This window comes from Schistocerca americana, unplaced genomic scaffold (assembly GCF_021461395.2).
Source record: "Schistocerca americana isolate TAMUIC-IGC-003095 unplaced genomic scaffold, iqSchAmer2.1 HiC_scaffold_18, whole genome shotgun sequence".
Lineage (NCBI taxonomy): Eukaryota > Metazoa > Arthropoda > Insecta > Orthoptera > Acrididae > Schistocerca > Schistocerca americana.
Window position 1 is genome coordinate 10,765,879 of NW_025725884.1, and position 72,089 is coordinate 10,837,967.

A 72,089-nucleotide genomic window follows, 5' to 3' on the forward strand; every position below is an offset into this window, starting at 1 on the left:
AATGCAGTATTTCAAAACAATGGAAAATGTCTGAATAAAACTGCTGTTTTTCCAAAAAAAAAAAAGATCTATTTAAAAACAAACCATGGGAAATTCCAAGTAGGAACACCAACAATGCAGGAAAGATAGGTTGCTACTTCCCGTCAAGAAGACATGTTAACTTGCAGACAGGCATTCTGACCGCAGATGCTGGAGTTGGCGGTCGTGTTTGCATGAGGTGTGCTTGCTTGTGTGTGTGAGTGGTGTGTGTTTCGTTTTTGCTGATGAAGGCTGTGGCCGAGAGCTAGCTTTTAATTGTGCCTGTCTGAAAATAAACGCGTCTTTATTAAAAAACAAAAATTTTGCACTGCTGCTATGGCTAACTGATACTTCAGTACTTTTCCCAGCTATTAGTGACAAATAAAAACACCTGTTATTACCTAGGCCAAAAAATACGGAAAAATACCGGTTATGAAGAACTAAAATACCGGTATCGGTTTTAACCGGTCAGTTTTTTCCATCCTAATCCTTATCATAGACCTTGGTTCCCTCGACTCCGATGCTGCGATAGTTTTCTACGATGTACACTAGTAGCATGTGGTAATGAAACAATGGGTATATACCTAAACACTTAAATACTTGATTCATGCCTAGGATTGTCATATCTATCTGGGGCCTCGTCGGGGCGCTCTGAGATGGGGGTGTAGAAATGAAGTAAAAATTTCATTTAATATAATCACTTTTTATTTAGAAACGAAATACGTGGAATTTGTTGCGACCGAAGTAGTTGGTACACAATAATGTCCGGAAGATTTCACCTTTTCCTGCAAGTCTTTTTTTCCCTTTTAAGTATTTATAAAAATCCGTGCAAGTTAGTTTGCAGTTAAATGGCAGTGTAGGATTGATTCCACAGTCTTTGGCAGCAGTCAGTTTCTTTCATCAATCCACTGGGCCGACATCAGCGAAAGTACTCTTTCCACAGTGGCGTTGAATGTGGGAATAAAAAACAAATACTCGCATGATTTTAGCCGTTGGCATTTGCGTTCATGGTTTTCGATTTGCTTAAGAAAATATGTACACTTTTCTTCCAGTCACGCTTAGTTTCTAAAAAGCCCTTCATGTACACATATTCCTGAAAATAATTGTCGCCTGAAGTATTCACATTTTTAGTCAGGTATATAATAATGTTTTCAATCTTCACCCGATCTGGGGTTTCAGGCCCAATCAAAAACTTGATATTTATTAAAACAGAAAGCCAATCTCTCACACTAATCAAATGCTATGGTATAGAGAACCATTGTGTCTACGTCAAACTTCGAAATAAAATTAATTATTTCTTGATTATGGTTCCCATTCTTTAATTTGTTCTAATTAATCTTGATTTTGCATGCCAATAACATTTCCAGTCTTCCTTTCATTCAGACCTCTTTGTGTGTCGATTAATGATTGTATTTCTTATTTCAGTTATCGAGGCTTTATCATTCTCCACGATTTTTATATTTTTTTCAAAGAGCCGAGTTTGACTGCAGAAACATGAAGTTAATTTCACTGATCGGACTACTCAAAAAATTTGAAATTATTATAGGTGACCTGTCTTCACCGTCAAAATCTGTATTAATGGAATCCACGGCTTAAGAATCTCTCAGTTGTGGGCATTAACGACAGCCATCTTGCTTTTGAGTGAGACAGAGGAACCTGATAATTGACACCATCGTGTAAGCAGAACTCTTTCTACTTCTCTGTCCTAATCGTGTATATTGAAAAGTTATGAAATATTTTCATGACGATATTTCCGTCAGTTAAGTCTGCAGCAACACTTGATATACACTGAAGCGCGAAAGAAACTGGCATAGGCATGCGTGTTCAGATACAGAGATATGTAAACAGCCAGAATACTGCGCTGCCTATATAAGACATGTGTCTGGCGCAATTGTTAGATCGGTTACTGCTGCTACAATGGCAGGTTATCAAGATTTAAGTGAGTTTGAACGTGGTGTTATAGTCGGTGCACGAGCGATGGGACACAGCATCTCCGAGGTAGGGATGAAGTGGAGATTTTCCCGTATGACCATTTCACGAATGTGTCGTGAATATCAGGAATCCGGTAAAACATCAAACTTCCGACACCGCTGCCGCCGGAAAAAGATTGTGCAAGAACGGGACCAACGACGACTGGAGAGAGTCGTTCAACGTGACGAAAGTGCAAACCTTCCGCAGCTGAAGATTTCAATGCTGGGCCATCAACAAGTGTCATCGTGCGAACAATTCAACGAAACATCATCTATATGTGCTTTCGGAGCCAAAGCTCCACTCGTATACCCTTGATGACTGCACGACACAAAGCTTTACGCCTCGCTTGGGCCTGTCAGTACCGACATTGGACTGTTGATGACGGGAAACATGTTGCCTGGTCGAATTAGTCTCGTCTTGAATTGTATCGAGCGGATGGATGTATACGGATGTGGATACAACCTCATGAATCCATGGACCCTGCATGTTAGCAGAGGACTGTTCAAGCTGGTGGAGGCTCAGTAATGGTGTGGGACGTGTGCAGTTGGAATGATATGGGACCCCTGATACGTCTAGATACTACTCTGACAGGTAACACATACCTAAGCATCCTGTATGATCACGTCCATTTATGTTCATTGTGAATTCCGACGGACTTGGACAATTCCAGCAGGACAATGTGACACCCCACACGTCCAGAATTCCTACAGAATGGCTCCAGAAACACTCTTATGAGTTTAAACACTTCCGCTGATCACTAAACTCCCCAGACCTGAATATTATTGAGCATATCGGGATGCCTTACAACGTGCTGTACAGAAAAGATCTCCAACCCATCCTACTCTTACAGATTTATGGGCAGCCCTGCAGGGTTCACGATGTCGGTTCCCTCCAGCACTACTTCAGACATTATTCGGGTCCATGCCACGCTATGTCCCTACACTTCTGCGTGCTCGCGGGGATCCTACACTAGATTAGGTAGGTGTATCCGATTTTTGGCTCTTCTGAGTAGTAATGTCGAGAACATGAGCAGAGCATCCAATTCCTTGTTTTTTTCCTAGTTCCTTAATTTTCAGGAACGAATTCCGGTGACCATGTTAATGAAGCGCTCCGAAGTTGGTATTGATACTGCTTCCACAAAAAGGGATTAATTTGTCTAATGGAATTGGCATTTGTCTTTAAAGGTCAGGATAAAACTTTGCACTTGTCTCCGATGTTTCGTATTCAGCGAATCAAACTTCAGTAACTTCTGTTGGATTCCACCAGTTTCAGTAAAATATTGAACAAGTAAAGGAAAAAGAAGAAACATCTTTTCAACGTTGTGGCTCAATGCGTCACTGCCTGCGTCGTAGAATGAAACTTATTTCAGTTGTTTTATGCATTCAGTGCGGCGAGGGGATTCTAACAATCGCTGTAGCTTTGGTCCTGTCTGTAGACTGCTGCCGGCCGGGTTGGCCAAGCGGTTCTAGGCGCTACAGTCTGGAACTACGCGACCGCTACGTTCGGAGGTTAGAATCCTGCCTCGGGCATGGGTGTGTGTGATGTCCTTAGGTTGGTTAGGTTTAAGTAGTTCTAAGTTCTAGGGGACTGATGAACTCAGAAGTTAAGTCCCATAGAGCTCAGAGCCATTTGAACCTTTTTTTTTGTTGTTGTTTTGTTTATGCGGCGACTTTGGAGTCAAGATACATTGCGGAAATCAGTTTTGCGGTACAGTCGAGAGAGCTGAAGGATTGATGCTTGACAACGTTATAAGCCGTTTTTTAGTTCTGCAGCAGCAACGAGAAATTCTTCCTGGGTATCTTCTTTAATCATGAATGTAGACATATACCTTGATGTCGAATCTATTTGTATGATTCTTGGTAGAATTGTGATGCCTCACATCTACCTTACCTCCACGAGTTACTGAAACGAAACAGCTACATAACACTCACAACGCTTCCTGATCCGTACGTCCTTTGTTTTTTGGCAATGTTCCGCAGAGTTTCACGTGCCCCAAGATTGCAAAATAAATCTACGGCACGAAAAACAGAATAATTTCCCATTAACAAAGTGACAACCAAACGCTGCGGTGATTTGCTACAGCCAGAGTAAAATGGCTCTGAGCACTATGGGACTTAAGATCTGTGGTCATCAGTCCCCTAGAACTTAGAACTACTTAAACCTAACTAACCTAAGGACATCACACACATCAATGCCCGAGGCAGGATTCAAACCTGCGACCGTAGCGGTCGCGCAGTTCCACACTGAAGCGCCTAGAACCGCACGGGCACCAGCCAGATTACTTCCTCTTGGATTCAGCAACGCTACGATCAGTGACAGTCATTTCTAGAAATTCATGAGAATTCTGAAAATAATAAAAAGTCTACATTCCATTCTAGGAGGGGGTAAGAACTCCCCTTGCTGAGCCTATGAAGACAGTGATTAAAGGTACATGATTTGTGAGGAACTTACGTTTCAACTCATAGGAGAAAGCCAGTTTGGTTAGTGCACCACATAGTGGTTCTCTACTCGCAGTTGAAACGACGTGTGTAGCGGATTAATAAGAACAGCCTGTACTGTGTAACTAAGAATTTGTAACTAGATATCGCAGAGATCCGTTTTAAATAGCAGGAGTAAGCGATGCACAGAAAGCAATATGTTTTCTCAGTAGAGCGCATGACGTCACGGGGGAAGCAGCTGTGCCAAACAGTACACAGTTCGAATTGTGTTGTGTTTGAAAGAGTATGTTGATTGTGTTCTTCCTTCTGAGGTACTCAAGTCAATAGCGGAAACATTCGGAATTCGGGAGTGTTACGGTTTTTGCTCTAGTTGATATTTCATTCGGAACTGAAATAGTTAGCAATAATGGACAGCGGGATCAACATTGTGTTCGCCAGCTCTGTAGTTTATTGTTCGTCCTGTGAAATTCTTATTGGAGAATCTACAAGAGAGTGAGAAAATTAATTTTTACAAAGCCAGGCTGTGCTGTTACGGGCTGTTTTTCGTACAACCGGAACACAAAGGGAACTGACGTAATGTATCACAGTTCCCGCGTAATGAAACATTACAAAAACTGTGGTTGTCGAAATGTTGTAGGAAAGACAGTGTAAATGTTGCGCATACACGAATATGCTCTCACCATTTCGCAGAAACAGATTACTTAAGGCATTTACAGTCTGAATTACTTAATTTGCACCGAAAAAGAATGCTCAAGCCAGATGCAGTTCCTTCGTGCAATTTGCCGTGCAGTAGTGCGACTGTCAATGTGTCACCCGCAACAGAAGACAGAACCAAACGGTATAAGAAACGAGAACTACATAAGAGATCTCTGGAAACTCGGGAAAAGCTGTCTCCAAATAAGAAACATCATAATAACACATGTACAGATGACAGTTTTTTTTCAGACACAGATAAAGTTACTTTGATGAATACTATAGCGGCATTAGAAAGAAGGAATGCTGTTCTTACAGACAAGTGTGTGCAACTTCGATCGAGAAATAAATACCTTCGGAATCAGCTGTCTAGAACGCGACGACTTACGCGCGAGGAAGAAATTAATAAGGAGGTTCTTGTGTCTAAGGAAATTACTCGTGTTCTGGGAAAAATATTTTCACTCAATCAAATAAAAAGTTTATTAAGTGACTCAAAAAGGGTTAGATGGAGTAATGAAGACATTTGTAAATCAATTACTCTCCGTGCTATATCTCGGAAGTGTTATAATTTTCCGAGGGAAAAAATCGGGTATCCTCTACCAGCTGTGTCGACGTTGAGGGCCTGGATAAACCGCTGTTTTAGTTGCAGTCGTGGCATTTTGAAAGATGTTTTGATTATGATAAAAATGCCGGCTAAAACATTCACTGACAGGCAACGTGTTTGCGTTTCGTCCTTCGACCAAATGAACATCGACAGTAGGATTTAGTATGATCAACAAGAGGACAGAGTGTCAGGACCCCACAGTAATGTTTTAGTTGTTATGGTGCGTGGACTATTTGCAAGTTCGAAACAACCTGTTTATTTTGATTTTGATGTTCGCATGACAGCTGCCCTCTTGAATGAAATTATTGTCGCCTTAGACAGTAACTCGTATAAGGTTGTAGCTTGTGTAGCAGACATGGGAACAAAAAACTTATAATTTCAAACGGACGTGAAACTTATTCTCACTATGGCTCTTCATAAAGTAGGAAAAAAAGTTTATCATGTATTAAAGTTTTAGGATCCGGTTTTTTGTTGTTGCAGTCTTCTGTCCGAAGACAGGTTTGGTACAGCTCTCCATGCTACTCTCCTCTATGCGAGCTTCTTCATCTCCGAATAACTACTGCAACCTACATCTTTCTGAATCTGCTTAGTTTATTCATCTGTTGGTCTCCCTCTACGATTTCTACCCTCCACTGTTCGCTTCCAGTACTAAATTGGTGATCCCTTGATGTCCCAGAAAGTGTCTTATCAATGGATCCCTTCTTTTAGTCAAATTATGCCACAAATTTCTTTTCTCCCCAATTCTGTTCGGTACCTTCTCTTTAGCTACGTGATCTACCCATCTAATCTTCAGCATCCTTCCGTAGCACCACATTTCAAAAGCTTTTATTCTCTTCCTGTTTAAACTGTTTATGATCCGTGTTTCACATCCATACTTTGTTACACTCCAGACAAATAACTTCAGGAAACACTTCCTAACACTTAAGTCTATATTCGATGTTAGCAAATTTCTCTGCTTCACTAATGCTTTTTTGCCATTGCCAGTATACATTTTATATCTTCTCTACTTCGACCATAATCAGTTATTTTGCTGTCTAGATAACAAAACTGATCCACTACTTTCAGTCTCGTTTTCCTAATCTAATTCCATCAGTATCACCTCATTTAATTCCTCTAAGTGTCCGCCCGTTGCCCTCTGTAATAAAAAAAACTGAGTTAATTAAACAACAACGAACTCAAACGGGTGTCTTTCGACGTCCGCCCAGAACGGATACAACGAACGAAAACGAACTAAATTAGATTAAAAACAAAACAAAAATAAATAAAAAAAGTGCTCAGAGCGACGGAATGTCATACCTAACGGCCCGGGTTCGATTCCCGGCTGGGCCGGAGATTTTTCTCCGCTCATGGAGTGGGTGTTGTGTTGCCCTTACCATCATCATTTCATCCCCATCGACACGTAAGTCGCTGAGTTGGCGTCACCTCGAAAGACTTCCACCAGGCGAACGGTCTACCCGACGGGAGGCCCTACTCACACGGCATTTCCATTTTCCTTTCATCTAAATTCCATTATCCTTCTTTTTGGTTTTCGTTAATGTTCATCTTATATCTTCCTTTCAAGATACTATCCATTCGATTCAACTGATCTTCCAACCCTTTTCTGTCTCTGACAGAATTACAATGTCATCGGAAAACCTTGAAGTTTTTATTTCGTCTCCCTGGACTTTAACACCTTCTCCATATTTTTCTTTGGTTTCATTCACTGCTTGCTCAATGTACAGATTGAGTAACATATGGGACAGGCTACAATCTTCGTGACAAAAAATAAAAACGTTTACAGCTGTCTTCGTGATTTTAATTTATTTTGTCGCTACCAGTTTCAACGCTTCATTGCGTCATCTTCAGGCTGTCTTTGATGCGGTACAAAATAAGTTAAAATCATAAGGACAGCTGTAGGTGTGTGGTTTTTTTTTTTGTCACGATAGTAAACGGCCGTCGTCCCAGAGACCTCCTGCTAAAAGGATGAACATACAAAAGGCTACAATCTTGTCTCACTCCCTTCTCAACCACTCTTCCCTTTCATGCCCCTCAACTATTAAAACTGCAGTCTGGTTTCTATACAAGTTGTAAATAGCCCTCCACTGACTGTATTTTATCCCTGCTACTTTCAGAATTTCGAAGAGAATATTCCAGTCGTCATTGTCAAAAGCTTTCCCTAAGTATATAGTTGCTATAAACGTAGGTTTGTCTTTCCTTGAATTATATTCTAAAATACGTCATAGGGTCAGTATTGCCTCATGTGTACCTACATTTCTTTGAAATCGATACTGATCTTTCCCGAGGTGGTCTTCTACCAGGATTTTCATTTTTCTGTAAAAATTCCTGTTAGTATTTTGTAGCCATGATCAGTTATGACATTTTAATTCATTATTTATTTACTACTGACTCAATTCGCAACATATTTTGCAGGCAGTATCCACATATATACCACTACACGGACCTGCAACAGCATATCGTTGTACGACGCATAGTTCAAGTGATATGACGTATGACGTCATATACATTGAGATGGGTGAAAAACTAGCTTAACATATTAACTGATTTGTAAAGCAATCAGACGTTTCAAGCTCTTATACATAAGGGAGTTCGATCCTGTGGCGAATCTGGAGTTGGATTTTGAGGGAGAGGGGGGTTACTGATAACTTTAAAACAACCACGAATTGGGTCAAACGGAGCACTAAAAGCATCGTTTGCACTTTTACGCCGCGCGTAAGTATGAACACAACTAAGTAACTGCCTTTTACCACTCATGCAGACTCTTCCACTTCACCACTCGTTCTGCAAGGGAAGCAGGTTGGGTGAAATAGGCGGTGAAGTGTTTTATGCACATATTTCATTGTGAAAGCATTTTTAAAGCTAAATCTATGAAAATTGGTATGTGGCGTCTTGTTTGGAAATGAAAGAAAAAACGTGTTTCACTGTTTTTGGAAAACCAACCCCTAAGGGGGTCAAATAAGGCCAGGCTGAGATTTTCACTCTGCAGCGGAGTGTGTGCTGCTATGAAACATCCTGGGAGATTAAAACTGTGTGCTGGACCGATACTCGAATCCGTTACCTTTCGCGGGCAAGTGCTCCACAAGTTCTGCAAAGTTCGCAGGAGAGCTTCTGTGAAGTTCGGAATGAAGGAGACGAGGTATTGGCGGAATTAAGGTTGTCGGGACGGATCGTGTGTCGTGCTTGGATAGCTCAGTTGGTAGAGCACTTGCCCGCGAAAGCAAAGATGCCGAGATCGAATCTCGGTCCGGCACAGAGTTTTAATCTGCCAGGAAGGTTCATGGCCAGACTGTTTCACTGACTCATCATCGCCCAGCCGAAACCGCTATGGATAGAAACTTGAAATTTGGAGAGGGTGTGAATCTTATACTGTAGATATCGTTTAAGCAGGGATCATTCGAAATTGAAGACAAAAAAGAGGGTGAAATAGGGGACGGAAGGCTTTCTCAAAATATGTCGCAATTAAGGCAGTTCTGAAGCTAGAACTACTAAAATTAGTATTTGGTTTCTCGGTTAGAAGTAAAAAAATACACGTTTCAGCAATTTTGGAAATTCAACCACTAAGTGGGGAAAACAGTGAACGTTTTCTGGAAATAATTCATTATCACTATTTAAAAACAGTCGTAGGTTGCACAATATTCATTATTACAGAACAACTAATCTATTTTAAAGCTAAATCTATGAAAATGGATGTTAATTAAAAAAAGTTTCACTTTTTTGGAAATTCAGTGCCTTAAGGGAGTGAAAGAGGGGATAAAAGGTTTTATAAAATTATTTCATTATAGAAACGTTTTCAAAGCTAAATCTTTGGAAATTAGTATTTGAATTCTCTGTTAGAAATTAAAAAAAAATATGTATTTGTTTACTCTTTACAGAAATTCAATCCTTTAGGGCGTAAAATTGTTAGGAAAATATTTCGTTACATTAAAAAAATTGTAAAGCTTAGCCTACGAAATGGTTACGAGTATTTCACTTCTAGGTTAGCTATAAAGAAGTATGTGTTTCAATGGAAATATGATCACAAGAATGCAAACGGCAAGATTAACAGAATCCTTGAATTACAGCTCCTGGAATTGCTTTTTGGTCAGAATTACATTCGGAAAAGATCATGCATATATGGCCTCCATTAGCGTGAAACGTTTAGAAGGTGTTGCAATTTGTGAACAATATAAAAATTTGATTAAAGAAAAACAAAAAAAAATCTGTGCAGAGGATACAGACTACGCGTGAAAAGTATCGGGTGCTAAGCTAGTATGTGATACAGATGGAACTACGGTTCGTTCAAACACGTGGGGTCGCAGAGATTAAAATCTGCTAAACCCGAACGTTGAGGGGATTTCCTCAATTTTACAACAGAATAAATACCGTTCGCACACTTGCGTTGATCGAAACGTTGAACTAACTTTACCGAATTGTCTGTGCAGTCGAGGATATGGCTCTTGGGGTAATATTGTATAAGATTCTTGTAAATTCCTGTAGTGGACTATATTAGAGGTCATATCAGCTCAAGTGGGAAGTAATGAGGAGGTACATTAGCAGTCACAACCATGAACGGACTGACAAATAAATCGAAATCAGTTTTCGACGTGCAAAGTCTTGACTTTTGTCTGAGAACTGGTGACGAAATTTTTCAATTACTGAAACGAAGGTAATCATGTCTGGTCGAGAAATGACTGCCTTGAGCTGTGAGAAATGTTCTATGTCATGAACTAGAAGCTGATTTTTCCACAGGATTAACTTTTATTTTATAACATCAATATAGTCGGCCATATATGTAAATCATCCTCCCCTTGGATTAAGAGACTTGATGAAATCAAATAACTGGTGACGTCGACCATAAAAGATTTTGTCACACCCCTATTTTTCTTTTAACTCTTCTTTGCCTAATGAAGTCGTCTTTGTGCCTGGTGGTGTAACGACGTTCCAATGAACGTTTTTCACAGCTCATGATAGTGCGATGGTGTATAAGCAATTTGCATGGCGTTCAAAGAGCAATTTCCATTTAGCACTGAATGATGTGACTTGTCCACCTTTCTTTCAAGTGCGTAAACGCAGTGGTGTTCCTAATTCAGAACGTAAATCTAATTTAGCAGAGTCGGCGACAAGGCGACTGGCTCTCTCTAGCGGCGTCCGGCTGCTGACTCGCTTTTCATTTCCTGTTCTCCACCGCTCGCCCCTCAGCGCCATTTGTCCAGACCGGCTCTAAATATAACCAACTCACTTTTCTTAAAATATATAGAATTCAATCAGTAACTTTCTTCAGTTTGGTGCAAAAATGGCTTATTAAAATAATGTTAACGTTTCCTTTGTCTTACAAGAAATTATGAAAAAGATGTAAGAAATGTTTTCAAATGTAGTTTTAGACATGAGCTGTTAGCATATATACTAGGTGTCGAAGACTTTCTCACACCAAACGCTGACTGGAAATATCTTGTATGATGAGGGGCCCCATAATCTGCAGGTTGACAGAAACTGTTCCGTCAGTGGAGGCGCGCCTATTTGGTAAAACATCCACACCTTCACCTCCGTGCGACTCATCGCCTGCCCCGGGTGGGTCCTGCACCTGTCCTAGAGAGAGGAGGCGTGTTTCAGCCCGAATCAATGGAGCGCTCTGCTAGTTCAGAGGCAGGTCTCCGTGCCGGCGCTGACGCACGGCGTGGTAGGAGGTCCACAAAACCTCAGGTGTTGGTGGGGATGTTTTGCACTTTTCCAGAGAATGGGTGGTAGGAGGAGGAGGAGGAGGAGGCGGGCGTGCGTCGGTTACTCCTACCCGCACGACATCCCGACAAGGAAATTCATCACTCGGTCCGTCTAAACGCCAAACGCATCCAGTTTGTCGCTCGGCCAGTTGGTACGTGTGTAGAGCGCTTTGAAAAGTTGCGAGCTGCGGCCGTATTCGCTGGCCAGCTCTTGTGACGTCACATCCCCGAACCACGGGTTCGTGGCGCCTCAGTTAGCGGGTTGTATCCAGCGATTGCGGTTCGAAACTTCTAATCTGCACAATTCCGGGTTCCTCACTTCCAATTTATCCAGCCGGGTTGCTGTTTAGACTTCCAGAGAAAGGTAAACCTCCCTACGACGTAACAGTTACGTGTTGTATACGTTTCTTACGATATCTCTTACAGAAATCGAATTATTCTTGTTTCCGTGGCGGTTCAGTAAGTCGCGACTTGTAAGACGACCTCTGGAATTGATAGGCCGACTAGAAAGATTGCTTTCGTTAACGAAGTGGGTCAACGGAAGCGTCCGATTCCACCCGTCGGCTTTTGTGGTGTGTGACGTCACGAAGGCGCGGAATTTAGTTTGTGAGAATGGCGTGCTTGTAGGTGTCGTTTTGATGTGATCTATGGTGCTCTCTGGTGGTGTGTTTATGTGTTGTGTGACAGGTGATGTATTTGGTTTAGTTTGCTTGTGTGGCGTGTTTATAGGTAGCGTGTTGTTGCGGTCGGTGGTTCTCTCTGGTGGTGTGTTTATGGGTAGCGTGTTATGTGGCGTATGGGGTTCATTTGCGCGGTATCATTGCACGTGTGTGGTGTCGATAGTGCCTGTGCTTTCAGCGGAATATTTTTCAGTGGGTTAACGGTTTTGGTTTTGTTATGTCGACGTTATTGTAGTTTCTTTCTGTTCGTCGTGAGTGAATCTTGGTAAATTGTCATGTCTTTGATAGATGTGGATATGACTGACAACGTCAATAGTTTTCGGTTGTTGGCGATGATGGGGGACACTGCATTGTCTCTAACAAAGTTCCTTAAACTATTCGGATTTGTGGAAGAAGTCGTGAAGAAATGAGGCTTACTAATGTTCCAGGATCTCGGACCAGGGACGGCTATATGTGGTGATGTCTTAAGAATACCTTGTCAAGGGAAGTGTTCGATTCCATTATGATTCTTTTTTTATGGTAGTAATAAGTGTGGTGGTGGCGAAAGTTCTGAGATTTATAGTGTGGTATCGGTAGTTTCTGTTGCCCTATATAACTCGAGGGAAATGTTCCAGTGGATATTGTTTTTAGTTGATTTCGGGAAGGTTGTTGTCGTTTTATTTTATCGTTTTTGTCGTCTGGTTTAGTGGCGTGTGTTTATTTTTAGTTTGTCTCCACCCAAAAACCCCCAATTTCCCCCGCTTGTCCCGTTAGTTTCACTATATTTTTGGAGTAATATTGTGTCTGACTGTTTTTCGATCTATTTTTATGTTTGTTGTCATGTTTTCGTAACGACGTCATAGTCGCGATATGGGAGTTGTGAATGGTCGTTTCCGCCATATTGGTGACGTTATTGGTCAAACTAGACGGGTGGAGTCGCACGTTTCCGATAACCCATGTTTGCTTTGTGGCCTCTATGGAAGACGGTGAATGACCGACAGTATATGGTACACTTGCGAGAATTTGCGACGTACACACACTGAATACAAGGGGGTGTTAAAACATAGGACCTTGTGTATTTAGTTATTTCGACAACATACATTATTTTCAGGGTATATGTAGAACTGCTTTGGCTCGTAATAGTCATGCTGCCTCGAAATAGCGGCATGCTCTTGCTAACTGAATAACATATTTGCATCATATCGTACACTGCAGATTGGTACTGTATGACACTAATCTGCCTTCTACGTAATGCAACCAATTCTATTCAATACCGCCTCATTAGTTATGTGATATACCCATCTAATCTTCAGCATTATTCTGTAGCACCACATTACGAAGGCTTCTATTCTCTTCTTGTCCAAACTATTTATCATCCATGTTTCACTTTCATACATGGCTACACTCCATACAAATACTTTCAGAAACGACTCCCTGACACTTAAATCTATACTCGATGTTAACAAATTTCTCTTCTTCAGAAACACTCTCCTTGCCATTGCCAGTCTACATTTTATATCTTCTCTACTTCGACCATCATCAGTTATTTTGCTCCTCAAATTGCAAAACTACTTAAGTACTTTAAGTGACTCATTACCTAATCTAATTCCCTCAGCATCACCCGATTTCATTCCACTACATTCCATTATCCTCGTTTTGCTTTTGTTGATGTTCATCTTATATCCTCCTTTCAAGACACTGTCCATTCCGTTCAGCTGCTCTTACAGGTCCTTCACTGTCTCTGGCAGAATTACAATGTCATCGGTGAACCTCAAAGTTTTTATGTCTTCTCCCTGGATTTTAATACCTACTCCGAATTTTTCTTTTGTTTCCTTTACCCCTTGCTCAATATACAGATTGAATAACATCGGGGAGAGGCTGCAATCCTGTCTCACTCCCTTCCCAACCACTGCTTCCCTTTCATGCCCCTCAACTCTTATAACTGCCATCTGCTTTCTGTACAAATTGTAAATAGCCTTTTGCTCCCTGTATTTTACCCCTACCACCGTCAAAATTTGAAAGAGTATTCCAGTCAACATTGTCAAAAACTTTCTCCAAGTCTACAAGTGCTAGAAACATAGGTTTGCCTTTTCTTAATGTAGCTTCTAAGATAAGTTGTAGGGTCAGTTTTGCCTCACGTGTTCCAATATTTCTACAGAGTCCAAACTGATCTTCCCTGAGGTCAACTTCTACCAGTTTTTTCATTCTTCTGTGAAGAAATTGTGTTAGTATTTTGCAACCATGACTTATTAAACTGATTGTTTGGTAATTTTCACATCTGTCAACACCTGCTTTCTTTGGGATTGGAATTATTATAATCTTCTTGAAGTCTGATGGTATTTCGCCTGTCCCATACATTTTGCTCACCAGATGGTAGAGTTTTTTCAGGACTGGCTCTCCTAAGGCTGTCAGTAGTTTTAATGGAATGTTGTCTACTCCCGGGTCTTTGTTTCGACTTAAGTCTTTCAATGGTCTGTCAAACTCTTCACACAGTATCATATCTTGCATTTCATCTTCATATACATCCTCTTCCATTTCTGTAACATTGAACTCAAGTACATCACCCTTGTATAGACCCTCTATATACTCCTTCCACCTATCTGCTTTCCCTTCTTTGCTCAGAAATGGGTTTCCATCTGAGCTCTTGATATTCATACAAGTGGTTCTCTTTTCTCCAAAGGTCTCTTTAATTTTCCTGTAGGCAGTATCTCTCTTACCTCTATTGAGATAAGACTCTACATCCTTAAATTTGCCTTCTAGCCATCCCTGCTTAACCATTCTGCACTTCCTGTTGATCTCATTTTTGAGACGTTTGTATTCCTTTTTGCCTGCTTCATTTACTGTATTTTTATATTTTCTCCTTTCATCGATGAAATTCAATATTTCTTCTGTTACTCAAGGATTTCTACTAGCCCTTGTCTTTTACCTACTTGATTCTCTGCTGGCTTCACTACTTCATGCCTCAAAGCTACCCATTCTTCTTCTACTGTATTTATTTCCCCCATTCCTGTCCATTGTTCCCTTATGCTCTCCCTGAAAATCTGTACAACCTCTGGTTTAGTCAGTTTATCCAGGTCCCATCTCCTTATATTCCCACCTTTTTGCAGTTTCTTCAATTTTAATCTACCATTCATAACCAACAGATTGTGGTCAGAGTCCACATCTGCCCTGGAAATGTCTTACAATTTAAAACCTGGTTCCTAAATACTTGTCTTACCATTATATAATCTATCTGAAACCTATCAGTATCTTCAGGTTTCTTCCATGTAGGCAACCTTCTTTTATGATTCTTGAACCAAGTGTTAGCTATGATTCAGTTATGCTGTCTTAGGCATAATAAACCGCTTTCAATTACAAACACACATGGAAAATTTTATTGCCTGTTTTAGACCCTGTCAAGGGGAGATCTAAATGAGGGGATGGGATGGAAGTGGCCTATAAGAAATGAAAGAAAGAATTGCAGATAGTGAGAAATTACTAATTTTAGTAAAGGAAAGTAGTATTTCTAATTTGTCTGCTGTTGTGCAGTCAGGGAGAGTATCATACAGTTGTGGTGTGTCCTAGTAACTATGTAGATCCTACCCTGAGGCAATCACATCAAGCACCTACTGCACAAACCTTTGGCCAATGGCCATCGATCTACATCTACATTGATACTCCGCAAGCCACCCAACGGTGTGTGGCGGAGGGCACTTTACGTGCCACTGTCATTACCTGCCTTTCCTGTTCCAGTCGCGTATGGTTCGCGGGAAGAACGACTGTCTGAAAGCCTCCGTGCGCGCTCTAATCTCTCTAATCTTATATTCGTGATCTCCTCGGGAGGTATAAGTAGGGGGAAGCAATATATTCGATACCTCATCCAGAAACGCACCCTCTCGAAACCTGGCGAGCAAGCTACACCGCGATGCAGAGCGCCTCTCTTGCAGAGTCTGCCACTTGAGTTTATTAAACATCTCCGTAACGCTAGCACGGTTACCAAATAACCCTGTGACGAAACGCGCCGCTCTTCTTTGGATCTTCTCTATCTCCTCCGTCAGACCGATGTGGTACAGATCCCACACTGATGAGCAATACTCAAGTATAGGTCGAACGAGTGTTTTGTAAGCCACCTCCTTTGTTGATGGACTACATTTTCTAAGCACTCTCCCAATGAATCTCAACCTGGTACCCGCCTTACCAACAATTAATTTTATATGATCATTCCACTTCAAATCGTTCCGCACGCATACTCCCAGATATTTTACAGAAGTAACTGCTACCAGTGTTTGTTCCGCTATCATATAATCATACAATAAAGGATTACAATAAAGGATACATTATGTGTAAAGGGTGCTGTGATAGAGGCAGAGATACATTTGTGTATAGCTGCTGTGAACCACCTGTCTTCTTGGAACATTGGCAGCTTGTTTATCTCTTACCAATTGTGTTCCCAGAGAGTAACATTGCCTCTGAAATGCAGCTTTAAGCCAAAGTAAATTACAGTATTGTGTTCAGACTGAGCCATTTTTAACCAAACAACTGTAGGATACTGTTGCCGCCTGTGACATGGTAGTGACTGAGTTTGATCTATTTGTACATTTTTGGATTAGTGTTGGGCCAGATTCAGAGCAGCTGCCTCACTTCAGGGTTTTTTGGGACAAAGAAGTGCAGTAAAAGAATGTTGGATTTGAGACAGGTGACTGCTAGTCTAAGGTTAAAGTGGAAAGACGAGTTGTTAGGTGTCTGTGGATGGCCCTGATGGCATTTCCAAGAGAGTTAAAGAGCTCAAAGTCTAGGGTAATCCAGAGGGTCCTGCATTTATATACTTTGGGATATGAGGCTTACATATAGTGCTGGCTGACTTAGATGGGTTGTACTAACGTGTAAGAGCTTTACATGGTTTATTTAAAACCATTCTGTCCCGCCTTGTTGATTTCAACAATATTACAATCACATCTGTTTTCCCACAGATGTTTTGCACTATTTGGTGAATGGAAAATAAAATGGTGAGAGTCTGGGCTCAGAAAATATTAAGGGCTGTTTAATAATGTGTGAAGGAAGTAGGAACACAAGTAGGTAAAATCAGAGCCTAAGGTAACTATCAAAATTCCTAAGAGTCTTAGCTGCCTCTTGCTGACAGCTCATTTAAAATGTTTTTAAGACTGGATGCACAGACTGAGTCATTTCTGACTAAATTTGAGTCATGTACTCCCTTATCTCAATTTACCTATACTGCCTTCCAGTCTATGGCCAGAATTTATTAGAAAATTTGTCAAACAAGGAGACTGGCTGCAAAATAGATCTGAATGACGAGATTAATTAGTTGCAACTTCCATGAAAGTGGAAATCAGGCACAGAACCAAACAGGCTTGTTCTACTTGGTTGGAAGGAGCTTGCCATTAGAGACCCTGGCAGTCATTGGCAATTCTTTCACAATGGGCCACTTACCTTCATCTCAGTCTCATTCAACGAAACGCAAAAGGTATGAGGCTGAAGAATCAGGCACTCAGAGTTGCAATTTGGTATCTCATGATATCATGTACTACATATGGTCATTCTTTTGCTACAGTTAATCCACTCCTTATTCAGAAAGGTGTTGATGTAATTGCTGACCGAGTGAAATCTTGATTTTGTCTACATAATGATATTTTGTTTTTTGAAACCAATAATTATTTTAAAGCCCAACAACTACATAAACCTTTTCCCCACCATAGCTATACTGTTCATGTTGAGGACCATCAAACACAAAATTCTTCTTGTGTTGTTAGTTACACTTGTATGCTTGATTGTCTGACCGAGGGAGAAATCCATAATACCTCTCTGATCAGGTCATCACTGTAGTGCATCAAGTAATGTAAATGGTTAATGCCACCTTACTCCTATACACTTTTGATCAAGTTGTGCTTCCATCAAAGATCAAAGCAGGTTATGAAGTTATTACAGTCTGACCATACATTTTAAATGTGATGCTTTGCTACTAGTGTCAACATTAAAAACACACTCTAATGTCCTGTAAAAACACTGTAAAATGTGTTACTCACTGTATCAATTGTAATGGAGACCATGACACCTCATCACGAGAATTTCCTGCGCCTCTTGATGAGCAGACTGTCCAGGAAATCCACATGAAGGAAAAAGTACCTTACCATGTTGCTCTCAGGTTGTTGGCTGGTCAAAAGCCCTGTGATTTACCATATGGCACTTACGGTGCCATTCTTGCCATGTCTCGTACCACAAATGACATGGTCATTCAGACTTGTGACCTTACACCATCGAAATATAATCCACCATCCCGGAATCTGTTTAGTAGCTGGCAAGTTTTAAACTAGCCTGGTTGAAAGTACCTATGCAGAAGCTGCCAAACTACTGCTGTCATACTGGCATGATCTTCTAGTCAGCAGATACACATGCCATTTGTCTGCCATGCTCGGCCGCTCTTCCTATGCTTTCTTCAATGACTCCTTTGACTGGCAGTTTGGGGAGTGTCTCTCTTCTGTTACCTCCTGTAATTAACTTTCAGCTATTGCTCTGGCAGCTTAACTTCATGCTACCCCCCACTTTCCTCATTGGTGTGAACCATTCACCACCTTCACTTCGTGTGGCAGCCCATGTTCACCTTGGACCTCATTGGCTTCCTAAAGAACCTAATCCAAATACTGTCTATTGATGTAAGTTTCTCGAACATCACTGGGAACTTTGTGAGAGTACATTTGTGTACACAATGGCACTCAGACTGACTGTGGTTTAGGTGTGCCTTCATCATTGTCACTGAAGATTTTTGGTATTGACTTCCAGAGCACTGCTTAGTGTTTACACCAGAGCTCTTTGCACTGTATTGGGACACACTGTACATCTGGCGACACAGGCTTTTCAATTGTCATCTGTTCAGATTCTCTCTGTGCCCTTCCAAGTCTGTGTGTGTTGTACACAGTTCAGCCTTTAGCGCAACTGGTCCAAGAAAGATTCCAGTTCCTCAGTCTCAAGGGAGCCACTCTGACAATTAGTAGATCCTCAGTCACGTCATCTGACTGGAAACGAGGCTCCTGATGCTGCTGCTGAGGCTGCAGTACGCCTACCTTGGCCCACTAGTTCTTCCAAACTGACGATCTCCATGTTGCCGTCTGTCAGCAGGAGGTGTCACTTTGGCACCACCTCTCATCTTCCCTTTATGGCAACAAGGTCCAGGGAAAACAACCTCTCCCAGCCCCCCCAGGGGGTCCACAACTCTTTTGTGGACACGTGCGTAGCGAGCACGGGACCCCGAGCTAATGTGGCCCTCCTTCCTTTCCGGGCTGCATACCTTACCTTCCCTTCCCTTTCCGCATCCTTCCCCCATCTTCGCCCCCCCTCTCACCTCTGGCTCTTTCCTTCCCTTTCTCCCCCTCTGGGAGTATGGTTTGTGCCTACGTCCGGAGACGGACGCTCGAAACTGTTCCAAATTCCTTGCTTTCTACACTTGCAAGTCCTCGTCCTTCCTCTGTCCTTCTCTTTTCCTTCCCTCCTCTCTTTGCCCTTTTCTCCGCTGCGGCGTTTGAGACCCCCCTCTTCTTTCCTTTCCCTTTCTCTTTTTTCCTCCCTGTGCGTGTCTGAAGGCCGACCCACGCACTTCCATGCGTAGCCGGTGACGGGGTAACGCGTAATTCCCCGCCCCGGGTAGACAGGTAGGACACGTACGTACTCCCTGGTAACGGCCAGGCCCAGGGAGGGGTGATTACCCGAGCTGATACCTTCCGAAAGTGCTGATTGGTCCCTCCGTCCGTTTGTCGGGAGGTGTGACCTGAGGTGTGAACAATCACCTAAGGCGGGTGTGCCCTCAGTGAGGGCCCCCACAAGGGAGGAGCGCGCCATCGGAGACGCCGGTAATCATGGGGGATTCTTCCGCAATGGTTTCCTCACCTTCCACTATGTCTGCTCACAAACGTAAGTTCACCGAGTCTCAGCCACAGACGGTTCTTCCATCGTTGCCACAATTCCTTGTTGTTTCTCGGTCTGACAAAGGTCACGACTTCTCCACGGTCAACCCTTTCATTATTCAGAAAGGTGTCGACGCAATTGCAGGTCCTGTAAAGTCTTGTTCCAGATTACGGAATGGCACCCTGTTGTTAGAAACACACAGTGCCCTCCAGGCACAAAAATTGCTGCGTACTTCTCTGCTCCACACCTTCCCTGTCCGGGTGGAACCGCACCGTTCCTTAAATTCCTCGCGTGGAGTCGTTTATACACGCTCCCTCGATGGATTGTCTGATGAAGAAATTCAGCACTACCTGTCTGACCAGGGCGTAACGGCTGTTCATAGGGTTATGAAAAGGGTTGACACGAACATCATTCCAACCCGCACTGTCTTCTTGACGTTTGACAAAGTTCAACTGCCATCGAAAATCAAAGCAGGCTATGAGATAATTTCCGTTCGCCCTTACGTCCCAAACCCTACGCGTTGCTATCGATGTCAGCGGTTCAATCACACCAGCCAGTCCTGTTCCAATCCGGCCAAATGTGTTACGTGTGGCAAGGATGTCCATGAGGGTGCTTGTCCACCTCCTTCCCCTCGCTGCATCAACTGTATGGGTGACCACGCTGCTTCCTCTCGATATTGTCCCGTTTTTAAGGACGAAAAGCTCATCCAGGAAATCAGAGTAAAGGAAAAGGTGTCGACCTTTGCTGCTCGAAAATTATTCGCCAGTCGACAGCCCACCGTGCCTCAGAAAGGAACATACAGCACTGTCCTTGCTTCTCCTCGGCCAACAAAGGAGGTGGCCACGCAGACTTGCGACCTCACCTTTAGTACCACAGTCGTCAGATCGGCCAGCGCAAAGATCGCCCGTTCAACCTCACCACTTTCGCCTGCCCACTCTATGGCTCACCCTTCGTCGGATTCTGCTAAATCTCGAGCCCAAAAGTCAGACGCCAAGTCTTCGAAAAAAGAGCATGCTCGTGAAGAGTTTTTACGTACCGCAACTTCACAACCATCGGTTCCTCCTTCATCGAAACGTCATACTTCCAAGAAGGCTACAAAGAAACACAGTTCCTCTCCTTCTCCGCCAAGGCGTGTCCCATCTACAGCACCACCTGGCGGAAATCGCCCTCGGCCGTCTTCTGTGTCGCCGAGGCGCACTGCTGGTGGCCGGTCAACCGGCCGATCGCTGGTGGCAGGAGCTGCTCCTGACCAACCTACGGATCAGGATCTTCTGCCTTCGACTGAATGCCATTCCATGCTGTCGGTCGCAAGCTCTGAGCAGTCGTTGAGTTGACAGCGACCTTGGTCACATTCCTCCATTTTCTGTTCACCCTATGTCCATTATCCACTGGAATATCCGCGGCATTCGAGCCAATCGGGATGAATTGTCGATCCTCTTACGATCCTACTCGCCGGTCATCTTCTGTCTTCAGGAAACAAAGCTGCGTCCCCATGACCACTTTGTTCTCCCTCATTTTCAGTCCGTTCAATATGACCTCCCCTCTGTTGAAGGCACTCCAGCCCATGGAGGACTCATGATTCTTCTCCATGATACTCTCCATTATCACCCAATCCCCTTAAACAGTTCCTTCCAAGCTGTCGCCGTCCGTCTTTCCCTTTCTGGATACACGTTCTCTCTTTGTACGGTATACATTCCATCGTCCACACCAATGGCACGAGCTGATCTCCTTCATCTTCTTGGTCAGCTTCCACCCCCCAATTTGCTGGTTGGGGACTTCAATGCCCATCACCCGCTTTGGGGATCTCCACATCCTTGTCCACGTGGCTCACTATTGCTAGACGTCTTCCACCAAGCGGATCTAGTTTGCCTCAACACTGGGGTCCCCACATTTTTGTCTGCCTCCACGACAAATTTTTCTCATTTGGACCTTGCGGTCGGTACTGTTCCGCTAGCTCGGCGCTTCGAATGGTTCGCCCTTGATGATACACACTCGAGTGACCACTTTCCATGTGTCCTTAGACTGCAGCCTCAACTGCCATATATGCGCTCGCGACGCTGGAAGTTTGCCCAAGCCGATTGGACACTTTTTTCGTCTCTAGCGACATTCGATGACCGTCGCTTTCCCAGCGTCGACGATGAGGTCACACATATTACCGACGTTATTCTTACAGCTGCGGAACGTTCAATACCACGCACCTCCGAATTGCCCCGGCGCTCCCCAGTTCCTTGGTGGAACGAGGCATGCCGTGACGCAATACGTGAGCGGCGACGTGCTCTTCGCATTTTCTGTCAGCATCCAACTTTGGCCAACTGTATCCGATATAAGCAGCTCCGTGCGCGATGCCGTCGTGTCATCCGCGATAGCAAGAAGGCAAGCTGGAAATTCTTTATTAGCTCATTTAACACCTTCACTCCCTCCTCGGCAGTTTGGAGTCGGCTTCGACGGTTCTCAGGCGCGCCTAGTTTCTCCCCGGTCTCTGGGCTCACTGTTGCGCATGATACCTTAGTGGACCCCGTCGCAATTTCTAACTCATTGGGTCAGCACTTTGCTGAGATTTCGAGCTCTTCAAATTACCTGCCAGCGTTTCTCCCGAAGAAACGTGCAGCGGAAGTGCGACATCTTGCTTTCTCCTCTCAAAATCACGAAAGCTACAATACTGTTTTCTCCATGCAGGAACTCCAACATGCCCTCTCTTCTTCTAGATCCTCCGCCCAAGGACCGGATGGTATCCATGTCCAAATGTTGCTGCATTTATCAACCCATAGTCTGCGTTACCTCCTTCGCCTTTATAATCGAATTTGGACCGACAGTACCTTTCCCAGGCGATGGCGGGAAGGTATTGTCGTTCCCTTTCCGAAACCTGGAAAGGACAAACATCTCCCCTCTAGCTATCGCCCCATTTCTCTCACAAGTAGTGTCTGTAAAGATTTGGAGCGTATGGTGAATTACCGTTTAGCTTGGTGGCTGGAATCCCGCAGTCTTTTAACACCAGCCCAATGCGGATTCCGAAAGCATCGTTCTGCAGTTGACCATCTTGTTGCTCTCTTCACTTATATCATGAACAATTTTCTCCGGAAACGCCAAACGGTAGCAATATTTTTTGATCTGGAGAGAGCATACGATACCTGTTGGAGGACAGGCATCCTCCGCACACTGTTCTCTTGGCGCTTTCGAGGCCGGCTGCCCCTTTTTCTTCGCGAATTTATGGCAGAGCGCACATTTAGGGTGCGGGTGAACACTACTCTCTCCCTTACTTTCTCCCAAGAAAACGAGGTACCCCAGGGCTCCGTGCTGAGTGTTGTACTGTTTGCCATCGCCATAAATCCAATTATGGATTGTCTACTTCCTGATGTCTTGGGCTCCCTCTTTGTGGACGACTTTGCGATCTACTACAGCTCTCAACGGACCAGCCTTCTTGAAAGACGTCTTCAAGGATGTCTCGATCGCCTCCACTCGTGGAGCATCGAAACAGGCTTCCGTTTCTCACCCAGTAAGACCGTTTGTGTTAATTTTTGGCGACGTAAGGGGTTTCTTCCGCCCTCCTTACATCTAGGTCCTGTCAACCTTCCGTTTTCAGACGTCGCTAAATTCTTGGGTCTTATGTTTGACAGAAAAATGTGCTGGTCCTCCCACGTTTCCTATCTTTCGGCTCGCTGTCTGCGATTCGTTAACACCCTCCGTGTCCTGAATGGTACCTCCTGGGGAGTGGACCGAGTGGTCCTTCTCCGCCTCTATCGCGCCTTAGTGCGCTCGAAATTGGATTATGGAAGCATAGTCTACTCCTCTGCTCGGCCGTCTATTCTTCGGCGTCTCGACTCTATCCATCACCGTGGATTACGTTTAGTGTCTGGAGATTTTTACACCAGCCCTGTGGAAAGCCTTTATGCCGAGACTGCTGAACCTCCGCTGTCCAATCAGCGAGCAGTACTTTTGAGTCGTTATGCTAGCCATCTGTCTTCCATGCCTGCTAATCCAGCCCATGACCTTTTTTTCGACGCCTCCTTTGATGTAGGGTATTCAGGCCGCTCCTCCTCCCTGCTACCCCCGGGAGTCCGCTTCCGTCCACTGCTCCATTCTCTTTCCTTCCGCTTCCCTAAAACCTTCTTGACAACTTGGGGTACAGCGCCGCCTTGGCTCCGTCCCCGGATCTGCTTGCTCCGTGACCTTTGTCAATTTCCCAAGGATGGTACCCCTACACTTGTTTATCGTCGGGCATTTGCTGCTCTATGTGCACAAATGACGGACGCCACATTTATTTACACAGACGGCTCGAAAACATCGTTAGGTGTAGGGAGTGCCTATATTGTTGGCGACACCCCAAATCACTTTCGGCTTCCCGACCAGTGTTCGGTTTATACTGCGGAGCTTTACGCTGTTCTCCAGGCTGTCCACTACATCCGCCGCTATCAGCGGATACAGTACGTAATCTGCTCAGATTCTCTCAGCTCTCTCCTCAGTCTCCAAGCTCTTTACCCTGTGCACCCTCTGGTCCACTGGATTCAGGACTGTCTGCGCTTGCTCCACCTGGGGGGCGTCTCGGTGGCGTTCCTCTGGCTCCCGGGACACGCTGGTATCTGTGGGAATGAGGCGGCCGATATAGCGGCCAAGACTGCAGTCTCTCTTCCTCGGCCAGCTATTCAGTCGCTTCCCTTCACCGATTTACGGAGCGGTTTATGTCGCAAAGTTGCTCATTTATGGCATGCGCATTGGTCAATACTTCCCCATAATAAATTGCGGGAAGTGAAAGCCCTTCCTTGCGCTTGGACCTCTTCCTCCCGAACGCGTCGTCGGGAGGAGGTAATTTTAGCTAGACTCCGGATAGGGCACTGTCTTTTTAGCCATCGACATCTTTTCAGCGGCGATCCTCCCCCACTCTGTCCCCACTGCTCTCAGCTGTGGACGGTAAGACACCTTTTAATTGAATGCCCCTACTTTAATCCGTTACGCTCCCGTCTACAGCTATCGCCTGATCTATCGTCGATTTTAGCAGATGACACGCGCTCAGCCGACCGCGTTCTCCAGTTTATTAGCGACAGTGAAATGACGTCAGTCATTTGAAGCTTTTTTTGGGGACAACCAACCCCTTTCCGTAGTAGATTTTTAAGCATTCCTTCTGCTTTTAGTTTCTTCAATTTTATGACTTTGTTCCCATTGCTGCTGGTTTTCAATTTCGGTTTTTTACTGTTTCCTAAGTCACGGGCTGGGCGCTAATGACCATAGAAGTTTTGCGCCCTAAAACCACAAAAAAAAGAAAAAGAAAAAAAAGATAAAAAAAAACCTCTCTCAGTGACTTGGCTGACCTCCTCTTGGCCCTTTCTGAGAGATCATTTTAGCTATCACCCTTTTTAGCTATCACTTTTTGTTAATTGGAGAACCCTCACCAAATTGTGTTCATTGTCATCAACCATTGACAGTTTGCCATTTTAGAACCGAATCCCCTTCCTTTTAACCACTTCAATTCTAATGTATGTTTTCCATCTGAGTTATCAGCCATTTTAGCAAATGACACATGAGCTGTTGACTGCGTTTTACATTTATCCATCCCAGATGGCTGGCCGCTTGTTGATGGGTTCGTGCTTGGCTGCCACAGGGCCCCAGCTGTTGCAGCATCTTTTACCTTGCATGCATCATGTCTATCCTCTAGCACTTCTTATTTCTGTCTCTTGGGTAACATGTATGGGCTGTTTTGGAAATGTATTCTGCAGTTTCAGCAGTCATAATAAGAATACTCTGCACTGTTTTTTGTTCTTTTGTTTTTCTTTGTTAACCACCACCTATCCGGCCCCCGCTTTGGTGTTTGAGGATCTTATTCTTCTTCCCTGTGTTCTCCTGAAGGCTGGCCCATGTGTCTGATGCATAACAGGTTATGGGGTAACATGTAATTCACAGCCCCAGGTCGACAGGTAGGATTCGCACGTAACCCTGAAACAGGCCAAGCCTGGGGAGGGGTGACTGCCTGAGCTGCTACCTCCCCAAATTGCTGATTTGTCCCTCTGTGAGGTGTTTGGGAGGTGTGACCTGAGGTATGAACCCCTTCTCAAGGGGCTCCCAGTAGGAAGAGTGCACCATCGGAGATGCTGGCAATCGCAGGGGATTTTCTGGCAGTGAGCCAATCATCTTCACAGTCAGTGACTATGAAACATAAATGGAAGTTGGCTAACGTTTCAAAGACCCTCTCAACTGCACTATGGTTCCTTGTGGATTCGTGTACTGAAGATGGTCAGTCCTTCGCTACGTTAAATATGATTGTTATTCAGAAAGGTGTTAATGCAGTTGCGGTGCTGTGAAATGCTGCTCTCATTTATGCAGTGGCACTTTGCTTTTGGAAACTACTTCTGATACTCAAGCACACGAACTGCTTGCAGCTTCGCTTGATGGCTATCCTATTCGTGTTGAGGCCCATTGAACACTGAATTCCTCCCATGTTGTTATTTACACTTGGTTGCTCGATGGTCTGACTGAGGCAGAAATCCAAATGCACTTCTCTGATAAGGGTGTCATTGCAGTCCATTGGGTGACGAGAAAAGTAGATGTCTCTTTAGTGCCCACATGCACTCATTTTCTCACCTTGGGTAGAGTGGTGCTTCCATCGGAGATCAAAGAAGGTTATGAAGTTATCACAGTCAAACTGTATATTCTGATAACTTGTTATCGAATCAATGTGTTGGTGTGCAGCATGGAAATAAGAAAAAGTTCAGAAAAGGTACTTAGGGATTACAATTACTAACAATTGGAACTGTTACACATGAAATTTTGTGGGAAGGTGAAGCAGTCTGTGTTTCACTGGCTGAACACTGAGAAGAATCAACAGGTTGACTAAACACACTGCCTACACTGCACTTGTCGATTCTGTACTGGAATATTGCTTTGTAATAAGGGATCCTTGTTGGACAGAAATGACAGAGGCTAGTGAAAAGGTGGCTGGCAGGTGTAGTGCCTGGAAAATTGTCATCCCTTACATAGCTGTTACCACACAGCCTAATTTGTGTGTGCTGAGAGATAGGGATAGACATCAATCATTCCATGACCAGTGGGATAAATTTTTAATTTTTTATGCATGTGGTTCATAAAAAACTTATTTTGAGGGAATTGCTCCCTTTCAGCATTAATACCATTTGTTCTTGAACTCCACTGATCACATTTTCATAGTCCATCAATTTTAAAGTGAAACTGAGAAAAAAATTTTACCAGCCAATGTAAAAATTTTAAAAAATCTGATGAGTTGTGTGTAAACTGTGGGTTTACTTGAAAGACTCCATCCACAAAAGATAATACAAGACGATGTATTATATAACAATGCTGAAAAATACACACTCTCCTTTGATTTTTAGTTATACATACATTAGGTGTGGTCTAAGACAAGTGCCTGGGTCTAATGTCCATAACAGCAGAAATCACAAAGCACAGAGATGTTGACATCGAAGCCAGTGTCATGCGCCTACTCTGTTGACACTGACAGCATCAATAACAGTAGTAAGTGTGTAAACTGTTTGCACCTAAGTCTTTATTCTGTACTTCAGGAACTTCATCTTGCAGTGGTGTACTGGAATTAAAGGGAAGTTTACCACTCTTCTCACTTTGTCGCCTTTTTTAACATTATCACCATTTGTAATATTTTTAAATTTGCAAACTTGTTAATTTGCATTCTTCCAAAAAGAGTGAAAAAAACTATTCACTTTTGTTTCCAAGTTTGTGTTAGTGTATATTCATTTAACTTTTTGGAATATATAAATATGTATCTACACCCGTAGTCTTCAAAGCTTTGTGATTTGCACGGCAGAGGGTATGTCCCATTGTACCAGTTACTAGGGTTTTTTCTCCATTCCACCCACATATGTAGTACGAAAACAATGCTCATTCCCTGTAATTCCTACGGCAGCAATACGAAGAGGGTTGTAGTACACTTCTGGAGCCATCGTTTGAAGTAACTTACAGAAACTTTGTTAGTGGACCCTCTTGGGATTGTTCATGTTTTAGTGTCTGCCAGTTGCCTTTCTTCAGTGTCTTTTTGATTCTCTCCCTTGAGTCAACCTTGTGACAATTTGTGCCACCCTGTTCTGTATGCATTTCACATTTCCTGTTAGTCCTGTTTGATATGTCTCTTGTACACCTTGTATATGGATTGTATTTCCCCAGTATTGTATAAATAAACAGAAGTCTACTGCATGATTTACTGAAGACTCGATGTGGTTTTCATTCCTCACCGTATGAACTTTTGCACGCAGGTAGTCCTATTGGTTGATCTATTACTCCTGTAACTCATCGCTATTACAGTCATAAGATAGTGTAAAATTTAACTCGGGGGAGTTCTGAAAATTCAGATAGTTCCTTCCCAATTTTTTTGTATTTTTTTAAATTTAGTGTGCTACTGTTAGTAGTGTCAAATATTCCTGTGATAATAATTTTAATGTAGTAACAGAACTGCTGCCGTGATTCTCTGTTCCATTTCAAAAATAAACTTTCCGAGATGGGGAAATGCCAAAATTTTTAGTGACTGTCTTGAGAACACAGCTTTAAAAGTTAAATCCCTGCATGTGGAAAATGTTGGTGAAAGTTAACTACTGTGCAGTGTTTGTTCCTGCTCCATTAATTATGAGGCAAAAGTTTTTCAGGAAGTGAGTAACCAATCACTTTCAATAAAATGTAAGTGTAGTTTTGAAGTTAATTGTGGACCTTCGCAGTTACATTTACAGCATTCAGATCAAATAAAATCATCGAATTCAGTGTGTAGGCCAATAAGTGGACATTACAAATGATGGATTGTGCACCATCACTGAGTTAATTTCGATAATGAAATTGTTTACTCCATGGATTTTTCAAATATGTTATAAATCGCATGTTAATCATATTAGACATGAAGTTTTGGTCAAACTATCGGTGTTAAAGATGAAAATGAATTATAGACAACCATTTTGTCATGGCCTAAGTGGAATCATTGCATATTAAACTAGCATCTTCATCTGCAAAGCTGATGGAAAAATATCACATCATAAATTTCTGAAGCCGACTTGATCCTAAATAAATGCCTTATGACGGGATCATATGAAAACATTTTCTCCCTCCTCTCCAGGGAGCACACATTCTTCTGTGGGTTCGTGCATGGTGCCCATGGGCCCCTGGGCTGTTGTTACCCCTTCCTCCTCCCTGGGCTGCATTTCCTTCACAGTGCCCCTCTCTCCCTGTCCTTGCTTCTTCCCCTACACCTTTGCCTGTTCTCTCTGTGTTCTTACTTATGTTGATCTGGCTGTTCACCTTGATTCTTGTATTCCTTGTTTTATTTAAATTGCCCCTTAATTTTCATCGTTCCTTTTTGGCATTTTTGGTCCCTCTTTGGGAATTCGACCTTGAATTCTGAATTTTCTGTCCGTAGTGTGAAACATGTGGGAAAGAAATCCCTCCCTTGAGTCTATAGTCTGAATTCCTCCCCACCCTTCCTTCTCCACTTCCTTCCTCGTCACAGCCCATCTCCGCTCCACAGGTCACCAGTATGTGCAGCCAGTCTGTGTGGTAGGGCTGTTATGTACACATCTGGCTGAGCCTCCTGACAACACAGGGATCATACTTCTGGCACCAGAGCTTTTGCCTCTACATGTATGCATAGGAGTGGTTGCTTGTCATTCTGGAGCGTCAAAACTCCCAGCAAAGGCCACTGTGTGCCTGGCTGGTGCCCATGGGGAGGGCACCTGATCAGAGGGTGGTATCAGGGCAGATGATTTCCATATGAAACGCATCAAGCTCCAAAATTCTGGGCATTCTCCTGTGGCTGTCTCTTCAAGAGGTAAAAGATCATTGACCACTGCTTCATAACACTCTGTGGCATTCACTTCCCTGGCTACACCCTGGAGGGGGGCCAGGTTCACTGAGTTGTGGTGAAACACTTTCCCCACTACCTGATCTGTATTAGGATGGACAAGGATACATCCACCACCACAAAGCCATTATCTTTTGAGGAAATACTGGAGACAAGATCGGCAAACGAATTTCTCAGTACAGTGCAGTTGAGTTCCCTGTAGATCAAAACTACTACTGCCGCTCAGTCTGCAGCTCTTCCTGCTTGTGATAATCTTCGTGATGCCCCAGTGTCCAATACAACTTCGCAGTCTCTGAATATGGTACAGAAAGTTGTTTCTCATAAGGACATTATCCTTCAGACTGATAAGGAACTCGGAGGCAATTTGGAATGACAGGGCGTTCATTTTGTGCAGGAAGGTCATAAGGACAAATACACCAATAACCACCTTTCTTCTGGCATTTGAGGGAGATACCCTCCCAGAGCAGGTCAAAGTTGTGTGTTACTGGTGTGATATGAAGCCGTACATTCCCCACCCTTGAAGTCCTTTGCATGCTTGCATTCTGGGCAATCCCCCTATGTACAGCAGATAATCCATGTGGTGACTGAGGGCACCCACCTCAAGAGGGGAGCCTGTGTTCCACCAGCTACGCATGTTATCATGACCATCAGTCTGCATGCCCACCCAATTACCCACCTTACATGAAAGAAATGGAGATAAGAGTATAAGTTGCTGGATTGTTTCTTACACTGAGGTTTGATAGAAATTTGACCACCTTCATTCTGTGTCAGTGACATCAACTTTTGACTCTGTTATATCCTTTCCTCTCCTCCCTCTTCCTTAGCCCCACTTGTCATCCCCTCCTCTCTCCTCTCCCCAAACCCAGCTGAAGTAGTGGCGCTCTTCTTCAGCAACTGCTGGTAACGAGGCTCCCTCCCAGAACCCTTCCCCTGTGGTGTGTCTCAGGCAAGAGGCCTGCTGCCACGACCATGTGACACACAGTCTGTGTGCCTCAAAGTCCTCCCACTGTCTTTCAATTATGGATCTTGTAGAATGCTGCTCTACCTCAGTGCCCGGACATCCTCATCCTGAGGAGGAGGAGGAGGAGGAGGAGGAGGAGGAGGAGGAGTCTCAGGACAAAAGCCTCCAGTGCTGCTGGGGGTGTTATCTTCCCACTCCCAATGTGAATCTGGCCTCTTATTTATGGATCTCACCCAGACGCCTTTGGTGATGAATGGTGACCCACTGATGTGATGGGCTCCACATCATTTGCTCCCATTTGGATACACACGTTATGCTTATTCAATAGAAATGTAATGGGTACTACCGTCACTTCCTAGAGTTAATCCAGGGGGATCGCAGTTCTTTGGTGAGTTCATGCTTGGCTACCATAAGGCCCAAGCCTTACATGCTGCATGTATATCCTCTTGCCATACTTCTTCCCCTGCCTTTGGCAACATGTCTGGGATGTTTCTGGAAAAAATGTTCTGCATATTTCGTGGCAGATATCAGGAGAGTCTCTCCATTGTTGTACGTTCTTTTTTTTGTTTCCCCATTCCCCTTCCACTATCCTTCCTCCACTTCGGTGTTTGAGGATCTTCTTCCCTTCCTTCCTTCCTTCCTTCCTTCCTTCCTTCCTTTCTTTCTTTCGTTCTTTCTTTCTTTTTTCCTCCCTCACTCCCTCTTACACACACACACACACACACACACACACACACACACACACACACACACACACACACACCTAAATACTTAAATACATACAAAATAACGGGTGATAAAAAGTTTCCATTAGAAGGACATACAGTCCAGCTTCAGAATGCCAATTGGGCAAACTCACCACGAGCATTGAAACAATCATCCCTCCAATGCACTAGGTTCAAGATACCTATTTTGTAAAAAATCATGTCCTGTAATGTAAGGTAGTTCATAACTGTTGCCACACATCCATATCCAACAGGAACTGTCAACACTTCGAGGCTCTGAAACTTCCTGGCAAATTAAAACTGTGTGCCGGACCGAGACTCTAACTCGGGACCTTTGGAGGAAGTAGTTGTGATACTATTTTGCATCTCCACAATGTGTCTAGAGAACCTTTAGCAATGCTTGTATCAGAATGGAGTGATGACCATGCTGTGGAGGAACATTATTAAATTTCTGTTAAATTGTGCAAAAGGATGGATATTCCTGACGGACAGAAAGTAATTTGGAGGTGCCAGATGTTTGGAGAAGACTGAAATGAAAATGAGGACAGGACTTTGTGGTTGAGCATTGTTGAAAGTATATGAGGTACTGCTGTACCTCCTCACAAAAGAGTACCTCCTCAGCAAACAGTTTCCCAGATACTACCATGATTTCAGAATTACATGGATAAAAGAAATGATAAAGTCACTATTTTGGTCATTTATTTATGTAGTCATAAATACCATATGCTCTTGGGATATTTTCATTGGTATTACATACATTTAATGTAAACTATGCAATCTGGTGTAATATTACTACAGTTTTCTCTTGCTGTACCAAGGGCATGTCAGAATTCCTATTACAGGTGTGTAAGGGTTGTAGAAGGGACTTTGTACATTTCCAGACATGGGTTTATTAATGAAACCTGGTGGATAAAGTTTTCTCTGGAACCTCTCTGTAATAGGAATTGTGCAACACTCTGGATTTTTAGTGAGCAGATGGATGGCATGTGTTGAGTGTAGACTAACTGATGCTCAATAGTCAATTTCCTTTATATCTATTACAGACATCATTCCACTTGATACAAGTGTTATAAATATTACTACACAGATAGAAATTTTATATTAATTTTGTGTGATAGTTCATTTCTTGTCATGTTGCCAATTGGTCAATTGTTTTCTTTAGAAGCTTGTTGTTTGAAGTAAAGCTTATTTTGTTGCCAATGTAGTGAAGACACTAACCCATATATCTGTCATAATGCTCCCTATTTGCTCAGGATTATTTGTTGCCAGGTAGTCAATTATGCTTTTGCAACAATTTACACTTAAAGTGGGCATCTGAACTAATAATTATTGATGTAAATACTACTTTGAGAAACCTTTGGGTATAATCTCAGATGACATACCTACAGTCAACTTCCGACATGTATTTTAGCCAAAATATGGAAGGTAGATTTAAGTTGACACCATCTGTAATTGTGTGACTTGGGGTACCTATTTGTAATGAATGAACACTTCTTTGAGCTGTTCAGCATCTCATTCAGGTGGTTGGTAAAATGAGCTATGTAATTATTAATTTTCTTTGAGTTGTCAAACACAACCTATCCATACTAATTCACAAGAACTGTCCACATAAATTTCTCTTCAAGGTAAATTACTACTGACAGTAATAAACATTCTACAACTGACTGTATTTAATCAATTCTTAATGAACACAGTTCAGTAAGAGTTTTGCTGAAATTACTTGTGGTTTAGCCATGTTTGCATACCTAAAATAATTGGAGCCTCAGTGCTTTCTATTAGTGATTGGAGCTCTGAATCTTTCCTAACACAGCAGCAACAATTTACAATTACAATACAAACTGCATCTGAAACTACCTTCATCCTGTTTTTGCCCTGAACTCTTTTAAACTGTCACCCTTTCTATAGCTTACTGAGACCCTTTAATGTAAGAAGCTGGCCAGTCACCTCCTCACGGCCCCCACTATCCGAGTAGTCATCTTCTGTGTGTAGTGGTCCCCTGACATATTAAACATAACCCAGGAAACACACCACCATAAGGTGCAAGCCAGGGAGTCTGCAGACTGGGTGCAGGACTTTTGTAGCCCCTGATACAGAGCTGAATTGATGGTATGTTTCGAAGGAACATGGTTAATTCTGTCATGATGCTATTGATAGTGAGCTCCACATTCAAATAACAAGACTGGCAATCTCTATCACATCAGCTAGCTGCCCAAAAGCAGACACACTCTGTGTGTCACTTTGGATCAGTTCAGTGTTAGTACCGACATAAGACACCATTTGTAATCGGCTGAAACCTCTGGTCATCACGGAATCCAGAAGCACCTGTTCCACATCCTGAACTTTCATATAGATTGGACCACAGATTTCTGCAACATTAGTTAGTGCTAGTGGTAAATTGTGCGCTCAAAGTCATTGCCAGATTTCTGCAGTCACATAAACGTTTTATTGAGTGGCTGCATCTTACAGGTGCAGTGAGAAGGGAGTCCAACTAAATGAACATGATGAATCCTTCTTATAGAAAAGAGCCTCCATGCTTAGGTGGAGATTCATTGGTAACACAGTTCTACATCCCCCCTGCAGGTCAGGGGGTTAGAATAGGCCCGAGGTATTCCTGCCTGTCGTAAGAGGCGATTAAAAGGAGTCCCTCCCCCTCAAGGGGGTAGTTAACATCTGCGTCCGGAGACAGACGGTTCCATGACCTATATTTGCGGTCATTTTGGTTTTCACTTCTTCTGGTTTCTTCCTTCCTTTGGTTGGCTCCTTTCATTGTTCTTCTCCATCTCACTGTCTTACTTACTCTTTCCCTTGCCTTCATCTCCTTGCCTTCTTCTCCTTGCCTTCTTCTCCTTGCCTTCTTCTCCTTGCCTTCTTCTCCTTGCCTTCTTCTCCTTGCCTTCTTCTCCTTGCCTTCTTCTCCTTGCCTTCTTCTCCTTGCCTTCTCTGGTCTCCGCCTCGGCGTTAGAGACAGTCTGTCCTTTCTCTCCCTCTGTTCCTTCTTTTTCCTCTTCTTCCTTCCTCCCTGTGTATGCCTGAAGGCCGACCCATGCATTCACACGCGTATCCGGTGACGGAGTAACGCGTAATTCCCTGCCCTGGGTAGACAAGTAAGGCACACACGTATCCCCTGGTAAAGGCCAGGCCCAGGGAGGGGTGATTGCCTGAGCTGACACCTTCCGACCATGCCGATTGGTCCCTCCGTCCATTTCTCAGGAGGTGTGACCTGAGGTGTAAACATTCACCTAAGGCGGGAGTGCCCTCTGAGAGGGTCCCCACAAGGAAGGAGCACGCCATCGGAGACGCTGGCAATCATGGGGGATTTCTCTGCAATGGATTTCTCTTCTTGTTCTCTCTTGACTTCTGCCCAAAAACGGAAACTTGACCAGCCACCAGTGACAAAAGTATTACCGCCTGCCCCACAGTTCCTCGTAGTTTCTCGATCTGAGGACGGAAAGGATTTTTCCTCTGTCAACCCTTTCGTTATCCAGAAGGGCGTAGATGCCATAGCCGGATCTGTCAAGTCTTGTACCAGGTTGCATAACGGTACATTGTTACTAGAAACTGAGAGCGCCTTTCAGGCACAAAAACTGCTTCAGGCCACACTCCTGTACACGTTCCCTAGTATTCAGTCGCCGTCACACATCAAAACGGGCTACGAGGTTATTTCTGTTCGCCCCTATGTCCCGACACCTACGCGCTGCTACCAGTGTCATTGTTTTAATCACACTCACCAGTCTTGTTCCAATGCGGCTTAATGTGTCACTTGTGGCAGGGATGCCCATGAGGGTGACTGTTCACCTCCGTCTCCTCGTTGTGTGAACTGTCAGGGTGACCATGCAGCGTCCTCCCGCGACTGCCCCATCTACAAGGAAGAACGCTGTATACAGGAAATTCAGGTCAAAGAGAAAGTGTCCACCTCGGCTGCTCACAAGCTATTTGCTAGTAGGAAGCCCACGCTGCTCCCAGCAGGGAAATACAGTACTGTCCTCACCTCTCCTCAGACTATCAGGGAGGTGGCGAAGCAGACATGTGATCTGACCTTCAGCACTATGGTCGTCCGTTCGGCCAGTGCTAAGATCGCCCGGTCGACGTCTCCTCTTCCTCCCGTCACCCCTCAGATACAAGCACCTTCATCAGCTTCTGGCAAGACGAAGACCCAGAAGTCAGATGCACGGGCCTTCAAGAAGGAACCATCCCGTGCAGACGTCCTACGTACCTTGAACGCCCAGCCATCGGCCAGTATTTCCACTAAATGACCTTCCAAGAAGGCTCATAGGAAGCACAGTTCTCCTTCTCCGCCACGTCGCAGATCTTCTCCTGCGCCACCCAGCGGTTGTGCCCCAGGCCGTCATCTGTTTTGCCTGGTCGCACCGCTGGTAGCTAAACATCTGGCCGTTCACTTGCAGAGCAAGCTCCCCCTCCTGGCCATCTTAACAAGATGGCCGATGAACCTATAGAACCAATGGACGATGACTGTCCGCCTACTGATAGCTGCGGCAGTGCTCGCTTGAAGCCAGGCCCTCAGTGGCCTTTGAGGTGACCCTTTCTTTCATCTTCCTTTTCTTCTCACGATGGCACTTATTCACTGGAATATTCGCAGCATTTGCTCCAACCGAGAGGACTTAAAGTTGCTGCTCTGCTTGCACCGTCCGCTCGTCGCAGCCCTCCAGGAAACGAAGCTACGCCCATGCGATCAAATTGCCTTGGCACACTACACCTCTGTGCGTTTTGACCTACCCCCTGTGGCAAGTATTCCGGCTGATGGAGGGGCTATGTTGCTGGTCCAGGATGATATTTACTACGATCCCATCACATTGCACACCGGCCTGCAGGCAGTTGCCGTCCGAATTACTCTCCCCACTTTTACATTTTCCATTTGTACTGTTTACACTCCATCGTCATCTGCCGTTACCAGGGCAGACAAGATGCAAATTATTGCTCAGCTTCCTGCACCATTTTTGTTAACTGGAGACTTCAATGCCCACCGTCCCCTTTGGGGCTCTCCAGCATCCTGCCCGAGGGGCTCACTGTTGGCAGACCTTTTCAACCAGCTCAATCTTGTCTGCCTCAACACTGGCACCCCTACTTTTCTTTCGGACACATCTCACACCTATTCCCATTTAGACTTCTCTATATGTACTAGCCAACTTGCTCACCGGTTTGAGTGGTATGCATTTTCTGATACATATTCGAGTGACCACTTCCCGTGTGTTATCCATCTCCTGCATCATACCCCCTCTCCATGCTCAACTAGTTGGAACATATCCAAAGCAGACTGCGGGCTCTTCTCTTCAAGGGCGACCTTTCAGGATCAAACCTTCACAAGCTGCGATAGTCAGGTCGCACACCTCACGGAAGTCATTCTCACTGCTGCTGAATATTCCATCCCTCACACTACTTCTTCTCCACGTCGCGTACCGGTCCCCTGGTGGACTGCAGCATGTAGAGGCGCTTTACGTGCTCATCGACGTGCTTTACGCACCTTTAAACGCCACCCTACAATGACGAATTGTATCAATTATAAACGATTACGTGTGCAGTGTCGTCGTATTATTAAAGAAAGCAAGAAAGCCAGCTGGGCTGCTTTCACAAGCACCTTCAACAGTTTTACTCCTTCTTCTGTTGTCTGGTGTAGCTTGTGCCGGCTATCTGGCACTAAGGTCCACTCACTAGTTTCTGGCTTGACGGTCGCGAATGATGTCCTTGTGGCCCCTGAGGATGTCTCCAATCCCTTCGGCCGCTTTTTCACAGAGGTTTCGAGCTCCACTCATTACCGCCCTGCCTTCCTCCCCCGCAAACAGGCAGAGGAGGCTAGGCCACCTAACTTCTGCTCCTCGAATCGTAAAAGTTATAATGCCCCATTCACCATGCGGGAACTCGAAAATGCACTTGCCCGGTCATGGCCCTCCACTCCAGGGCCAGATTCTATTCATATGCAGATGCTGAAGAACCTTTCTCCTGCGGGTAAAGGTTTCCTTCTTCATACGACCATCAATATGGGTTGTATGTCTCTGCCCTGCTACCCCCTGGAGTTCGCTTTCGTCGCCTCCTTCACCACCTTGATTTTTCACTCCCTGCAACCATTAGAGTCGGCGACAGCCACACGGCACCATGGCTCCAGGCTCGTGTTCGCGTTCACCTTGACCTCAGCTCGCTCCCAAAGGAGGCTACCCCCGGTTGGGTATACCATTCCCGTTTTCTCGAACTTCGTTTGAAGTTCATTAATATGACCTTCATTTACACAGATGGCTCTAAGACCAATGATGGGGTCGGGTGTTCTTTTATTGTCGGGGCACTAAGTTTCAAATACTAGCTCCATGGCCATTGTTTGGTCTTCACAGCTGAACTCTTTGTCCTCTACCAAGCTGTTCTTTACATCTGCTGCCACCGACATTCTGCTTATGTCATCTGCTCCGATTCCCTGAGGGCCATCCAGAGCCTCAGTGATTCGTATCCGGTTCACCCTTTTGTGTACCGGATCCAATGCTCTCTTCAGCAGCTGGTGGACGACGGTTCTCCGGTTAGCTTTATGTGGGTTCCTGGCCATGTCGGTATCCCTGGGAATGAAGCTGCAGATGCTGTGGCCAAGGCTGCAGTCCTCCAGCCTCGGACAGCTTCTTGTTGTGTCCCTTCATCAGATTGTAGCAAGGTCATTTGTCGGCGCATTTTATCGCTGTGGCATGCCGATTGGGCTGCACTTATGGACAACAAGCTTCGGGCCTTGAAACCTCTTCCCGCGGCTTGGACGTCCTCCTCCCGCCCTTCTCGGTGGGAGGAGGTCGTTTTGGCCCGGTTACGAATTGGACACTGCTGATTCAGCCATCACCATCTGCTGACGGCTGCGCCGGCACCGTTCTGCCCATGTGGGCAGCTGGTGACGGTCCACCACATTTTAACGTCCTGTCCCGATTTTAATACTTTGCGTCTTGATCTTGGCCTGCCATGTACTCTGGATGCCATTTTAGCAGATGACCCAGGAGCAGCTGCTCGCATTCTTTGTTTTATCAACTTGACAAACCTGCCTAAGGACATTTGATTATGCTGTTTCTTTTAATCCTATGGCTGTTACTACGTCCTATGTAGTGTTGTCCCTTTTAGTTGCTGTTTTAACCTTGTGCCTCACGGTGCATTCCTAACTTAGTATGGGCGCTAATGACCATTGTAGTTGTGTGCCCTAAAACGACAAAAAAAAAAGAAGAGGTGCAGTTCATATAATAGCCCGTCCATAGTAACTCTGAAGTAGATCTATTCCAGTTTCTGTTGATCTGCCTCAGCCAGACAGAGATCATCCATCTGATAACAACTTTCCTGTCATTTCTCTTTGTAGCTTCCTCAATCTAGCACCCATCCTCTTTTGTACATGTCTACAACACTCAAGTTTCTTTACCAAGGTATCACCATAAACACTGAACTCATTAATTTTATTGAAAGCTTTAGAGTCCCCATTGCCTAGGTACTTCATGTATATAACATTATAAATGGGAATCGACCTCAGAAATATTTTAAGAGCTCCACCACCCTCCTCCATACCTCCTGTGTAACCATCATAATTCTTGGATCACTGATGTTCAATATGTCCTCCAGTGTTACCATGGCAGGTATGGCAGTACTTAGATAAGCACTCAACATCAACAACTTTTCCATTCTCTAGAGAAGTACCACTTGTCCTCTATGTTTTCATGTTCCGTCAAATGCAACAACAATGTCCCTTGTTCCAATAATATTTACAGTTTCTTCCACTGCACATTTCATAGATGCTTTTGACACAACAGTCAAGGCACCTAAAAGTGTTTTATGTACTTGTTGTTCCTAGTGTGAGGAGGGGGAAGGTCCATCAAACTACAAAACACTTGATAGCCTTTTTCACTTTTCGTATTGCACACATGCATACACCAACTTCAAAATCACATTGAATTACACACAATGTTTGAAGTCATTTTCGAGATTTATTGCAGGATCTACACAGAAAAACTACTTTTGATGCTAAACCCTTCCTGCTAGTTTGTTGTTCAGTTATTTCCAGACAGCCTATACCATCACATTGCTTACATTTCACCACTTCCTTTATCAAAGCAGATAAGGTGCCCACATCAACAACAACAAATCCACTACAAACAGTGTCACTGTTAACACAAAAATTTGAATCAGCAGTAGGATTGGCAGGAGATGATACGTGCGTTACTTTCAATAGTGTGGCTTCCTTTGCTTGTGAACTGGTTACCATGGAATTTCCTTTTATTGAATTTCTTGATGCGTGGCATAGTTTGCATTTATTGCACACTAAATGATATATACTTCCACAAATATATGTAGTACTTGGGCAACAAACATTCAGTAACACATGAACAAATTGCTTCAGCAAAACAAAAGTAAATACTAGCAAAGATAATCATTTATGGACACTAGAAACCTGCACTGTTACAACATATACAATGTATCATCACTGGAAACAGAAAGTTATCAGTTCTTTTCGAAATAATACTGGTTTCTGCAACAGAAATAAAGTAGGCATGACTTCATACATTATTGTAACTTTGAAATTTGCTATATATTGGTAATTTTTCATTTTAAACCCTATATATATATTGTATATATTGTGGAAAAATCGAAATTTTTTAAGTACCCTTTATCCTTAATGTGTTCACTTCAATTTTTTTAAAACAGTGGCAATACGCAAATTGTTAACAGGAAATACTGAAAATGCATGGAGGTAGATTTCTGTAAAAGCTCCCGTCCTCCTCACCAAAATAGATGTTGCGACCATAATCCAGCATACTTGGACTTCCATGAAAGGCATTAAAATGTATTTATCAATCTATTTTTACCTCCCTCTATAAATCTTCTTTCACTTCAGTGACAGGTTTGCACTTGGTAGTGTTCGTTGTGACTTGTGACCCATTTCCAACAACTTCAGTTTCGGAGCAGCCCGTTTCCAAAACTTCAATTAGTTTACTGAATCACAACTTCTCATGTTATGCCTTGTTCTTAAAGTTTGGTTTTGTGCAAAACAACGGGATTAAAAATCAAAAATTCCAACATATGCCAGAGACAGAGTGCAAAAACAATGGCCAGAATTTCCACAGGCACATGGTTTAAAATTCTTCACCTTTGGAGTAATTTTTGATTACACAAATGACCCATATATGTGCTTAACATTTCATGTGTCTAACACATGTGTATATTTTGCCCTATTTGTTTAATGTCTCTGAAATAGATGTTTGAACTGTTTGAACCCAACCAAGGCATACATCCTGTGCCCTCTTTTGATTGTCATGAAAGTTCCATTATCTACAATTATTTGAGGTGCATTATCAATGTTAGTCTGTACTTCAGTTAATGCTGCATTAATCTCATGCAGTAGAAACTCTTTATTTATTCCATTTGATGCTTCATCGCAGTGAGTGAATTGCCGGTGGATTTCAGTTCACACTAACACTCACCCACAACCTCTACTGACCTTTGCCACGTGCTCTTGCACATTGATGCTGTAAGGGATATTAGATTTGAAGATGTATAGGTACTTTTCCCTTCATTAGGTACAGTGGTACTTTGTAACGACGACAGCACTTCCTAGCTACTTTACCCTTGCACGTAGCTGAAGTCATACAAATAACGGAGATCATTTTTGGACAACCATGTTGATAATGTGCTTAAACAGTATCTTTCCTAGAATTTGGCCTTTGGTGCAACTAATGCTTCAATGTTCAGTTGACGTGTTTTATTACTTGGTCCCACTTCTGTAGATCTTTGGCCCTGGTAAAGAGCTCTTGATGTGATGATGAGTCATTCGTTCCCTGACTGGTATGTACTTCTCATGTAGTTGGGAGATTAGCCACTTGTGTTTCTTTTTTAGTGCCACTCAGGGATCACATGTAGGGTCCTTTGAGGTTGACATGTGTGCTTGTGAAGCTGCATTGACCCCTGAAATAGTAACAAGTAACTGAAAAAAGGTTAATAAAAATATATTTTACGTTGGATAACTTGTTTATAAACATATTGTACAACATATTGATTCAAGGTAAAGTCAGGACATTTAGTTTTTAAAAGAGATTTACTATTCCATAAGAGTTTGAGCTCAGTGGCAAGGAGATCAAAAATGTTTACAGCAGCATACATAGCATCTCTCTGCAGCAGAGACAGTGTATGTAATTCTTTTTTCTAGTGGCACACCTGTGAATTTTTGAGTTCTGTCACCAAGGATCCAGTCTCCAGGAACACGATACATTAGAGAAAATCAGTGTTGAGAAGCAGTAGTCAGTTATCTCAGCTGGCTAAATTACTTGCAATGGGAGGTTGATGGACTCATTCTATATATGATTATTTTCACTGCTCAGTAGGGAGATGATAGGTGATAGAAATATGTCCTGGGGGAACTCTTCCTTAATCAAACTGATTATGTGCTGGTTATTCAGTGTCACTGAGTGTTTGTCTGGCTTTTCATGACTTTATGTAAATTACATAAAATTTATTGTGTTTAGCTTGGCAGGAAGGGAGTTAACAAACCTGCTACAGAATTTTGGTGAAATGTCATTGGAGATTGTGTTAGACAGATATTCTGTTACAATGATGGTGTCATCTGTAAACATGGTATATTTCCACTGGGCACCATTGACTACTGCAGGCAGATCTTAGCATAAACCAGAGACACTGAAGGACTCAGAAGGACAGAAGGTGTTACTTTACCCAAACACTGTTCTGGGTGTATTACTAAGTGACTAATCGGGTTCATGACAAACAGTGCCTGTTGCATGTAGCCTATATAAGTGCTTTCTTTAATTTTCAATATTTCGTACAGATGTGGGGTGAATTTAAATTCCTGCCATGATTTAGTACATGTAAAATGTTCAAATGTGTTTGAAATCTTGTAGGACTTAACTGCTAAGTCATCAGTCCCTAAGCTTACACACTACTTAACCTAAATTATCCTAAGGACAAACACACACCCATGCCCGAGGGAGGACTCGAACCTCCGCCGGGACCAGCCGCACAGTGCATGACTGCAGCGCCTTAGACCGCTCGGCTAATCCCACGGGGCTTAGCACTTATAACAAAAGCTTAACCCTGTAGGATGAGTATTACAGTCAGAAACAGTGCATATATGTCTTGCAGCAGTGTAGCTCAAGTTGCACAAATTATACCCACTGCATATATCCCATGTTTCATAATGAGAGCACTATGTGATTTCCAAAAAACTTCAAACATAATTTCAAACCTCTCGTAAATGCTTAATGTCATAACATAGTTGTGCATTTCTAAAGCAGTCAGAAGTATGAAGTTGTTTTATACCTTGTAGTTTGAGTCTTTAAACATACTGAATATGATTTATACGGAAGATATTTATTATGCATCATAATTTGAGCGTATTTTTATAATAATGTGGCTCATCACTCATGCTAGAAATTCTCTTATGCAGATGTAACAATAATATACACACTAAATGATTACAAAGTATTATTAAAAATTTCAGTTATAGGTTACTCTTCTAAATGTACTTCACAGATAAGTAATGGATACATGTGTTTGCTGAAATGTATTCTGCCATTGTCCTAATAATCCGAATATTAGTTGTCTGTTACACTGTTACATGCATTACAACTTGAAGAAGCAGTTCATGGACAGTATTTTCTTTTACAAAATGATTATCATATATGGAGGCTGTGGATCTGCATATAATCAAATGTGGCTACAATAACTGCTGGTCAAGAAGGAATAACTGCAGATGTGAATTTGTTAATGACATTGTAAATATGTGATTGTCATTACTTTTTAAATTTTATGCTAAAGTATGTTTTTTATGAATAAATAATTTACAAACACACAGAGGAATTTATGGCAAGTTATATTCACTTTGTGTTAGGTAACCTGTGTGTACAGGGAATTACGATATTTTGCCATGGTTAAATTGTTACCTGCGCACATTTATATCATTACCACAATAGCAATATGTTTACCCAAAATTGTAGTATCTCTCAACTTTGATATTTCTATATGATGATTTTCTACATAATGACAGTCTGCATTTGTAACACAATGTAGGAGGGGCATTCAATAAGTAATGCAACATATTTCTATTCTCGGCCAATGTCACTTCGAAAAATTCTGCATTTAACATCTTCGGATATGATAAAGCTATAGGGGCTGAAGAAGGAATATTCCACAAAGTTGCAATAAGTGGCAGCACTATTTGTGCCTTAAAAATTGCGTCTATAACAGAGGTGTATTGCAAGCAGGGACCTGTTGAGTTTTCAGTGCAAAAGCAGACCATCACAGATATTCATAGGCACTTGCAGAATATCTACAGAGACCTGGTTGTGGAAAAAAGAAGTATGCCATTTGCACACAGTTGTGATTCTGCAATGTTGGAACATGCGAACACTCTGATTGTGATCTGGCAATCGCGAAGGATGGAACACCTTGCTGCTCAGCTGGACGTCTCTGTTGTTAGTGCAGACACACTCATCCACCAGTTAGGGTACTCAAAGGTGTGCCCCGCCAAACTGGAGACTGTAAAGACCAACAAATGACCACCTGTGCCAAACTGTCTGCACATTACAAGGGTTAAAGTGATAATTTTTGTCAAACATTGTCAGACGGTGAAACACTCTGAACTGAGAAACAAGACAGCAATCCACAGAGTGGCACCACATCACCTGCTCTGAAGAAAAAGTTCAAAGCTGCATCCTCAACCAGTGAAGTCATGGTGGTGGTCTTCTGGAATTTTGAAGTTGTTATTCTGTGTGATTACCTCCATCATGGTGTAGTGTTTTGCACTACCATCATGAAGTTGAAGAAACAACTTCAGCATGTACGTCACCACAAAAATGGAAATGAACTCTTCTTCTCCGTGACATTGCAAGACCTCACCAAATCTGCACACCTGAGAGGAGCACACATACTTCATTGGGACAAAGAGACAAAATCCAGATGGTGCGATGTCCAGACTGTTGGGTAGACAAGGAAGAACTGTCCATTCTGCACTCTGCAGAAAGCAGTGTGTGGATGATGGGGGCAGTTGTTGATGCAACAAGATGGTGCTGTCATCAATTAGTAGAATGGTGTCATGAGGCATACAAGCCCTCCCAGTAAGGTGACGTAAGGCCATCAAATTGAACAGAAATTGTGCTGAAAACTCAGGTTTTGTATCAAAGATCATAGGAAATAATATGGTGTAATGGGATCCTGAATAAAGCCAACCTGCTTTCAGAAAAATTATTGCGTTACTTACTGAACACCCCTCATATAATTAAGTCAGCATTTTAGACAATCGAATGTTCCAGATTAGTAATATGGAATGTACTAACTTGTGTATTATGATTAGCTCAAACAATCTGAATAGCTACTTCAAGTGTAATAGATGTCAAGAAATTTCTTTTAACACTTAGTATTTAATATTATATCTCTCTGTAGTGACTACAGAGGCTTGTTAGATGTTACATTTCATTAATGTTTCTATGTTGCAAGTATTACAGTTTAAAAAATTTAATATCAGCAAGGTACCAGGTACTTGGAAGGAATATCTAACAGCATATATCAGTGCATAAAGTGCTGTTACATTTTTGAATCATTTAATGTTTCACTTTTGTATATTTACCCATTGTTAATTGTGTTATATCCAAAGAATATACTTGTGATGTTAGAATACATGGTATTGTGTCAACTTGTTAGCTCAGCATAAACATGTGAATCTCACATATTAAATTTGACATTACTTTGGTTTTAAATATGTTCAGGTACCACTTGCCATAAACAGAACAGTCATATGTGTCTCACTATCTTCTTTTTAGAAACGTCTGACATTGCTTCCACTTACGTGTGTCAGACGTATTCTGTTTTCTTTTCTGTAGGTCTCTCTTGACCAACTCTTGATCTTTTCGACCCCGATGGTATTAGGTTACGAGGCCAGAGGGTGTCTTTCATTTTCCTTATTTAATCTTCTCTCTGATTGGGGAGGACCTGTTCGGGTATTGAAGAACAAGAACAAGAACAAGAGGAAGAGGAAGTAGTTGTGATACTACTTAGTATCTCCACAATGTGGCTGGAGAAACCTTTAGCCATGCTTGTATCAGAACAGTGATGACCATGCTGTGGATTAGCATTATTAAATTTCTGTGAAGTTGTGCAAAAGGCTGGACATTCCTGATGCACACAAAAATAATTTGGAGGTGCCAGGTGTTTGGAGAAGACTGAAATGAAAATGAGGACAGGACTTTATAGTTGAGCATTGTTGAAAGTATATGAGGTACTGCTGTACTTCCTCACAAAAGAGTACCTCCTCAGTAAACGGTTTCCCAGATACTACCATAACTTCAGAATTACATGGATAAAAGAAATGATAAAGTCACTATTTTGGTCATTTATTTATGTAGTCATAAATACCATATGCTCTTGGGATATTTTCATTGGTGTTACATGCACTTAATGTAAACTATGGAATCTGTTGTAAAATTGCTACAGGGTTTTCTTTCTGTACCCAGGGCATGTCAGAATTCCTGTTACAGGTGTGTAAGAGTTGAAGAAGGGACTTTGTACATTTCCAGACATGGGTTCAGTAATGAAACCTGGTGGATAGAGTTTGCTCTGGAACCTCTCTGTAATAGGAATTGTGAAACACTCTGGATTTTTAGTGAGCAGATGGATGGCATGTGTCGAGTGTAGACTTACTGATGCTCAGTAGTCAGTTTCCTTTATATCTATTATGGACATCATTCCACTTGATACAAGTGTTATAAATATTACTACACAGATCGAAATTTTATATTAATTTTGTGTGTGAGTTCGTTTCTTGTCATGATGCCAACTGGTCAATTGGATTCCTTGGAAGCTTGTTGTTTGCAGTAAAGCTTATTTTGTTGCCAATGTAGTGAAGAAAGTTTTTGTAAGGGTTTTGTAAATTCTTGAAACTTTGTTTTGCAAGTAGTTCATTACCTGGCAGTGAAAAAAAAATGCTTGCACTTAGGAAGCTTTGCTTTAGTCTTACCTAATGGATATAAATCTGCAATAATACAAATACATCATTATTCTGTGATGTCCATACGATTATCAGTTTAGATATTTTTGTGGAAATGTTACCCCAGTTTGGAGTTGTCAGTTATCGACTTCCATGTTTCCCTTATAAATTCAGTATTACAGTGATGAAGAATGTTATTGAAACACAATAGGTAATAGTACAATGGTTTGTTCATAAATATGTTCAGAGTGCATGTGCTGTTAATAAGAAAGTATACATGTCACCTTTATTCTATTACAACAAACTTTTTTGTTGTTCACAAGTTACTGCAATAATTTCTTTGTATTCACAATATCAACACCATTGTGACATTGGTATGTACACCAATTATAGTGATATCTCCATGTTCCTGTCATTCATATGTGAAAATTTAGTACCTTACCATCCAGATATTGTACAGGTACCAGTAAATTGCTAATTGTTTAGACTCTGATGCCCTGTTGTACACAAGAGTTAAACTTCTGACTGGTTTACAAATAAGTTAATGAGCTAAATGTTCCACTTAAAGCATAAGTGCAATCATTTGCTAAACTTTTTCTTCCTTACATGCTTGAAGTTCATCAGAAGTCTGTAAGTGCACTCATCCTGAAATACTCAATAAATAAAGTGTGGGTATTTGCACACATGATCAGTTACACTGCCTTGGCAAGCACACTGTTTCCCACTGTACTACTTGCCAATACCTATTCGCTAAGATGTGTAGTCTTATGTTAAAAATGTCTTGTTGTGTTCAAGTCCATCAATAATTATCCAAAATTTTTTTTGTAGTTCCTGGAAGGCATTAATTAGGCAACTTGCAACTGGTACCGGGTTCCTGGACATACAGCTGAATCTCCAGTAGCCCAGTGTAAGAGTTAACTTGAAGGTCAGTTACTCGAACAGCATTAGTTTAATAAGTGATGATGTCATTCATTGTTATGTAAGCAACTTCTGTGCCTAAAGTTAGTTTCGCAATACTGTCTGATTGTAAAGTGACTTTTTTAACATAATAAGCCTTGAGTTATTAATATTAGTGCATCTTCATTGGGGCTCTTGTCTATTTTCATTACACTAGCCATTGGCTACAGATTTTTCTCCATCAGTTGCATGTATCCGTGCATGTCCACTCTATGCACATTTCTTACTTAATGTGTCAGAATTTTGGGTACATGAACATTGATTAGTGTAGATCTTGTTTGCATACATGGTTGTTAGGTGATCATAAATCATTAACTCAATCCATTAATTTATGGCTAATGATAGAAGCAGTTCCTAGTTGTGGAAGGTTCTTCATTCTCCTATATCTTTCCGTACGAGCTCTGATTTCCCTTATTTTATCTTGGTGATCAATCCTCCCTATGTAAGTCGGTGTCAACAAAATATTTTCACATTCGGAGAAGGAAGTTGGTTACTGGAATTTCGTGAGAAGATTCTATCGCAACGAAAAGCACCTATCTTTTAATGATGTCCATCCCAAATCTCATATCATTTCTGTGACACTCTCTCCCATATTTCACTATAATACAAAACCTGCTGCTTTTCTTTAAAGATTTTTGATGTACTCAGTCAGTGCTATCTGGTGAGGATCCCACACTGTGCAACAGTATTCTAAAAGTGGGCGGACAAGCATAGTGTCGGCAGTCTTGTTAGTAGGTCTGTTACATTTTCTAAGTGTCTTGCCAATAAAACACAGTCTTTGGTTAGTCTTCCCTACATAATTTTCTGTGTGTTCCTTCCAATTTAAATTGTTCATAATTGTAATACCTAGGTATTTAGTTGAATTTACAGCTTTTAGATTACACTGATTTATCGTGTAACTGAAGTTTAATGAGTTCCTTCTAGCACTCATGTGGATAACCTCACACTTTTCATTATTCAGAGCCAACTGCCACTTTTCCAACCATTCTGATCCTCTTTTTCTAAATCGTTTTGCAGTTTGTTTTGATCTTCTGATGACTTTATTAGTCAATAAATGACAGCATCATCCGCAAACAACTGAAGACGGCCGCTCAGATTATCTCCCAAATTGTTTAAATAGATAAGGAACAGCAAAGGGCGTACAACACTACCTTGGGGAATGCCAGAAATCACTTCTGTTTTACTCTATGACTTTCCTACAATTACAATGAACTGTGACCTCTCTGACGGAAATCACAGATCCAGTCACATAACTGAGATGATATTCCATAATCACACAATTTCACTACAAGCTGCTTGTGTAGTACCTACAGTGTCAAAAGCCTTATGGAAATCCAGAAATATGGAATCAATCTGAAATCCCTTGTCAATAGCACTCAGCACTTCATGTGAATAGAGAGCTAGTTGTGTTTCACAAGAATGATGATTTGGGGATTACAATACTCAGTCTTGCTACAACAGTCCTGTGTTCACTAATCCCTGAATCAGTTTTTATGCTCGTTATTAACTCAGGATTATTTCTCGCTAAGAGGTCAAGCGTGTTTTCACAACCGTTTACTATTCACGTGGGCTCATGAACTAATTGCTCGAGATCATTTTCAGAGAATGTGTTTAGCACAATTTCAGATGATATTTTATGCGTACCTCCAGAATTAAACATGTATTTTCACCAACATATCGAGGGTAAATTAAAGTCACCACCAACTATTATCATATGATTCAGGTATGTGTTTAAAATCAAACTCAAGTTTTCTTTGATCCTTTCAGAAACTGTGCCATCTGAATTGGGAGGTCGGTAAAAGGATACAATTATTATTTTATTCCATTTGCCAACAATGACTTCTGCCCATACTAATTCACAGGATGTATCTACTTCAATTTCGTGACAAGTTAAACTACTTCTGACAGCAATAAACACGCCTCCGCCAACCATGTTTAGCCTATCCTTTTGGAACACCATTAGGTTCTTCACAAAAATTTTGGCTGAGCTTATATCCAGCTTTAGCCAGTTTTCAGGGCCTATAACAATTTAAGCATCAGTGCTTTCTATTAGCGCTTGGAGCTCTGGTACTTTCCCAACACAGCTACGACAATTTACAACTGTTATACCAGTGGTTCCTGTATCTACATTTTTGCTGTGTTCAGCCTCCACCCTTTGTAACTGAAGTGCTTTTTGTGTTTTTTTCCCGAGACCCTCTAACGTAAAAAACTGCCCAGTCGACGCCACACAGACCCTGCTACCTGTGTATCCGCCACCTGTATGTGGTGGGCACCTGACCTATTCAGTGGAACCCGAAACCCAACCACCCTTTGGCACAAGTCGAGGAATCAGCAGCCTAGCCGTCTGAGCCTCTGATTCTGACCCTTCACTCAGCTCTGTACCAGAGGTCTGGAATTGCCCCTGATGGCTATGCTGCAAATGGTCAGCTCTGCTTTAATCTTGCAAGCAAGAATGGCAGCCTTTACCACTTCTGTTAGCTGCTCGAAACCAAAGAGAATCTCTTTTGATCGAAAGTGACACGCGTAATTGGTACCTACTTGAGCAACCACCTGCAGTTGGCTGCATGCCGTGCTCTTCATGGCATCCGGGAGTACCCTTTCCACATCTGGAGTGACTCCACCCGGTATGCACACGGAATGCACACTGGATTTCTTACCATTCTTGTCATCCAAGTTCCTAAGGGGGCCCTATAATGCACCTAACCTTGGAGCTCCAAACTACCAATAATCTCAGCCTCTGTGATTGCCCAGATCTTGGAGGCTGAGTGGTTTCCTCTGAAACTGGACAGGTGACAGCATCTGGCTCAGTGACAGTGTCAGCCACAGACAGAACCTGGAACCTGTTTGTCAGACAAACCGGAGAGGCATTATGTGTGGCCACCTGGGAAGTCTTTCACCATGTGCTTCGCCCCGGGGCAACCTCCCACTCGACAACAGGTGAGGGGTCAGCCTCAGTGCGAGCAGTAACTGGGTTGGCCACTGGCGAGGACTGATCAGAAGACTCTGACGTGCTGGACGTCCGTTGTGTCCCCACGGCCGGCCCACAACAGTGGTGCCCATCCACTGCAGCCTCAAGCTCTGTAACGGAATCCATCACAGCCTGAAGCTGAGAGCGAAGTGTCACCAACTCGGCTCACATCCGCATACAACAATCACAGTCCCTGTCCATACAAAAGACCATGGAAGACTAAACTATGCAGATAAACAAACTGTCAGCACATGCTGTGCAATTCTACTATAGAACCTGCCAAAAACACTAACTGAAGCTGAGAGCGAAGTGTCACCAACTTGGCTCACATTCACACACAACAATCACAGTCCCTGTCCATACAAAAGACCATGGAAGACTAAACTATGCAGATAAACAAACTGTCAGCACATGCTGTGCAATTCTACTATAGAACCTGCCAAAAACACAAACTGTGTCTAGTAATACGCGTATGTTCAGAAACCTAACTACCGAAGCACTCAGGTCAAACTAAATAAGTTGACCCTGATCTGGAACTTGTAATATGTCACAAAATCAGTTTACTTTCTGACGCAAATGAAAACACGAAAACTGTGGCTATTAGATGTTAAATTTACACGCAGAAAGTCAAGAAATTGAACTATTCAAGTAGACAGATGATATAATAAAATTCGCTCCTGGTTAGGAACTCGTAAATGACAAATGTGGTTACTTATCTGTTGCTGCATCTGTCGCAGTTAGCTACTGCTGCCTGAGTACTGCTATGACATGTTTGCGCACTTCTTTCATTGTTCCCCTCTATTACTGTGATTTAGTACATTTACAATTGAAAAGAAGGCAAAGTGCTGGAGTGTTTCTCTAGAATGTTTCTAAATACTTGTAATGTGGCTATTTAGAGAGACTGCTATACTCATTCATTTTCCGTGGTGGATTAAATGTACTAAGCTAGCAGTAGGAATAAATTGAATCGGTTCCAGTGTAGAAATTTTTGCTTCAGTCAGGATGGTGAAGTATCGGTGCCTCATGCAATTGGTTTTTAATTAACTCAAATGCTTCTTGATATTCCTTATTCCATTTCCAGTGGAGATGTACTTGTGAAGATAAAAAAATCGAGGATAAATACTGTGATAGAAATTGCACAAACTGAGAGATTTTCAGTTGATTACATCATTTTTGTGCAGGACAATTTCTCACTGGTTCCATTTTCATTGGATCAGGTTTGATTCCATGCAAAGAAATTACATGCCCAAGAAAACAAGCGATTTGGCAAATTCTTATTTACCCATCCACTACACGCTTACATTACACGACATAGAATGTATAAATGTTCTCCCTAAAGGTAGTACTAATTAGAATAACATTATGTAGGTGATAAGTGTATCAATAATTCTTCTCTTAGAACTTCTGTGAGTGCTGTCATAAAGGCCACTGATGATACTGACAGCCCGAAGGCCATCCTTTTAAACTGCTAACACCTTCCATTCCACAGAAAGGCTGTGTTCTTCCTGCTATACCTTCATCCTCCAGTTGGTCACATTGTACAGTAAACTGCATCATTTCTCAATGGGCATCAGTTAGTAAATGCACACAGCCATCCCTTTTTGTTACAGTGTGGATTGCATTAGAACTTTCACTATCTGAGTGTTAAATAATCTGATTCTTCTACACACCCTTAATTGCTTTATTAACTATGGCTTTCTAGGGCAAGGGTACTGGGTACAATTTACTATGGAATGGCTCATGATTCTTAACTTGAGTTTTACAAGCACATCATCTGATTGGACAAGATGTTCTTAAAATAGATCGACATAACACCCTTATATTTTTACCTGTTCCTTCTGTTTAGCTTCAGGCATGTCCCCTAATGTTTGAGTCATACTTTGAGTGCTGGTCAGAGCATTTTAATCATCATTATTCTCCTGGAGCCCAGCATCTTCCCCCGACTTACTTAAAGATGCAGTTCCCAAACTCATATTTACGAATGGACTAACCTAATCGTCTCCCTTGACGAATCCTGAAACACTCTCCTCTTCATTTCTGTCTGACTAGTGGAAGGAACAGAAGTGTGAAAGAATGCATTGACAAACCTATTCAGAGTCAGTGAATTCTGAGAACCAAACTGATGTTAAGTCATACAAAAATGAATACACTCTGCTCATACATACTCTCCTAAACTCTGAAATTTAACAGTGCCTGGCCTTTAGTGGGTTTACTTTGATTGTTTACAGCAGTGTCAATACACAGATCATTAACAGTAAATATTGAAAATGCAAGGATGTAGATTTTCTGTAATAGCTCCCATCTTCCTCACACGAAAGACATTAAAATGTATTCATGATTCTATTTTTCCTCCCTCTATAAATCCTCTTTCACTTCAGTGACAGGTTTGCACTAGGTAGTGTTCATTGTAACTTCTGACCCATTTCTGACAATTTCAATTTCTGAGCGGCCTCCTTTGATAACTTCATTTAGTTTACTGAATAAAGACTTCACATATTAGGACTTTGACTTGTGGAATTTCTGGCCATTTGTTTTGCACTCTGTCTCTGGCATATGTTGGAAATTTTTATTTTTAATCCTGCTCTTTTTCACACAACCAAATTTTTTTTAAGAATGTGGTTAAAATTCTTCACAGTTGCAATAAATTTTGATTACACAAATGACCCATACATTTGCTTAACATTACATGTGGCTACCGCACGTGTCTACTTTGCCCTGTTTGGTTTAATGTTTGTGAAATAAATGTTTGAAAAGTTTGAACTGTTGGAACCCAAGCAAGGTGAACACCCTGTGCCCTTTTTTGATTCTCCTGAAAGTTCCATTATCTACATTTATTTGAGGTGCATTGTCAATGTTAGTCTCTATTTCATTCAATGCTGCATTAATCTTGTGCAGAAGAAGCTCTTTATTTATTCCTTTTGACCCTTTGTCACAGACTGTGGATTGCCAGTGGATTTCATATTCTCCAGTACACTCTAGCACTTGCCCACAACCTCTACTGACCTTTCTTGCCACACACGCTACTGCACATTGATGCTTGCTAGCCACTTTCCTCTTGCCCATAGCTGATCTCCATTACTTGTATGACTTTGTTGTTGGACAACCATGTTGATAACATGCTTAGACAGCATCTTCCCTAGAATTTGGCATTAGGTTCAACTAATGCCTTAGGTGTTTAGTTGACATGTTTTAATACTTGGTCTCACTTCTGCAGATGTTTGGACCTGGTAAAGGGCTTTTGATGTGTTGGTTTTGTAGTACCACCCAGGGATCATGTGAAGAGTCGTCTAAGATTGCTATGTGTGCATGTGAAGCTGCATTGTCAGCTGAAATACTTTTATTAATCTTTTGTCAGTTATGCAACTTGTTAGGTATATCTTCTGTTGGATAAGTTGTTTCTAAACATATTGTACAACATAGTGATTAAAGGGACAATTATGGAATAGTAAATAACTATTCAAAGCTGAACTAAATAAGAAAACAACATAAGGTTTTCAGCTCAGTGGGAAGGAGGTTGAAAATTTTTTACAGCAGCATACAAAGCATCTCTCTGCAGCAGAGACACTGCACATAATTGTTTTGTTTACTGCCACACTTGTGAATTGTTGAGTTCTGTCACCAAGTATCCAGTCTCTAGGAACAAGATTTTCTGTGGTGGATTAAACGTAATAAGTGGACCAGTAGGAAGCTGTTTCATAGCCTCTCACAGCCAAACACCACTGACTTTTGTAACAGGGCTACTCACCACTTTATCACCCTTAGGGAAAACACAGTTGCAGTGAATGTTTGCAGATTATGTGGGTTGTTCTATTGTTGTATACAATCTTATTGGTGGATGTGGTCTGCCAGACTGCTGATTCAATTTGTAGATCAGTTAACAGCCCGTTGCAGCTTCTCGCTGTTTTCAACTTTTAGTAGACCTGTAGAACCATTAGCAAATAAGATATCTTTATATTCTTCTATACTTACATGCATTATGTTCAGCTGCTTCGCCTTTTGGTCACTTTACCTAGAGTACCATCTGCTGATGACACTGTAATACACAGAAACGTAACATTGTTTAGGGATTCTAGGAGGAAATATGTTGACGTGGACTGAATTTCTGTTTATTGTGATGAATGGCAGCTTGTTTTACATGTACAAAAATGTAAGCGAATGTGGATGAATAGGAGAAACAAGCCATTAATGTTCAAATACAGTACTGTGATGCTTGACACAATCTACATCCACATGACTGATCTGGAGTTCACAATAAACTGCGTGGCAGATTGTTTGTCTACCCATCTTCAAGCTATCTTTTCCATTCCACTCACGGACAGCATGAGCGAAAAATGAACACTTCAGTCACACCCTGTGAGCTCTAATTTATTTGGTGTTGGTGAAGATGATGATCATTTCTCGCTATGTAGGTGGGTGGCAACAAAATATTTTCACACTCTAGGAGAAAGCTGGTGATTGAAGTTGTAGTGGACTGACCAGACAGCCAATCCACTATGACTTGTAGCCGAATAGCATGCGTTTAACTCACGCAGGCTGGCGTGAGGTCTGGAACAGATTAAAGTAGTTGATTCTAATAAATAAAGTACGGAGTTGATGTAATACTTAACTTTAATCCATAATTGGAGAACATCGCTCTTGTTGATACATTATATAATCTCAATATAAACTGGTCATGGCGCCTTGCTAGGTCGTAGCAAATGATGTAGCTGAAGGCTATGCTAACTATCATCTCGGCAAATGAGAGCGTATTTGTCAGTGTAGCTTCGCTAGCAAAGTCGGCTGTACAACTGGGGACGAGTGCTAGGATGTCTCTCCAGACCTGCCGTGTGGCGGCGCTCGGTCTGCAATCACTGACAGTGGCGACACACAGGTCCGACGTATACTATCGGACCGCGGCCGATTTAAAGGCTACCACCTAGCAAGTGTGGTGTCTGGCGGTGACACCACAGAAGTTTCATCAGAAGATCTGACTGCAATGAAAAAGGGCTTGGTTTTAATGATTGACACCCCAATTCGCGTATTATATCCATGACCCTGTCTCCCCTAATTTCACTATAATACTAATCGAACGGCCCTTGTTTGAACTGATTGTTGTCCTATGTCAATAATATCTTGCACAGATCTCACAAAGCACAGCAATACTTCAGAAGATGGTGGATGTGCTTGATTATATGCAGTCTCTCTTGTAGACCTTTGGCACTCTCCAAGTGTTCTGCCAATAAATTGCAGTCATTGGTTTGGTTTCCTCACAGCATAGTCTATATGATCATTCTGATTTAATTCATCTGTAATTCTAATTTTAGGTATTAAGCTTAATTAGCAGCCTTTATTTTGATGTATTGTGAAACCAAAATTTGGCTGGTATCCCCTCATACTCGTGTGGATGATCTCATTTCTCCTTATTGAGAGACAAATGCCACTCTTTGCACCATACAAATATCTTATCTAAAACATTTTGCAATTTGTATTGATCATCTGACAACTTTACACGACGGTAAATGACGGCATCAACTGCTAACAATCTAAGAGGACTGCTCAGATTGTTTCCTAATTCATTTGTGTAGATCAGGAACAGCAGAGGGCCTATAACGCTCTGGTGGAGATCACCAGATATTACTTCCATTTTACTTGATGGCTTTCCATAAATTATTATAGTCTATGACCTTTCTCACAGGAAATCATGAATCCAGTGCACAACTAAGATGTGATACAATTTTATTAGAAGTCACGTCTGAGGAATAGTGTTGAAAGCCTTCTGAAAATCTAAAATTATGGCATCATTTTGAGATCCCCCTGTCGATAGCACTCATTACTATATGGAACTAAAGTGCTAGTTGTATTGCGGTGCTCCATGAGAAAAATATTTTCCAAATCCATGCTGACTGTGTGTCAACAGATTGTTTTCCTGGAGGAAATTCATGATGAACACACAGAGTTTATGTTCAAAAATCCTGCACCAAATCTGCATAATTGATATAGGTCTGTAATTGAGCAAATTACTCCCATTCCTTTTCTTTGTATTGGTGCAAATTTTGCAGCTTATTCTTCAGGTGTGGATCTTACGAAGAGCAAACGGCTGTGTATGATTGCTAATCATGGAGTTATTGTATCAGCATGCTCTGAAACGAACCTGAGTGGTATACAACCTGGACTGGAGGCCATGCTTTTATTGAGTGATGTAAGCTGCTTCTCAACATGGAGGACACCTATAACTAAGTTAGTAATGTTGGCACTCATTCTTGTTTTGAATACTGGAATATTTACTTGGTTTTTGAAATTGTGTCAGCAAAGAAAACTATGCATCGTAACTCAGCTTTTGTGGCACTTCATCAGTAACATCACCGTTGTTATCATGCAGTGAAGGTATTGATTGCATGTTGGCACTGTTGTACTTTACATACAACCAGAATCACTTTCAATTCTGCCAGATTTAAGGACAGTTTCATTGTGGTAACTATTAAAAGCCTCTCTCACTGCAGTTTGCATTAAATTTCCAGTTTTTGTAAAACCTTTTTTGCCAGTTTTGGGATTTTACATTATTTTACATTTGGCATGCATTTCCTCATAGCTCCTGTAATAGTGTTCTGACCTGTTTTGTGTACTATGAAGGTTCTCTTATCATTTTATTTGATATATAGCCCACAACTGCCACCGATTCTATTTATTCAAATCCATAACATCTTGTCTAGGTCTACATAGTCAGATTAGAAGAAGTTGAGGCTGTCTCTTAAAAAGGGGTCAACCACAATTTTTATCTGCTTTTATATATGTATATAGCGTTTATATAGTGTTTATTTTTGTGTGCTTGGATCTTATGATATCTAGATTCACTACAATATATGTCTGGACGCTAACCCATGTATCAGTCATAATGCTCCCTATTTGCTCAGGATTATTTGTTGGTAATTGGTCTATTATGCTTTTGAAACAATTTATGCTTAAAGTGGGACCCTGAGCTAATAATTATTGTTGAAATACTTATCTGAGAAAGCCTTTGTTACGATCTGAGATGACATCTTATACTTACAATCAATTTGTGATGTCTATTTTAGCCAACATATGGAGGGTAGATTGAAGTCATCACCATCTGTAATTCTATTTCTGGGGTACCAATTTGAAATGACTGAGCATGTCTTTGAGCTGTTCAGCAACTCTTCCAGGTGGTTGGTAAAATGAGCTAGTCATTAATTTGTTCAAGTTGTCAAATATAACCTATCCATACTAACTCACAGGGACTATCTACATAAATAAGTAAAAGGGAATGGTGATGAATTCAGATGACTGAAACAGAGGGGAAACATGATTAATTAAGGCTGTAATTGTATTGTGTCATAAGAAGGTAATGACAGAAGGTTGACGACATTTGAGAGGAGGAGCCATAATTCAGTTGGGTCGAGGTATTTTGTGGTTGACCGATGCTCAGAGCGCATCGAATGTCCCACCTTCACTGTGTCGAGTGTCTATCTTGTCTTTATGTCCTCAGTTGACTTACTTTTCTGATAATTCATAATGTAATTGGATACATAGAGAGTCAAATATATAGAAGGTCTTAAAGTTTACAAGCTTATGGAGCCAGTGGACCTTCCTTGTGGCAGAAATGTTGAAGGGGAAGGAAGAGTGGTCAAGGAAAAGAACTGGTGAGGTTTAGAAAAAAGGAGTAGAGATGGGAAAATTTGGAAGACTTCATGCAGCCATAGCCCCTTGTTTTGGTTGACTTTTCCAAATTTACTACTTTTACTAAAATTCATCAGGCCATCTCCGTCACCCTCTTCCTTCCGCTTCAACTCTTCTGCCAGGAGAGGGGCCACTGGCTCCCAAAACTTACAAACTGTAATACCCTCTATATGATTGTTCTCCTGCCAAAGGTTGCTGAGTAGACTTTTTATTTATTCAGTTGCATTATATTTTCAAAAACTGATTATTTTCTTCTAATAACTGCTGTGTTTTACTTCTTGTCATCATTTACTAGGTGAATTTGAAATTAAAACTACATTGATTAGGCCATAATTTGAGGACTACTTTCTCTGAACAGGCTAAACTCTTCGAGCAAAGTTCTTTCACTGCATTCTGAGGAATTTTGCCAGCTTCAGCCAATATTGGCTTTTTGTCCTGAAAGTGGATTCTTTGCTCATACAAGGATTCCTCACACGAGCCTCTAATTACATTAGCATCATCCACTCATCAGTGTCAGACAAGTGCTGCCATTCTGTTGAGATAATGCAGGATCCCCAATCTGTGGGGACAGATCCTTCTTGGTAGACTCAGTAGAGAATTTGTCACTAGAGTATCGAGTACAGGTGCAAGAGACATGAGTAAAATAATAGACGGCTGACTGCATCTCTGGTTTGTTAATCATATGCGGTATGGCCTCCACGTATTTCCCTACCAGGTTTTTACAATTATCAGAGTTTGCAATGTAAGCTAATTTAACCATCTTCCCAGCATCATCTTCAACACTGATATGATGTGGACATCTGAATTAGTTGCATAATGTCCCTGTTAACATGATGCTGTTAATGTTTTGAGAGAAAATGTGTTTGTCGCTACACGTAGCTATATATATGTCCAATGTGTATTATGTATTTTGCTGCTGTGAGAGCAACTGTGTTGGTTTCTTCCATGCATTTGACATTATCCACATATTTACTTCAGGTTTATACAGATTTTGTCATAATTAAAAGTGAAAGTGACTTGTGTGAAAATACACTCTTGGAAAAAGAATTAGGTAAACCCTTTCAGAGGTTTCCAATTCACTCAAGATTTGTTGAAACATTCACACTCAAGATTTATTGTTGCAACAGTGTGTATGGAGTACATGAAATGACTAAATTTACAGGTTGGTAGCCGAAGTGGTACTGAGGTCTCAGATATCGGCCCATGCTGAAATTTCCGTTTTAGTATGTGGTGCAGCCTCCAAATGTGTCAATGCGGATACTGACTCTGGCATCCATTCCATCATACAGATGGTGAATATTGTACAGGAATACACTATGCTACACCTGCCAGACCTGTTCTTGCAGTTTTGTAAGAGCTGTTGGGACAAGAAATGACTCGTGCCATTCGTCAACCATCATCTCTAGCTCGGGCTCCATTGGGGACAAGTGTGGAGAAAGTGCTGGCCCAAGAATTTTCTTCAGGTCTTGCAGAGCATGTTGAGTTCCATGGGCACTGTTTGGGCTAGCGTTATCCTGTTTGAACAACACATCATTGTCATGGTGCAAGAATGGCAAAAAAAACTGGGCTAACAACATTCTGCCCATACAGATCAATGGTTCACATCACTTTCATAAATGCAAAGATAAACGAGAGTTGTAGCTTATCGCAACTCCAAACGTAAGGACTGTGGTGGGACCAGTGTGCCTCGAATGAAATGTGTTTGAGACATCGCTCACCAGGTCTGTCATACATGCAAATGAGCATCACTTGCTTGCAGGCAGAATCTGCTTTCATCATTGAAGTCTATGACACACCATGCTGTCATCCAAATGATCCTCTGATAGCATGAACAGTGCAAATCGATGCTGTGCCGTGGTTGGGAGATAGGCTAGCCCGACTGCTAATAACCAATTTTCAACAGTTCATGTTGGCACATGTGGGCTCACAAGACCTCTTATCTGTGTGTGGTAGCTCTATGAACTGCCACTGGAGCCCTTACCATATGTCTGTCTATACAGTTGTCTGTGCGGTGTGTAGGTCCAGGATCTCTTTCATGTGAGTGACACACCGAGGGAGGTGGTGAAGTGGTTAGCATACTGGACTTACATTTGGGAGATAATGGTTCAAACCTGCGTCCAGCTATCCTGATTTAGGTTTTCCATGATTCACTTCAGGCAAATGCTGCGATGGTTCCTTTGAAAGGGTATGGCTAATTTTCTTCCCCATTCTTGCATAATCCAGTAGGACCAATGACCTCATTGTTTTGTCCCTTCCCCCAAATCAACCAACCGAGCAATGGGTGTGACAATACTCACATGACCACTGATAAGAGTGTCATTAGACAGCTGACACAACACATCTAGTCAGTCTCCTCTCTATGACATGCAACACACAAAGGCTCTGTAGTCAGATGTGCTTGACAAGTAAACGTGCTGCACTTCATACAAACTTTTATCATGGAGTTGCCTTTTTTTTCCTTCCACACACATGTAACACCCATTCTTCTTCATCTCTGATGGCTCTGGTGTGTCAATGACAGCTTCTGAAGGGAATTTCTTTCTTAGGTTGGAAATCATCTCAATGAGGACTGATACCTGAATTTCTATTCTTCAAGTGTTCATTTGCCAATGGAAATTCTTCAGATAAATACATTGAATTATGACATTTCCTTTTGGTTGCAAAAGTGAATACAAAATTTGGCAATTTGGCCCAGTTATGTTCAGCATAAGTGCAAAATGGCTAAGCAGGGATGGCTAGAGGACAAATGTAAGGATGTAGAGGTTTATCTCACTTGGGGTAAGATAGATACTGCCTACAGGAAAATTAAAGAGACCTTTGGAGGAAAAAGAACCACTTGTATGAATATCAAGAGCTCAGATGGAAACCCAGTTCTAAGCAAAGTAGGGAAAGCAGAAGGCTGGATGGAGTATATAGAGGGTCTATACAAGGACAATGTACTTGAGGACAATATTATTGAAATGCAATAGCATGTAGATGAAGATGAAATGGGAGATAAGATACTGCGTGAGGAGTTTGACACAGCACTGAAAGACCTGAGTTGAAACAAGGCCCTGGGAGTAGATAACATTCCATTAGAACTACTGACAGCCTTGGGAGAGCCAGTCCTGACAAAACTCTACTATCTGGTGAGCAAGATGTATAAGACAGCCGAAATACCCTCAGACTTCAAGAAGAATAAATAAATTCCAGTCCCAAAGAAAGCATGTGCTGGCAGATGTGAAAATTACCAAACAATCAGTTTAAAAAGTCATGGATGCAAAATACTAACGCAAATTCTTTACAGACTAATGGAAAAACTGGTAGAAGCCAACATCAGGGAAGATCAGATTGGATTCCACAGAAATATTGGAACACGTGAGGCAATACTGTCCCTACGACTTACCTTAGAAGAAAGATTAAGGAAAGGCAAACCTATGTTTCTAGCTTTTGTAGACTTAGAGAAAGCTTTTGACAATGTTAATTGTAATACTCTCTTTCATATTCTGAAGGTGGCAGGGATAAAATACAGGGAGCGAAAGGCTACTTACAATTTGTACAGAAACCAGATGGCAGTTATAAGAGTCGAGGGACTTAAAAGGGAAGCAGTGGTTGGGAATGGATTGAGACAGGGTTGTTGCCTCTTCCCGATGTTATTCATTCTGTATATTGAGCAAGCAGTGAAGGAAACAAAAGAAAAATTCGGAGTAGGTATTAAAATCCAAGGAGAAAAAATAAAAACTTTGAGGTTCACCGATGATGTTGTAATTCTGTCAGGGACAGCAAAGGACTTGGAAGAGCAGTTGAACGGAATGGACAGTGGTTTGAAAGGAGGATATAAGATGAACATCAACAAAAGCAAAATGAGGATAATGGAATGTAGTGGAATCGGGTGATGCTGAGCAAATTAGGTTAGGAAATTAGGTTAGGAAATGAGACACTTTAAGTAGTAAAGGAATTTTGCTATTTGGGGAGCAAAATAACTGATGATGGTCAAAGTAGAGAGGATATAATATGTAGACTGGCAATGGCAAGGAAAGTGTTTCTGAAGAAGAGAAATTTGTTAACATTGAGTGTCAGGAAGTCGTTTCTGAAAGTATTTGTATGGAGTGTAGCCATGTATGGAAGTGAAACATGGACGATAAATAGTTTGGACAAGAAGAGAATAGAAGCTTTCGAAATGTGGTGCTACAGAAGAATGCTGAAGATTAGATGGGTAGATCACATAACTAATGAGGAGGTACGGAGTAGAATAGGGGAGAAGAGGAGTTTGTGGTACAACTTGACAAGATAAAGGGACTGGTTGGTAGGACATGTTCCGAGGAATCAAGTGATCACAAATTTAGTATTGGAGGGCAATGTAGAGGCTAAAAATCGTAGAGGGAGACCAAGAGATGAATACACTAAACAGATACTGAAGGATGTAGGTTGCAGTAGGTACTGGGAGATGAAGAAGCTTGCACAGGACAGAGTAGCACGGAGAGCTGCATCAAACCAGTCTCTGGACTGAAGACCACAACACAACACACATGTTCAGCATACTATAAACTAACACCATAGGCCAACTCCTAAATTTGGAAACAGCATAACCTATAATCATTTTATCCACAGTATCCATTCCTCCTTCAGTGTGATTGTAATTTAATAGTGATACCTGGATTTCCTGTTTCAGGGTTGATATCATGCATTGTGGACACGAGTATCAGTGAACAATTACTTTTTGTTGGGTACAAGACAAGAGATTTATTAGCTTGGAAGCCAAGTTTTGAAACTCTACAGGTTGATCTCTTAGATGTGAAATTCAGGAGGGATCTCTCTTTCCTTCTTGTGAAGAGTGCCTAGGATGGTCAATTTTTTTCTCTAACATGTCTTCCACTACTGGCAGCTTGTGTACATTTCATCGATTGTCACATAATCAGCAGGATTATATGATCACTTCAGGTTGATTGCAAAGGAATGTGGACACTTTCTGACAGCGGTTATGCTGTCAAGTTTTTCCTTTCATTTTGAGTGGAAATATTAGCAAACCTCATACAATGCATTACAAGCAGAAATCTGTTGTAGCTCATTAAGGCCGCATATTCAGTGGCTCAGTCTTAGAGTTAAAAATGACAGAGCAAGTGCTTGAGTGTCAGTCACCTATGATCTCTCTGAAGATGGCTGGATGGTATTCAGCCAAAATATTACAAGAAGAAGAAGAAGAAGAACAAAAAGCAGAATTTATGTGGGTGAATGCCAAAAATTTAATGGAACAGTCTTTACACCATGACAATTTGAAGAACCGTGGACACCAGCTTGTCACAGATTGGGTATTTAGTTTTGCTTTGAATGGTGTTACTTCTTGCCCCTGGGTTATGCTTACTAGTGTTAGTGACTAGAGCATTCTTCCTTGCAAATGCTAAAAATGCAACAGTAGCTACACAAATGTGTTCACATGGTATTAGTAGGATCTACATAAAATAAATATTAGCAGAAATGAATGTACTGGGATCATCCTTCACTCCAATGAAACTTTTGAAGCAAATAAAACTGTCTAGATCATTAAAAGTATGGTCTTTGTTCATTGTCTTCATGAGATATCTGCAATAACGATTAAAGGAACATAAAGAGTGATAGATGCTTGTTAACGACATTGAGCTCAAAAAATTTAAAAAGTAAAAATTATTTTAAAGGTTCACTCACAAAGAAACTTCGAACTTGTGAAGCATAATTCAGTGTCAATATTGAAATCTATGTCTAATCAGCACGTCACTTAATAACTGGTTGAAAGTTAATACAAAGATTTGAGTTCTAGCTTACAGGCAGCACTGATGTGGGAAACATTGCCTTCTAGTTTCACTTTTTTATTATTGTATTTTTCCTTCTTCTAGTTATAATTATTAAAAAGCAGAAATAAGTTAAATTACAAATATACACATTCAAATTATAAAACAGGGTTAAATTCAGTAAAATTTCTTACTAATGGGACAACTTTTTAGATATGACATGTAGTCCATGTACAGTGGACCCAAACTTACCAAGTAATCACTGAATCTGTTAATATTATCTACACATCAGGCACATGAAATGGCAGTATTTAATAATAATAATAATAATAATAATAATAATAAATAGAAGTAGTATTGTTACAATTAGGCTTGTATAATGGATAGAAAAACTGTGTCTTATGAACTAAAGCTTACCAAAGAATACACTAACAGATGTAGACTTGTAAAATATATTATTTTCTTAATAGAAAAAGGAACCTCACTATTAAATTCAGATATTTTGGAGGCCACTCTATCTTGTGGAAGAACCAGCAACTAACTTCCAAGTGTTGGTCATTTACTGTGGAACCAGCAGTGAATCCGCCAGACCAGCAGATCTGAGGTGAGGTGTGGCCCAGTCAGCAGCAGGAGAGCATGCCACAGTTGGCATACATTACACCAGCAATTCTGGAAAAATGTCAAAAAACCATTTAGGGCTAAATTTATTTTGTTTCGTTAAGATTGTGGACCTGTGTTTTTTTGTGGTTCAAAATTTCTAGGTTCTCCCTTTGGGGCTCTACACCACACTTCCATGCTTTCATTTAGGTGACATAACTTATGCTTCTCCATTAGAAGTGCATTGTATATGCACTTCCTTTTCTATCATAGGATTACTCCCTAAAACTTGTCATGGATCTGCTCCTCATTTGTCCTATATAAAACTTGTCTCAGGCATTTCAGTTCATTTTGTATACTCCTGAATTACAGTATTTGTCTGGCTTTATTTCCATTTTTGTGGAATAACCTATTTCCCAGGGTAATATCATCTACCAAATGCTTTGGGGACATTTTTGTGTAGATACTACAGTGCGGGATTGCACACAATCTACAGAATTCTAGCCTTAATCAAATTTATGCTGCTGTGATGTTTGACATTCCTAACAGAGAATCATCCCACCCCAGAAACATATCGATCATTATAAGCAAGTATCCTGGTTACAATATGATGTGTGATTTAAATATTATGTAATCACAGGAGATTGGGTCAAAAGTTCTCTCTGTTTCCGGAACACTAATGTAGTGCTTTATCGCTGATACTTTGCCATGAGGATGCCATCTGCTGAGTGCAGGAATTAGTGGATCGTGGAATGCTCGGTGCAGAATCCACAGAATCCAGACTGTTCTGGGACTAGGGTATTGTAGTCTGTAATGAATTACTGGATCAACTGTATTTCAGTATGTTCAAGAATTCTGAATGAGAAAATAAGGAATGAGATTGGACTAGAACTTATGGGAAGAAGCAGATTGGGGTATATGGATGGTGATGGCCTCAGGTGACTTAACCTCAGAGGAAACAGGATATGGCGGCCGAGCAATTCTAGGCGCTTCAGTCTGGAACTGCGCACCTGCTACAGTCACAGGTTGGAATCCTGCCTCGAGCATGGATGTGTCTGATGTCCTTAGATTAGTTAGGTTTAGGTAGTTCTATGTTCTAGGGGACTGATGACCTCAGATGTTGAGTCCCATAGTGCACAGAGCCATTTAAATTTGAATTTGAAACAGGACAAGTGAAGGTAGTTGTTGTATACTCCGGTAAGTAGTAACAACAGAATATGCTTTGCTCATGTAAATCATTTCTGATGCAAACCTCAAGTTGCTTAGCATTATCTGGTCGCCGGTGTTGCAGAAGTGCTTCCACTCCATCCTGTTCCTACGAGATCCCCAATCTGTGGGTGCAGGTCCCTGGCACCAGTTTCAGAAGAGCAAGCATACATGTGAGAGATGAACATATAAAACTCGATAGCAGAGTCGGTCATTGGGGGTTTTTACTCATATGCAGTATTTTCTCCATGTATTGCCTTACCATGTTATTACATTTCTCTGAGTTCATAATGCAAGTTCATTTAAGCACACTCCCAGCATCATCTTCAACACTGGTTAGGTCTGGATAGTTAGAGTAGGTACATAATGCATCTGTTGAGTTAATGTTTGTGTGTTTCTGTTAATATTTTGAGAGAAACTGTGTTCCTCCCTAAACATGGCTAGGTGTACATCTGACATGTATTTAGAATTTTCCTCCTGGAGCAATTGTATTTGGTCTCTCCATGTATTTAGCATTATCCTCCTGTTCAGTTAAGTTTTGTACAGGATAAGGAGAAGTGAATGGTGAGCAAGAGTGAAAATATATGGTCTTGCCACTGCCTCATATGGAATACTGTCTGGCTTAGTGAAAATTTCCATTAAATGCAAACTTTCCTCATTTAATTGTGCTAAGATTTCATCCATGGGGTATTTGAACAGGAAGTTCAATACTACTTCATGACATTACTTGGCAATATCTGTTTCACACAATTACCTGTTAAAGGAAATGTACATGTGTTGGTCATGGATAATATTTGAGCCTAATTAGGTAATTTAAAAGTTTATCTTCAGAAATTTTATACTACTTAGTACAAATATATTTGACTTAAATCAGTGGCCATTCACAGCTACTTCTACAGTTACATCACTAAAGACTAATTTACTAGCTCGTGTTTGCAGGAATGTTTTCCTTTTTATTGCCACACACATTTGTTATGTATGAGGCGGAACTATGGGCCTCGTGGGAAAAGGGTGACCCGGTTGAGTCACGCAGTTTGACTCTTAGTCTAATAATGCGGTGTGGCCATTAATTGCAGCGTTGATCACGTGGGCTCACATGAGGATCAATGAACTATACTTGACGGGATGTATCTGTAACTTAGGTGGTTAGAAAGTTAGTAGACAGGAATACAATTAAATACTTAGCTTTAATTCAGCATCAGCAGTGAACATTGATCTTGACTTTGTACAATAATATTTAGAAGTGTAGTTATAGACTGAATAATTCTTTACAATTCCGATTGCTTCACGCATATAGATCAATTTTCAATGTGTAAACTGTAAGTGGCACCCGGCTAGGTCATAGCTACTGACTTAGCTGAAGGCTGTGCTAACTAGCGTATCTCTGCAAATGAGATCTCTAATAGGAATGGTTCACTTGTTACGGCTTCAAAGTTGGCTGTAGAACTGGCCAGTGAGCTAGCGTGTCTCTTAAGACCAGCTGAGTGGCGGCACTTTTTCTGCTAGCATTGAGAGTGGCAACTCGCGGGTCCAATGTGTTACTTTTCCATTCGCTGCTACATACCATTCTAGGCATATCTCTTCTTAAACTAATAGGTCGAGATCAACTCTCCAGTTTTTACTCATTGTGGTTTTTTCACTTCTTCTCCCTTATTTACAGTTACAAATTTTCTTCATTGGATATTTAGGCAGAATCCAATTCCTTGAAATAGTTCTTTTGTCTTGTTATGCTTGGTTGCTATTGAAACACTTGATAGATTTTCTCTTGTTTTTGTATCGAAATTCCTTTTTTCCTTTGGTCGTTTCACACTGGTCACTACATTCTAATGTTTTTGACCACAAGAATGTGTGAAGTTGGATTGCAACCTTCTCACTTCTTTTACATGCATGGACTTACTTGGCATGCTTAGCTGATCTTCTTGTCTGGATAGCTGGCTCTATGTCAGTCTCCAAAAACTTCTTCTCCAAAGAATGATGGTAGTTAAAGGAATATATACAGGGTGATCCAACTGAAGTTTTGGATGAGATTATCTTGAAAACTATACATTGAGTAAAAGTAGTGGGTAAGAAGAGTTCATACGCTCAAAGGGGGACATCAAATGATACTAGACTTAACCTCCATCCCCTGCCCCATTGAGTGGGGCAGGGGGCAACTTTTAAATATTAAACAGAAGCATCCATTTTTTATTCCAGATTTGAATTCTTCATAAAAAAGTAATCAAGTTTTGTCTGAATCAGTTTTTTAAACCATTGACAGATGGTACTGAAATAGAGAAAAAAGTAAAATTGGGGAAGAACTCTGATTTATCTAGAATCATCCAAGAAAGATGCGTAAAATCACTAAAGAATGTGTGCCAAATGTTTTGTTATGCCAAATTAACCTATTTTTGTACAAAACGTACTGTATCCTACTTTTAGCATTACCCAGGAACGACAACATGGATGTAGTGGAATGATGTTCCCATGGGTTGCTTCATTAGTGAGAGTCCCCTTGCCTCTCACATTTTGGGGTGCTTCATTAGTGTGAATCCCCTTACCTCTCACAATTTGGGGTGCTTAATTAATGAAATTAGCCACAAAGAAATTGTTGAAAATTATCCCCATTTGCTTCAATGCATAAAGTCAATTGTCTGCAAAAGTTGTACACAGTTTTGAGCAGCACATCCTGTGGTATGGCTGCACATGCTCTTTGAATGCGTTGCTCCATATCGTTTCAGGTTGTGGGCTGTCTTTCACAGACAATAATTTTTAAATAACCCCACAAGAAAAAATCAGGAGATGTTAGGTCTGGTGAACATGGAGGTCACTGAATTGGTCCGCTGCGTCCTATCCACTTACCAGGGTACTGTATATTTAAAATGTTACACACATTTTTAGCATAATGGGGAGCTGCTTTGTCCTGTTGGAACCACATTCACTGCCTAGTTTCTAAATCAACATCTTCCATTAGCTCCAACAAATCATTGTAGAGAAGTTGTAAATAAGATTCCCTAGTGACATTTCACCCAAAAAATATGGTCCTATCAAGTAAACCATTTAAAGTTTCACACCAGACCATTAACCACCATCTGTGTTGATTGTCAATATTGGTCCTCTGTCAAACCACACTGGCACAGACCCATTGACAATCATGATGATTTAATTTTCCATTATCTAAAAAAATCATTGTCACCTCTTGTGATTTCCAAGGCCCATTGGCAGAAATGCACGTGTATTTGCATATATTTCAGCATTAATGCCTGTGTCAGTGTGATATGATAAGCATGATATTTATGTGCCTTCAAAATCCTCAAAACAGTCGATTTCGGTATTCCAGTTTGTCTCTGAATCGCATGACTACTAATTTCAGGATCCAGTTCAACACAGGCAAGAATGGTATGGGCAACAGCGTAATTTTCATTGTATTCACAATGACAAGTTGGATGGTGCACATATTCATTATTCGAAACTGCTCTCGACAAGCTTGAAATGTTTTTGCTTGGATGTCGTTTGTTTGGGAAACGATCGGCATACAATTGTGCAGCTGCATCATAATTGTTATGACATTCATCTAAAATTAACATCACATCAACAGTCTCTGAAGGAGGATAGTGAGCCATGTTTTGCTAAAGAATAATTTACTTTAGTCAGTTGATGTTTACGGTTCACAATCGGAAAGTGAAGTGACGTCAGATCACAATGAACCGACCTTTATACTGAGCAATAGTTCGCAGTTTGGCGATGGTAGCACCACAGTCAGGTGAGTAATGGTGTTGTGAAGAGTTCCCTAACGAAACTTTAATACCATTCCCCTTCCTCTATCAAAAATTTTTTTTGTAAAAAAAAAAAAAAGAAAAAAAAAAGAAAGAAAAAATCTTAATTTGGTGTAATGAAAGAATTGGTGCACATTTTGCATCAATTTGATGCATCTTTATCTAATCATTCTAAATAAATTGGAGTTCTTTCCCAATTTTAAAGTTTCTTGATTCCAGTGCCATCTGTCAGTGGTTTAAAAAAATGTATCAGATGAAACTTGATTACTTTTTTATTGAGAATACGAATCTGCAATAAAAAATGGTGTTTCCATTTAAGATTTAAAAGTTGCCCCTCACGCAAGGGGGTGGGGGATGGGGGTCACATGTAGTATTATTTGATGGCCCCCTTTGAGCTTATGAACTCATCTTACCCACTATTTTTACTCAATGTATAGTTTTCGAGATAATCTCATCCCAAACTTCAGACGGACAGTTCAACTTTCATAAAGAAAAAAATAATCAGTTCACACATAAACATTAGACTTCTTGTAAGTCATCCATATCATCTCACATTAGACACAAATTAAGATACATTTACCACATAGTTGATTCAACAGCCACCGAAACAGTGAACAAGTCTTGCCTCTAGTACATCTGTGTTAAAAGTTGCTAAAAATCTTTTTTCAACTCATCTGTTTATTTCATCACTACAATAAAGTTACGAAACAGCTCAGAACAACACATAAGTTTCTTGGGGCTGGTGTGTTCTTTCATTACAATTTCCTTGACATGACCGACAAGTGCTGTTGGTTCCATTTGACTGCCATGTCTACGGTCTTCTCACTACACACTTTAGACCTGCACACACAGACAGGTGACACACAGTAGATAGGCTCTCTCACACTTATATTTAAAATATCATGTATTCGAGAAGGTAGAAGGCCGAGTGGTTCTAGAAATTATGCGGAAATTCTCTAAACACTATTGGTGATATTAATGTAAAGTGCCTCATTCCACATCATTAAGAAACTAAGTAATTGCAGTTGATGTTGCTCTGCACTTGACAATTTAGAATTCAGCATTTTTCACTCTGTTACTGACTCCCCACTGCTCAATTTTGTGGCAAGATTTTGAAATTCTGTTCATTTTCACTTTCTCACTGTGCTCCTTTGTTTTTGCATGTTAAATTAAATCTTTCTTGTGCACATTGAGACCAGTATGAAGTACCCACAAAACAGTGACCCCCCCCCCCTCCCCCCTCCCACCATCCCCGCTTGCAAATCTTATGGGTACCCCCACGTTGGCAACATTGATGAAAAGTGGTGGTAGAAAATAACCAGTGACTTTAATTGAGTTAGTGTTATATTTCAACCACTTTGTGCGGATGTTAGTTTGCCCAGTTTTTCACCCTTTTATTTAAGGGACTTCATCATTTTTATGCGCATTTGATGCACCTGTTTGAGTGGTGTTACAAATGTGAGAGAGAAGAAATTTAATTACCTTCAAAAGAAATATAGTGTTCCCATAGAAATTGTCAACTTGTGGTTTATGGAACACAAGAGCCCACACAATACTTGTCAATTTTGGAGTTCTTAAAAAATTTCAGGATAATATTTTCTAAAACTGTAAAAAAAAATGTTTTCCTGTGATTCTCTTCACTTCATTAAATCTCTGAGCAATTTTGAGACTTGCTGCTAGATCAAATTCTGATTTCAGAAACTTGTTCATATCGATTAGCACTGGATGACTGTCAAGGTGTTTAATGTGTTAACAAATTATTTAGCAAAGTTTCTGGAAAATGTGGGTTCAAATCCCCCCCAGCTTTAATTGGAAACTAATCTGCCACTTTTCAAAGCTTTCAGGTGCTCATGAGGTGGGCTGCTTAATACATCATACATGTCTGCACCTCATCTCAGAATGAAAATTAAATGGAAGACAATTTATCACTATTTTCCTCTATGATCCCTTCTTCCCTTGAATTTTGTAATTCATGTCTTCCGACAACAATAAAAACACCATTGTAAAATTGTTTCCATAAATCAGCAAACTGACAATACAATTTTAGCTTGTTACAACAATATTACATAATTCAAGACATAAAGACTCTACAGTAGTACCTGTTGGCTGTAATACAACATTTTTAGAGACAGCTCTCAAATCATACTAAAAATGTTCTGAAAGCTAATACAAATTTTTGAGTTTTTGGATATTTGCTATATTTAAACAAAAAATAAGCATGCAGATTTAAATACTATACGTGGTGATCTCCAATGTCATCTGACATGAGCAATGAAAATTTTTCGCTGCCAGCAAAACTCAATCAGTGGCTACACTGCAACTAAGTTGTATGTTTTTACTCCAGGGGGCAAGCATTTAAAATATAAAGTTTAACCTATGCAATGTGGTTGGTTTCTTAGAAATTTAAATGTTCACTGTGACCTACCCTTTGGGATTACCTCATCTTCCCCTATATGAATAAAAGAATGCTTGCGCTGGGGAGGAAAAGTACCGTTAGTCACAAGGAGTGAGAAATTATGTAAACTGTAGTGCAGGAGTGGGCAAGAAACCTGCTTGTGTGAGGTACACTTGCACTTGAGCAGGCACCTGAGTGTGGCGTGCATACAGGGGTGCCAGGCAGCTGCTTTCTTCCTCCCCTCCCCTCCCCCCCCCCCCCCCCCATATTCTTCCCTGCCTTCTCCATGGTGTCTTTTATTTCCTAGCTGCATATCACTTGAGATCCAGCTTATTTAAGTACTGCAAGTCGACTTTGCAATGAAATTAATGTCGGAAACAAAA